The sequence below is a fragment of the Adiantum capillus-veneris genome, chromosome 1 (genome assembly GCF_014529385.1).
Source record: "Adiantum capillus-veneris isolate H3 chromosome 1, ASM1452938v2, whole genome shotgun sequence".
In the NCBI taxonomy this organism is placed as follows: domain Eukaryota; kingdom Viridiplantae; phylum Streptophyta; class Polypodiopsida; order Polypodiales; family Pteridaceae; genus Adiantum; species Adiantum capillus-veneris.
In genome coordinates this window covers 135,198,675-135,260,871 of record NC_140931.1, presented here as the reverse complement: position 1 = coordinate 135,260,871, position 62,197 = coordinate 135,198,675, and the positions used below count along the sequence as shown (strand labels likewise).

Here is a 62,197-nt window from a genome sequence, read left to right as displayed (position 1 = left end):
ATCTCATTTCCCTTGTGGCGCAATGGAGTTTGTTTTGGTGTAGAGGCCGCCATTCCAAATTTCCTTCGTCATAAATTGGTGCCCCCACTGAGGAGTTCTCAAGCAGCGCTCTATCAATCCTATGAAGGAAGATCCATCAAATTCTCCGAGACTTCCACTATGGTCTCCCCAAGAAGCTCGAGAAAAGAAGCGTCTTTATCGACAAACGGCACGTATGCGGGTAAAGAGAGTTAACTACACACACCCTTCTTTGCTTCAAGGAAAATCTTGTAGTCATCAAGTCCCTAGGTCAAAAAATTGTGTTGAGTGCTTTGTGGCTAGTGTGAAGACACTTCCTTTGAAGCCTCGACTTCAGGTGGTGAAAGCACTCTCAAACTCGGGAATTAACAAGTTTTTGGAGGGGGAGCTACACATCAATGGGGTGCGGTATTGGCAAGAGGCTACATATGGTGATGCACTCCAACTACTACTAGCAAGAAGGCTCAAGGTGGTTGAGAGGGTAGCCATCGAACCCTATGAACTCTACAAAGCTGAAGATGGTCACACCAAAGCTAGGCTAATCACTTGTGAGCAAATTCTTCGCATCTCTCAAATGGTGGGATCCAAGAGAGCTCAACTTCAATGAAGTGCTTCATGGAAGTTTGTATTTAATGCACCAATGAATAATCCCATTTTCTACAACTTTCAATCAGTTCAGAATATTAGGGTGAATGTGCGCATTGATAGAAAGATTGTTTTCCAACAAAGATTGGTCTTCTATTTTGGAGCTGAGAGGTTGAGAGAGATATTGTTGTCCCCTGACCCTATAATATTTCCTATTTTGGAGTATAATGTATCTTTTGATGTTCACATCTTCATCTTGCTTTAAGCATACTCCATGAATCATAGGGATTTATATGGACCTTTCCAACCTCTTGCTAGACAAACTGTGCATATAATAGCTAGCACAAAGCTTAGGTTCCAAAACATCATAAGGGACTTACTAGGCCCTCGTCGTCTAGCTGAGATTAATGCATCTATCAATCCATTTATTCTACCCTTAATAAGATATGATTTGGGCCTAGACGTTTTCATCTTTGTGCTGTATTGAGAGGAAGGCAACCCACTTTTATGATGGCTTTCCCAAATTTTTTTGGGCGTAGTGGGGAAAATGCTGGGGATTTTTTGGATAACTTGGAGATGGCTTTCCTTGTCTCTGGGAGGGATGACGAAGCATTGAAATTGAGAGCTTTTCCTTTGGTGCTCAAAGAAGAAGCTAGGGTATGGTTCCAGGCTCTAGATCTAACCCAAAGAATTGATTGGGAGGGATTGAAGGTGGCTTTCCTACGAAGATTTCAACGAGCCAATTCGGCAAAAGAACTATGGCAACGGCTTCTGTCCCTTCATCAAGTTGACCCTCATGGTTATGCAACCTATGAGGAAGGTTTTCTGAAACTTTGGGGGCAATGGTCAGACTCACTAAACCCTGGTGAGCGAGCTCCCAATTGCCTCCAAAAGGATCGATTTATCTCAGGTTTGTACCCCTTGCTAAGGGAGAAGGTAAAGAGCAAATTTCCAAATGCTTTTGAAGATGCCTTAAGAATTGCGAGGGAAAAGAATAGAAAGATTCTCTATCAAGCCCAAGCTGGCCAGCTAGCTTTGGGAGGCAATATCACAACTATGGAAGCTTCTCACATACCTCCAAATGTGCCTAATGCACCAGACCTCAATAGAGGTCAACAAGAAGATATGCTCCAACAAATAAACAATCTCACAAACCAGCTAGCGGAGTTGAGAGTAAATCTTGTGCAGGGTGCAAGAAGGCCTATTGAGGGAAATGGTGGGAATCGGCCACCAATGCGACGTCAAGCAAGGGAAATGTTGTGTTACAATTGTGGGGAAAATGGCCACGGCATGTATAATTGCCCTCATCCCAGAAGATATGACTACCCTGTCAGAGGTCCTCGACAACAAGTAAGTCCACCCCGTGCTAGAGCTCAAGCACAAGAGCAACCGCAACCTCAAATTTTGCAGCCACCTCGTGCTCAAGCTCAAGCCCCTGCTACTCAACCAAATGTGAGCATCATAAGGATGGAGGAGGTCCTCAAGGGCAGAAGCAACCAGGAAGAAATAGCTAAAGGGAAGATGAAGATAGATGAAGTGGCTACAATGCCTATCAAACGTGTGCGTGTCCAAGAAGAAGTAGGTAAAGAAACAAGCAAGGATGCAAGCAATGAAGCAAGTACATCTCGGGCAACTAAAGATGAAGCCAAGAAGAGAAAGACCCGTACTAGGTCTCAAATTGACATTTCTGATTTCCCTATGGGATCTCGGACACAACCTTATGACTTGACAGCTGATGTGAGTTCTCAAGGACCAAAGATTACTTGGCCACAACTACTTCATATCTCCCCAAAGCTTCGACGACAATGGTCAAAAATGGTGAGCACGAGGGCAAAGCGAAGTAAGCTAGTAAGTGTAATCAAAGCATATGGTCTCAAGGATATAGTGCCTTTGGTGGAGGCTCAAATCAAGGGACAACGGATTCCAAAAACTTACATTGATAGTAGAGCAGAGGTTTGTGTCATGACAGAAAAGCTAATGCATCAATTGGGTTTAGAGGTGATGGAATAATCAAACTTTAGGGCAAAAATGGCTAATAATGTCTCTGTCACTTGTGTGGGTGTAGTGAAAGCTTTGAGAGTTTCTGTTTTTGGAATCACTACAGAGGTTGATGCTTATGTGATGCCAGTAAAGGGAGAAGGATACCCCCTTATTTTAGGACGACCTTGGCTCATGGGTATAGGAGCTAGGCAAGATTGGGCAACAGGAGACTTGGAGTTGAGGCCTCGCATGGGTGGCCATAGTCGGAAGGTGGTTTATAACCTAAAGAATGGGCGACAAGAGAACCTTGAACTAGAGACGTCAGCTGATGAGTGGAGCTCAAGTGGATGCTCCTCATCCATGGACGAGGAAGAGAGTTCAAGTGAAGAGAGTGATAGCACTCTCAAAGTCATGGGCGTCACCATAAAGGAAACTACCTCATCAGAAGACAACCCAAGGATCCAAATGGAGAATGTGTGGGATGCCAGCCTAGAGGAGATGTTATCCAAGGATATAAAGGAAGAAGAAAAGGAGGGTTATGTAAATGTTCTCAAGAAGCATGCATCATTGTTTATTTCTGATTACACTCACATTACAGGTGTCACTGCAGTGAAGCATCATATCCATCTAAAGGAAGGGAGCAAGCCAGTAGTACAAAAACTAAGAAGATTAGGAGTTGTGCAACAAAATGCACTGTTGTCTGAGGTGAAGAGACTCTTAGAAGCAGGATTCATATACCCAGTAGAAGATTCAGAATGGGTCTCCCCAGTAGTGGTGAGGCCAAAGAAGAATGGTAAATGGCGAGTGTGCGTGGATTACAAGCCACTAAATTGGCAAAAAAATGTAAAAAGAAAAATTTCATAAGCCCTCTTCAATCTAAATCAAATTTACTATGTTATAAATAGCCTTTTAGTTTAGAACTAAAGCCTCAAGCCCAACATCTTAGCCATAGCACCCAAACCCTTGCCCCTCCCTTTCAATCAAGCATATTAGAACTTATATCTTAGACCCTCCCCTACATTGTCCTTGTATATTTCTCTTTCTACCATCCTCTCCTCCATTGTCCTTGTAAAGTTCTCCATTTTGTTATATTTTCCTTAATTTTTTGTACCAGTTTAGTTTTCCCCCCCTCTAAGTACATCTTCCAAACCATGGTCAAACCTTACCTTTCCCCACCTCCTTCTATTTTAGACCCTCTCCTACATCGCCCTTGTATATTTCTCTTTCTAATATCCTCTCCTCCATTGTCCTTGTAAAGTTCTCCCTTTTGTTATATTTTCCTTAATTTTTTGTACCACCTTAGTTCCCCCCCCTCTAAGTACATCTTCCAAAGTAAAAACCTTACCTTCCCCACCCCCTTCTATGCATACATAACCCGAAAGAGATTGTATCATTTGCCCTTATAAGGATCAAAATGCGTTGTCACCTTGCCCAATAAATTTCTCCCTCAACTTATCACTATGAAACTTTTGCACATCTTGAGTTTTACATTTCATTATCCTATTGACCTATTTCTTAGGGCATCAAGTGGTAAGCTCTATATCCTTGATAGCATCTATATCCTTGTTGCTATCGACTACTTGATAAGATGGGTAGTGTATGAGCAAGAACATATGCAACCAATTGAGTTCACTTTCCTACCATAAAGCTTACAGGTAAACAATAGCAAAGGGCCAACGGATCATGGATCTATAGGCTCCTCGTCATGGGAACTAGAATGGAAAAGGGATTCGGCTTACAAGGGCTAAGAGTGGAGGCCTTTGTAACTCAAGGAGAAGCTTGAAAAGATCCTCAAGGACAAAGAGATTAAAGAAAATATCTTGGTCCTCCAATTAAACAATAAGCTCGATGACATGTTTGATGCCAATTTGGAAATAGGTAGAAGGGACCCTTCATTGTTTGTGAGGAAAGGTTATGCATTGTTTGCGAGGAAATGTTATGTAGGAGGAGATTACTAGTTGATGGACTTGGATGGAAGGGAGAACCCTAGGAAGGTGAATGACTATCTACTCAAGCCTTGTTTAAGTCACATCCTTCTAAGAGACTTAGAGATGGAACAAGAAGCTAGTGAGAAAAGCAAGGAGGTATGCCACTATCGCCATACTTCTCTCAAAGTGAAATCATGTGCTCTTATGCACATAGTCTAAGGAAGCAAAGAGGCATCAAGAAGAGAAAGAGGCTCGGAGGAAGCATTACAAGACTAATCATTGTTTTCATTTCAATGTGAGCCAATGATGGTACATTAATGAAAGAAAAGCAAGAAAAAAAATCATATACCTAGCCCTAATTAAACCAAACATGTGTATATATACATAGTCGTAGTAAGCTCATTTGACATAGGTAAATTGGTAAGGACCAAAATGCGACAACAAAGATTTCCCACGGGAACCTCCAATGTGTGTTATCACCAAGTGTGAGTCTACATCATTATTTTTGTGTAAAGGGTTATTTCAAAAAATAAAGAAAAAAGTTTTTCTTTTCAATGCCTATCTATTCTCACATACCTATAGCTATGTTAGTCATTGTGATATTCTTAGGGTAAAAAGGATGGTACGATTTTTACTTGAGAAAATATTTTATGTGGAGATCTACTCAAAAGACATATCCACTCTCAAAAAATAAGGAGACTTTAGTGCACAAAATGAGGTGTTTAGGATGTGAAATGCTTTTTGATAATGTTAAAACCAATACAAAGCGGTATGAAAAATTTGTGCCTATAAATTTCATGACAAGTCATGATAAATTTATGTTAAAGTTTTGGACAAAGGTACAGGGAAATTGTAGCATGTAAGACTTGTCTGAAAATAGTCAAAACACCCACCTTCTTATTGAAGAGTTTCTCATTGGCGAGTAGTATGAATAGGTTTTGCAAGTGGTCAAAGTGTCACAAGAATCTCTGAAATTCAATCGTTGTGGTCAAAGATTTTCTTTGGAAACTTGTAGAGATGCACACTTGTATTTCATTTTATATGGTGAGGAGATGCACTTTGGGATTACACTTCTATGGGTAGTGCCTAATGGTTTTGTGTGATGTAGTTTGTGTACCTTGGATTGAGCTCTAAGCACTGTACTTTGCATCAATAGAAGAAATTAGCACTAAGATGCTTCAAAAATCAACCACCAAGCTATGCCAATGTAAAACTCATACTTTGCAGGTAGTTAGAAAGTAAGGAGATGTGAATATCCTCCCTTATGCCAATAGTTGAATACTTCTAGAGTTTCACATTTTCCTACCATAATTTACTTCTCTTCTACTTCGTTCTCTCATGCACTAGCCATCAATGGTCCAACTACTCAATTTTCCCATGAATTGTACCCATGGAAAAGCTGGAAAAAGAGGGTACAACTAGCAAAAAAGAAATCATATTTAATGAAGGCACAAATATGGGAAAAGGAGGCAATATGGGAAAGAGAGTAGTTTTACACAGGTTTTCCTAATTAAACATCTTCACAATGCTATCAGTGTGAATTTTCGTAGTAATGTGTGTGAACATACTTAGGACCAATGGGCCATTTTTTCCCCTCACTAAGAAGTCTTTTTCTCTCGTGCTTTGTATAGATGCCCATCACTATATCTTCTCTTATATTTGCACACCAAGTAACACATGCATGTCTTGAGCTTCTTCTCCATCTCCAAGTTGTGTGTGCATCTTGTAGCCTTAACTTCAGCATGATTGGTATCACAGTAGGTTGCATCCTCTCAAGCATAGTCGCTAGTGTCACGAGCCCCCCCTTGCTCACTTTGCTCAATTTGGGTGAGCTTTGGTGAGCGTTAGTAGGTCAATAAATATATTGGGAGAGCTCCTAGAGGTTGCGTCCTCAAAATTTTGATACGGGCTCATTTTGATCTCCATTTCCACTACTACAGGTAATATGCAAGTAATTTCTTCCTTGTGTGCAAAATGTCTTCCCGCTACACATTTTTGCATAGCAAGCCTTCGATAGTCTTTTATGGTTTGTGCTATATAGCATGCACAATTTCCCTTCAGTTTTTTCTCAATTTGGGCATTTTCTATATCAGGTTTGGTTTTCCACTATGGCCGAGGGCAATCATATTCTCAAGATGTTGTCCGTGCATGGAGACAAATATCCATTGTTGGCTTACATGATGCAACATGTACTTGTTTCAAAGGGTGTATGGAACATTGTTAATGGTTTTGATATATGCCCAAGTTTTATGGATCCAAGTTTTGTGGAGGATGTTGTAGGTTCTAGTAGTTCTACTCCTACTGCTAGTTCTGAGGGCTATATTACCTACAATTGAATAGGCTTGTTTACCACATGTGCCCTCTGTATGGTCCAATATTGGCTGCACTTATTACCAGCTAATTGTTACGATGCATGGTTGCTAACCGATCCTAACAATTGTTGCTTTTGTAGCTCCAATGCGCTACTGGTGTACTAGTTACCCAACTTTCCATTAATGTGGATTGAGACCTCAGGGGGGTTCACTTTGTCTAAATCTACTATATCATGTGAGTTCTGGATCCCTTTTTTTGAATTTTACAAAAAATATATTGAGCCCTTTTCACTTGCTTGCACAAGTCTGAATGATAAATTTGCACAAACCCTTTTTTGCACTCTTGGCCTTACACTTGTTGGGCATATCCTAGGAACGATGCACTCTAGAAATTAAATTTCTAATGGCAAATACATCGATCAAAGCAACAAAGAACACGTCATTTTTTCTAAGAGCTACTTACTAACAATCTCATTATTTGCCAAGTGAATTTCTTGTATAATGCCACATGGCTTCAAGATGCAAGCATGGGCAGTCGCCTTTGTTGAGAGACCCTCACTTTGCACTTGAAAAATGCTAACTAGAGCTTCTTTCCACGTACAACCTATGAAGAATTTCTTCTTTAAGATGCTTCACATTTTTAAACACAACCTCCAAAAGCTTGATAAGGACTCGAGCACTTGACACAAACTTAAACTTGAATTAGGTGCTTATTGTCTATAAATTTAACCTTGGATGCAATGCCATGGTAGCTATACTCTTGTTCCCTTATGAAGGTGCTAAGGATAGTATCCATTCCTAAATATGTCAACAAAAATAAAACCATTTTTAGGGCAATAAATGCTTCAACTCTTTTAAGTAAAGATTTTGTTGCAAGCATCGCATCTATTTGCTTTTATTTTATGGTGAAAGCTAAAGAAATTTTGAGTTTTGATGTAGATTCGTTCATAGATTTAGTTACCATCAAAATGAGGAAACAATATTGCATGGTACTCATGGTTTCTTGCTTCTCATTTGCACCAACAAATTTCTTTTTCTTCTGAACTAGCTCATTAGCAAGCTTAGACACGTTCGAGAATATCACCCTTACTAGAACTATGGAGCAACCATCATCTCACTGACATGCTCAAGACATAGATTGCACAAGTCTCCTCTTAACATGTTTGGTGCTTCCTTAGGAGAGGCTAGTGGTGACAAAGACACCTTATCTACATTCTATTGCAAGTGAAACACTTCTCTCTTAGTTTGAAATGTTTTTAGACACAATTTTTTGTTGCACTTATACGAGGAGGGGTCAAGGTGTGCAAACCATATGATTTCTGAGCGGTTATATTTGACTGATACCTACTATTTTAGATGTTTACAAAAGGATTGATGATTGCGTTGATCCTTAGTTTCTTCGTATCTTTCATTTTTAGAAATATGTTGCCCTTTGGTTGAGATTTCTAGAATCTGGCCTTGCTTCAAAGTCGATGTCAACAACCATATGTTGCTCATCCATTTCCTTCAAGATTTGGATGACAATGACTTTGAAGCAAGGGATGAATGTAAATCTAAACTAGAGGGTAATGGGTTTTTAAAAATGTAGTATATGGAGAAACTAATGTTCAACTCAATCATAGGTCCCTTTGGAACCACTCCAAGTTTTGGCAAACAATGACTTTAAAGTACATGAAGTTAGTAGGAACTAGAGGGTAATGGGTTTTTGGAAATGCAGGATAGAAACTAGTGAGCTCAACCATGAGTCTTTTTGGAAACACCTCAAATATGTAGAGTAGAAAGAAACCCCCTCTTTTGTATGCGCTTCAAAAAATCCCAACAAAAGATCACTATTGATAGACAAGGATTCTATCGTGCAAATGTAAGTGCTAAAAAATCATGTGATATGGAACACCCTCACTCCTCTTTGTCTAAGTGCAACAAAAACATGCGCATTAAAAGATTCCAAATGTAGAGAGCATCATTTGAAGACATGCAATGGAATGCAAATAGGGTGTCTTTGTCTCCACTAGCCTCTTCTAAGCCATCAAAAGCACCAAACATTTCAAGAAGAGACTTGACCAATCCACATCTTGAGCATGTCACTGAGATGAGTAGTCGCCCCATCATTAGTAGTATTGTGAGATTTTTCAAAACATCTAGGCCATTTGATGATCCAGTTCAAAAGAAGAGAAGCTTACTATTGTTATTGATGAGGAGCAAGACCATATAAGTGCCAAATAATAGCCTTTTCCCATGTTGATGGTAAGCATATCCATGAATGATTGACTCTATGTGCATGTTCGTTTCAAGATTCGATTGGATTAGGAAATAACAAAGAAAGCTCCCTCTACAAAGATCTCTCCACACATGGCGTGGAAAGCTTTATCCTTGCAAATACTACTGGAATGAAAAGCTAAAAAAGCTCCCTCCAAAAGCTCTCTCCATTCTCATCCCCATTCCAAATGCTTTTATAATTTTTGTTGCATACTTTTACTAAGAGATGAAGATGCCCTTAGTGAATTGCAAAATCTCAATCCCCAAGCAATAATGTAAAAGTCCCAAATTTGTCATTTCAAACTCAAAAACTCACATGCCATGATCATTGCAGTAATTGCTAAAATCATTTGAAATGAATTCTCCTCCTTTCTGTGTGAAGTTTCTTTACCTTCTTTCGTGTCTCATTTTCTACAAGCTTGTGCCACACTGTAAAATTTCCAAAAGCTTCAGACTTCTCACTAGTGAAATACACCCACATCTTTCTACTAAAGTCATTGAGTAACAAAAAGAAAATAAAATCCACCCAAAGTAGAAGTAGACATTTTGCCACATAGATCCGCATGTACCAACTCTAGAGAAGATTGTGCTTGATTATTAGTCTCTTGTGGAAATGCCCTCTCTTGTTGCTTTCCCATCATGCAAGCCACACATAATTCATTCACTTTTAAGATTTGAGCCATGTGTGCAACCATCCCAAATCTATGCATCTTTTTTAACACAACAATACTTAGGTGACCAAATCTCTCGTGCCATAACTGAGTTGTACCTTTTTATGTGGTTACTATAACTGTAGAAATTTCGTAAAGATTGTTGCACTAATGCATTGTGAATCTAAAATTTCTACTCAAGTTCTCTTGAAACAAAATTCAAGACCATGATCAATGATCTGCAGCAATTGAGAGCAGATTCTTCCTGATTTGTTGCACATACAACATATCAAAGAGTTGCTTAGTTTCACCTATAAGCTGTTAAAAAAGAAATCGTTCCAAACCCTTTTGATGAACGTTTTGCATTATTCCCAACAATTAAACTGATGGGTCTGTGTAGAGGCTGTTACCATATACATGTGGTAGTGACGTGTGTGAACACACTAGGACCGTTGGGGCATTTTTTCCCTCTTTAGGATGTTTTTCCCCCCGTGCATTGTATATACGCCCATTCATTCTAGGGCTATCAATCTTTCCATTTCACACTAAGTAACACACTGTCAGTTGTGTGCCTTGAGCTTCCTTCGTCTTCTCCAAGCTGTGTGCGTTTCTCTGCAACCCTAATTCCAACAATTGGTATCAGAGCAGGTTGCATCCTCTCGGGCTTAGTCGCCAGTAGCTCCAGCACACGCTTGCTCATTTTCTCCAATTTTTGTGAGCTTTGGCGAGCGTTCGCAGGTCGACAAAAATTTCGGGAGACCTTGTAGAGCTCAGTATGCTCAGATTTTTGATTCGGGCTCATTTCAGCCTCCGTTTCCACTACAGGCAAGTCTGCACAGGCAATTTCATCATTTTGTGCGGAATTTTTGTCAGTGCCAAATACTGCATAACAGGTCCCATATAGTCTACTACGGGTTGTGCTATATAGCACGTGCTGGTCTCACTCAGTTTCTCCTCATTTTGGGTAGTTTTCATATTAGGTGCAGGCATTTTCCATGGCTGACTACAACATAGATGTGTTCAAGATGTTTGCTGACTGAGGACAGATTGGATGGGGACAATTACCCTATGTGGGCTTACTTGTGTCAAAGGGCATCTAGAATACTGTGCAGGGCATTGATGTACGTCCTCGTTCTGAGGATGTAGGTGATGTTGAGGATGTTGCAGGTCTTGCTGCAAGGATTGCTACTATTAGAGTTGTTTTGCCTATGGCAGAACAAGCTCGTTGGGATGGATGTGCAGGCTCATGTGTTGATTGTGTTGTCTATGAAGCGCACCATTACTCCTCACATTCGTTCAACGAATCTGCAAAAATAGGCTTGGGATATTCTAGTAGGTCTTTATGCAAGCCGCAATGAGGCTAAAATTGCTTTGTTACGTAAAGAGCTGGAATTGAAGATTATGCATGAGGAAGATGATATGGACACTTTCCTTGCTGGTGTCAAGGATATCAATGAGCAACTTATTTCTGCAAGTGAAGTCATTTCAAACAGTTCCCTTGTGCAACTGTTCTTGATGCCTTACCAGATTCTTACCAGACTTTTGCTAGTACTTGAAGACTTATGACCAAAGGAAATCTTGAAGTTGTCAAGTTTGATGCATTATGCACATTGCTGTTGCAAGACTCACTTTCCAAAAAAAATAGGACTAGGCAGCGTGTAGTTGAACATGCTTTTATTGCTTCTCAAAGAAAGGGTGGTAACAACAATGCAGCCACTTCTTATGGTTCTGTTGCGAGTGGGAAAACTTCTATTCCTAATGCTTCTCCTGGCAGCAATTCGTTTGGAAATTCTGGTGATAAGGGCAAAAAGAAGATGCGTTCCCATTATTGTAAAGCTAATGATCACTTGATCAAGTAGTGTCCTAGTTGAAGGCCAAAAAGGCTAAGAAGATAGAGGGTGGTTTCACTGCAAATGCTGGTTCCACTACAAATGCAGCCATTGTTGAGTCTTCTGTGAAAGGAGACTATGATGATGATGTTGATGCAGAATGGGCTTTTAGTGCAGAATGCACTTACAATCCTGTTGTCTATGATGCATGCATGTCAGTTGCTGCAGATTCACATGTGTGGTATTTCGACAGTGGTGCTACAAAGCACATTACCTCACATCGTGAATTGTTCACCTCTCGCGAGTCTATCCCTCATGGGAATTCAGTCACTTGTGCCAACAATGCCTCATCTGGTTTCAGGGAGTTGGAAAGATTGTGCTTACTGCTGCAAATGGAAGTTCCTTCATACTTGTTGATGCACTTTATGTACCTGGGATCAAGAAGAATCTTTGTCTGTATTCGCACTGGCTAGAGTTGAACTTGTAGTCAAATTTGTGGATGACAGATGTACAGTTCATGATCTCAATTTTGGTGATGAAATTATTGCATCTGGCCTTTTGTGCCATGGGCTGTATAATCTTACTCTGTATGACAAGTGTGGACAAAATTTTGCAAATGCAGTTACAGATTCAAGGGCTGTTTCAGATGCAAAACTGTGGCATGCACGTTTTGGGCATCTGAATTTTGCTAGTTTGCTGTGTTTGCAAAAATCTGATATGGTTGCTTCTTTGCCGCCTCTTGAAGCACTTGTCAAACATGTTTGTGAAGGCTGTATTTTGGGTAAAATGAGGCATTCTAAGTTTCCATAGGATGGTTCAGTTAGGGCCACATGTGCAGGTTGCAGCTTCTGCATAGTGATGTTTGTGGGCCCATGCAAACTCCGTCCTTGGGAAATTACCTGTACTTCGTGACTTTACTTGATGATTACTCCAGGCATGCATGGGTATTTCCACTTAAAGCGAAGTCCGAAGTTTTTATGTGCTTCAAATAGTTTCTAGCTATGGCTAAAAATATATCGAAATGTACTATGGGCACCCTCCATTCCGATCAAGGGGGGAGTAGATGTCTCATGAATTTAATGCATTTCTGGCTAGTTGTAGGATAAAACACCAATGTACAGTGCCTTATACACCTCAACAAAATGGTGTTGCTGAGATGAAAAACGGGTCACTTATAGAAATGGCACGATGTATGGTCAAAAGTCAAGATTTGCCACATTCTTTTTGGCTTGAGACCATCATGTGTGCCACTTATGTAGTTAGCAGGTGTCCTATGAAAGCTTTTCAGTCTATTACTCCATATGAAGCATGGCATGATAGAAAGCCTTCTATTGAGCACTGCGTGTTTTTGGCTGTTTGGCATATGCTTTGATGCCACAAACACAGCACAGAAAATTGGATGATAAGGCTGTCAAATGTATTTTTGTTGGTTATAGTGCCGAAAGCAAAGGTTACAGGTTGTATCATCTGCAAACAAAGCATTTTTTGGTTTCATGGGATGTAGTGTTTGTGGAAAATTCTATTCAACCCTTGCTGTCATGTACTAGAGACAGTAATGGAAGCTCAGAGGACATTTATGACACTTTGTTGCCTCTTTTCAGTGGTGGAAGTTCGAATGTAAATTCCAATGAGGCAAATGTACAACCTATGGGGGTTTCTGAAAATGTTACAGGTCAGCCTATTACTGATGCAAATGTACATGATGTACTTGATGAGGCAAGGGCTGAAAATGATCAGGCTAGAGGTATGCCAAAATGGCTGGTGCATACATTGCGTGATAGTAAATTGGATGCACCTTTGTCTAGTCGTACTTGTTCAGGCTCTAGCCATGCATGTTATGCATCGGATTCTTATGCTTTGGCTGTATCTAGCTTACATGATGTTGAGGAACCTCTATCTTTTGATGAAGCACAAAATTCAAAAAATTGGATGGCTGCCATGGAATCAAAATATGATGCACTTATAGAAAATGACACATGGACTTTATGTGATTTGCCTCCTAGCAAAAAGGCCATTGGTACGAAGTGGGTTTACAAGTTGAAACGCTAGGCGGATGGTGAGATCGTTCGCCATAAGGCTCGACTTGTTGCAAAGGGTTATACACAGCAAAAAGGCATAAATTATGAAGAAAATTTTGCTCCCACTTGTCGTATGACTACTATGCATTTTCTATGTGCATTGGCAGCTCATTTTGGTTGGGATGTACATCAATTAGGCATTATTACTGCTTTCTTGAATGGTGACATATTTGAGGAATTTATGTAACGCAACCTCGTGGTTTTGTCAAGAGAGGACAAAGTGTGCAGATGTAAAAAGGTTTTGTATGGGTTGAAGCAATCTCCTCGTGCTTGGTATGAGAAAGCTGACACTCATTTGGTCCATTGAGGCTTTTGTAACAGTCCAATAGAAAGCACATTGTATGTAAAGCGTGAGGGTGATGTACTTCTCATTGTGGTTCTTTATGCAGATGATTTGCTGATCATTAGGCCAAATGAGAGACAAATTGCTGAATTTAAGGCTGATTTGAATGCTACTTTCAAGATGAAAGATTTGGGGCTGTTGCATCATTACTTGGGTATACAGTTTAAGCAGTATGATGTTGGTATTGCTTTGTGTCAAAAAAGTTACATAAAGACATTGCTATGTAAGTTTCGACTTGAGGATTGCAAACCTATTGCCACTCCCATGGAAATAGGGTTGAAATTGAGTCTTCATGACACTGGTGATCTTGCTGATGTCACTCTTTGTCAAACTGTTGTTGGATGCCTCATTTATGTATGCAACACAAGGCCAGATATTTAGTTTACAGTCTCACAGGTCAGCGATTTATGCATAGCCCAGGGTCTGAGCATTGGCAGGCTGTCAAGAGGATTTTTTGCTACTTCAGTGGCACTTTATATCTTGGCTTGTTTTATCTCAAAGAGGGATCATTGCTGCCAGATTTTCATGCTTTTTCGGACTCAGATTGGGTTGGTTGTTTTAACACACGAGTGTCCACAATTGATTTTTGTTTCATGCTTGGCAGCTCATGCATATCATGGTTGAGCAAGAAGCAACATACTGTGACCACTTCCAGTTATGAGGCTAAGTACAAGGCAGTCTTCACAGCTACGATTGAGTGTGTATGGCTCAAACACCTTATGGATAATTCGGGTGTTGGATAGGACACTGCCAACACTATCTACACTGACAGTCAGAGCGCATTGGCGATTGTGAGGAACCCAGTGTTTTATGTTCGCACAAAGCAAATTGAGGTGCATTACCACTATGTCATGGAGAGACTCTCAGCAGGAGAGATCAGTTTGGCTTATGTGCCAGCATAGGACAACCTTGCAGATCTTTTCACAAAGGCATTGTCTCGTGAGAAGTTCGAAGCTTTCCACAAAGCTTTGGGCTTACTCCCCTTTTGTGGACTGATCATGTCCTTAGGACATGGCACTTCCCTTTACTCTATGTGCCAGCTCTCGTTCACCACATCACTTCAGGGGGGATTTGTTACCATATACATGTGGTAGTGATATGTGTGAACACACTAGGACCGCCGGGGTATTTTTTTTTCCCTCTTTAGGAGGTTTTTTCCCCCGTGCATTGTATATACGCCCATTCATTCTAGGGCTATCAATCTTTCCATTTCACACTAAGTAACACTCTCTCAGTTGTGTGGCTTGAGCTTCCTTCGTCTTCTCCAAGCTGTGTGCGTTTCTCTGCAACCCTAATTCCAACAGAGGCTTCCAAGAACTATACCTATCTTTCTCACTAGTCTTGTGTCGTGATGCTCCACTATCTAGAATCCAAGAACCATCATGACAAACAGAGTTTGTGCTGATAAGCATACCTCTTTTATGGCGGTCCATAGTTCAAGCTCTACCTCAATATTGTTGGAGAATTCTCTTTCCTTCCAAGAAGATTTCATGGTGTTGTTGTTCTCTTCTAATTTCTTCTTTTTGCAGTCTTTAACAACAAGACCTTTTAGTCACAATAAAAACCACTACCTGTAACTTTTTCCTCTTGGGCTTCATCTTAGAGGCATTTGATGTAGTCCCATTTCCTTTTGTGTTATTGGTGAAAGTAACATCACCGTTGCCATCCCTAGTCCTAGCTCATAACTCCTCTTAAAGCAACATTGCACTTAGTTATTCAAATGTAAGAGGGGTTGCACGAACCTTAGTGTCGAGTGTCGTAAACAAGACCATCATATATGGATAGAATTATGTGAATGCAGCGTCAAGATAAATCTTTCAAAGAAATGGTCACACGAACAACAACTGATTGATCTTGGAGATCCTTAATTTGCTTGATAAGGCCTCCACCTCTCCATCAAAATTTTTCTCAGTAGCAAGCTAATTTTCCAAATTTTGAATTATAGTGTGATTGTGCACTTCATATTGGCGAGCCAATATGCTCCAAGATTCATGTGCTTGCTGAATCAAAGTGATAAAAAAATCACTCACTCACATGCCAATGGCACAATGCATCTGAATTCCTTCAGTTCTAGGCACGTAGAGTAGTATCTAGAGGATTTACAAAGGCTTGGATTTTTTCGATGAATTGTTGCAGTAGGCTCAAGTCAACATCATTTCCCCCCATTACTGTATCCAATAATTCATACGAATATAAAATTGTAGAAATTTTGAATTTCCACAGTGTAGTTGGTTCCATCAAGCTTGCCTTCCATGAGGGCAAGCTTGCCTTTTGTGAAGGCTCATGGACAAATCTGTGGCGGAGTAGCAGAATCTGTGGTAGAGTAGTACCAACAACAACATTTGAAGATGTCGACATAATAAGGGATTGATTTTTCAAGGTAATATAAGTACTTCTCGTACAATCTTAGCTACAAGCACCTAACACTCTGATACCATGTAAGAAATGTAGAACAAAATAGAATCTTATAGCACGAGAATAGAGAGAGATACGACGCAAAGTAGCTTAGTGGAAAATCAAAATTTAGATTAGAACTAGTACAAAAGTGATGACATTATCCACCAATGCGCTCTCATCATAGAGTTCAAATGGTGATATAGAAAACTAGAGCCAATAGGCATGAATACAAGGGGTTGGTTGTCCTTCAATATAGGATGCCATGGTTCATGGAGATGGCCTCCTTATATAGTGCTATGGTGGGTGGTAGATAAGTGTGCGCGTGTGAGTGTGTGGCATGTGTGATATTGACTATGCCAACCCACTATCCGCAGCCATTGACCACCGACCATTAGCCATAGTACTAATGGCATATACAAATGGCCTAGTATTGTAAGGGAATATTCTAGGAATACTCATGGAGGGTGATCATCGTGCCTCAGACCCCAAGTTTGGGCCCCTGAATTAGCTCTGTACCATCCATGATCATAAATAAAGAAATCATCTGCGTGAAAGCTGGAATCCACCATAAATATGTGCACTACTGGCTTCTCCTCATATGGGGCCCTTACAAACTGTGCAACATATATGACGGTGGGAAAATCTTACAGGTGGGCATTGCAACTATAATAAAAACATGACAATATTCCCATTAGGGACAATCTCAATAGAAGTCAACAAATCACGATCAGACATAATGTGCTTAGTTGCACCACATCAAAGTACAATACATGATCCATAGATTATACAATACATACATCATGAGCAGATGGGTGATAATGACATTGCACACTAAAAGCCCATTTCTCATCTTGCACAATGTTTGCCAAAGTTGCATTGGTAGAAGCATCTACAATGGCTGCATTTGCCTTTTTCTTTTGAGCCTCTTTAACATTGAGCTTATGGCATTGCTTAATGAGATGATCATTTGCCTTACAATAATTACATTTCAACTTCTTTTTGCCTTTATCACCAGGTTTCTTAGACCTATTGTTTTTCAAAGAAGCAGTAGATATGGAGGCAAACTTGCAACCAATAGAAGCATTGGAAGTGGCAACATAAGCATTCTTCTTTTGCTGTGCAACCACAAATGCATGTCCAATAGCACACCATTTAGCCCTATTTTTTGTGTATTTGGCCTCTTGCAGCAATATAGAGACAAATCCATCAAACTTTACATCATCTTTACCCTCTATCACAACCATAAAGGTGGAGGCAAAAGTCTAGTGAAAATCTGGCAAAGCGTCAAGAACTGTCCGCACAAGAGTACTGTAAGGAATAATCTCGCGAATTGGAATTTATTGCTCATTGAGATCTTTTTCCCCCATTAAAAATTCATCCGTATATATCCTAACCTTGGAGTCTAACTCCTTACGCAAGTAAGCAACTTTGCCAAATTCATATCCGTTAACAAAGAATCTGGCCTATCCCCCCATGCATGTTTTGCTGTTTGTGCTAAGTGAATGTGTGGGGTAATGGAATGATTAACAAAATGTGCAATCAATTGCAAGCGCATCCTTAGTATCCCAATATGCCTGATCAAAAGTAGGCAAAACAACTCTAGCAACAAAACTACAAGAACCTGCACCATCATCCACAGGAACTTGGCCTTACATCATAATCCTACACAATGTTCCAAACGCCCTTTGCAACAAGGACATGTTGCATCATGTATTCCCAATGTTGGTAGTTGTCCCCATCCAACTTGTCCTCAGCTGTTGAGAGCATGCACAAAACATCAGTGTTATCAACTATGGCTGCTTACCACACCTGATGTAGGAACTGCATGTATTGAAGAAAAGTTGCACAAAACCAACTTATGCTATATAGCACAACCCATAGTAGACTACAAAGTTCCTGTTTTGCAAAAAATTGCACTGTAAAAAAACCTATGCAAAAGGACAATATTACTTGCCTTGTACTAGTAGTAGAGGAAACCAAGGTCAAAATGAGCTCGAATAAAAATTTTGAATGTTATATCACCTTGTAGATTCTCACAAGCAACAAACACAGTCTGAGTACAAGGGTCAGAGGGTTACTGGTGACATTGCCCTAGATGTCATTACCCATTAATACCAATTGTTGGAAATACAATTGTGCAAATGCATGTATAGATGGAAAGGATGAAGAAGAATCTCAACATAACAAATACCGGTGGAAGTAGCATTATTGACTGTGCCAATACATAGATAAGGATTTACCTTAAGTGATGGGTGTATATAGAAGCCGGGGGGAAAAGACGTCCTAACCAAGGAAAAAAGTGCAACAATTTTCCTAAGCTGTAGCAAGGAAGCTAAGTATGGACTGGAGTCATTTAGGCATACCTCTAGCTTCCTCATTTTCAACATTTTCCTCATCAAGTGCATCATTTACACTTGCATAAACAATAGGTTGATCTCTGATGTCATTTGAAACCTGCATAGGCTGAATATTTGCCTCATTTGGACTTACTTTTGTATTCCCACCATTGAAAAGAGACAACAAGGTAACAAAACCAAATGCAAAGAGAAGGCCTTTCTCCAAATGCAAGCACCTATGATTGCACCTTGAAAGCTTGTGGCCTTACAAAGAACTTCACATGGGCGAGATAAGTCATGAAGAGATTTCCAATTGAGAGCAATTGGAGAAACATGTTGTGCTTGGCAATGCTTTGGTCGATATGTATGCCAAATGTGGTGCAGTTATGAAAGCACAAAATATTATTGATAAGCTTTTTGTGTGAATTGTTCTCTTGGAGCGTGTTGATTGTAGGATATGCACAATGTGGTTGTGGCAAGGAAGCTCTAGGTTGCTTCAATAAAATGTAGAGTGAGGGTTTCTCACCATACAAAGTCTCTTGAAGTGATCTTATAGGAGGATATGCCTAGCAAGGACTGGCTAACGATCTCTAAAATGTTGTGGTTCGATAGAACACGTTAGGACACCTCCCCAACCACAATTACTTTTGTTAGTGTGCTCAATGCATGTAGTCATTCAAGTCTGTTGGATGAAGGCCAATTGCTTTTTGATAACTAAGGGAAAAATATGCACTGCACTTGCATGATTGAAATTTTCAGTTAGGCAAGGCATTTTGACAAAGCTACACAATAATCAAGGTGATGTCATTATCTGATTATTCTCATTTTGGTTGACTCTTCTATGAGCTCGTAGAAAAGATGCAAATTTCCTACACATAATATTAGTTAAGCAATGTTTTCATCATATGATGCAATTCAAGATGCATCACCTATGCTCGTGTTGTCTATATGCAAGACGGTGAGTCACCAACCCAAGTCATCATGAGATTGTTAGTCGAAGGGTCCTTCAAAAAGAGATTTCAGGTTGGCCAAATATTTTGATTGACAGATATATATTGAAATCTCTTTGAATGAATTGATTGTAGGATATGCCATTGAGACCACTCTAGGAAGCATGTTAGCAAGCTCAATAATAAAGGTTTAGCCAACAACATTACATTGGTGATAAAATTTGGCAAATGAATGTCAAAATATAAGGGTATGTAAGGGCCTCTACTTTGTTTACCAAGTCTTGAAAACACATTGAAATGAATGCATTGGATATTTCATGCTGCCATGGGAATGGTACGTTCCATGTATTATCAAAATTGGGGAGGACCGTGCAAACTTCCACAAGCAAGGAAACTTGCATGTTTTCTTTTCTTCTTTACAAACATAAAAAGGGAACAACATTCAATAAAAACTTGTTTGAAAAATGAAGATCACCAATCTAGGTTTATAACCCTTTTTATGGTTCTTTTTCAAGGTACTTGTATCAAAATTGGAACATCACAAGCACGACATAATAGACATGGAACCAAGTCAAAAATAAGGAAACATGTTTTGGGAAAAAAAGCACAACCTCTCTTTCTAGGAGCTTTTTGGTACGAGCTTCTTTTTTAGTAATGTAAAATCTTGTTGAATATTGACTTGTCACAATCATAGTTTATTAAGCACATTCTTCTACAAATAACAAGAATGCAAATGGTAGAGAGAAAAGAGAAGAGAAGAGAAGTATTTAAGATTGTAGAGTGAGATTGATTTAAAGAAACAATATTATTTCAAAGAAAATTTAGACGTGCTCTTTATTAATTTATTTTGATTTACTTCAATTCAGTTCACTTTAACACATACATTTTAAAGGTATCTAGCACTATGCATCATGGGTGAATAAATTCATGATGGAGGTTGTTGAAGAAAATGATGGTTGTAATACCTTCAAATCATTGTTTGTTATGTAATGTTAAATCTTGAGATTGACAAAAACTAAGACAATTCTCTTTGCTTTTGTATTCATTTCTTCTTCCCCCCCCCCCCCCAAAAAAAAAAAAAAAAAAAAAAACCCCACCAACAAGGAAAAAAACATCTTTTGTCTTATCTCTTTCACACCCTCACATTCACACACATACTTAACAATACTATTCTTTATTTTTCCGCAGGTTATCTTTAATTATTTAACAAATTTTACATTTTTTATTTGATTGTTAGTATGGTAGGTCTCCCTAATTTCAAAAAAAAAGAAAGATATATGGAGTAGATGAGTGAAGTTGACAAGGCCAACATGAAGGTGAAAAGGTCAAATTTGGAAGGGGAAGAGACTTGTGATATTGATAGGCACCTATTTTTTAGAGTGCATAGCCCATCACTTATTCGTGTCACTTGCGATAGCCACATCCAAGCTTGTTGCACGGCATTCATACATGCATCCAGTTTGCAACTTCGAAGGTGCTAACCACACTCTAGTTGATAACAAATAATGATGCCTTGAGAGGTTAGGGTAGAGGGTCTATTTGGAGATAGTTTAATCGTGTGAGTTGTGATAGCCACAACCAGCTTTGTCATCATGTCTACTACCCATCAGGCATTTTCTTTTTGTTTGTGCAGGCACCAAACAGCCTTTAGCTAGTGACAATGATATTGTTTTGATAGGCAATGAGAGAGGCTAGGGAAGAAAGAACCTTGATGGTTTTGTAATGTCAAAATGCACTTAGGCTCTGGGCATGGCCCATGTGCAAGGACTAGGACTCAAAATATGCAGTTTGAAAGGGTTTTTTACTAACAATATGGAGATTATCCATGCTTAGCAAAGGAGGGGCCTAGGCCTTACTTTTTGCCTTAAGTAAAGATAGAATTTGTTTTGATTGCTTTTGTATTTTAGAACAAAGAAATTTGAAGATTGGTGGATTCGAGGAGTGGACATTCATTTAATAGAGTGGTCATTGAGAGGAGGAGCATCATTTCAGAGAATGCTTTTAGAGGAATCTGATGGACGACAGTCTAGATTTGCTAATTGATTTTCAAGCACTTCTCTGAGAAGAAGGTGCCATTTTGTCTGTGCAAGGCTTCCGCGATATTGTCCCCGACCGTTGGGAATTCGCCAATGAGTTCTTCCGCAAGGGCGAAAAGCATCTTCTCTGTGAGATTCACAGGCGAAAAACCGCACAGAATAGCCGTTCTTCTCCCACAAATTCTACAGAGGATTTGATAATGCAACAATAATCCATAGTACCGCTGTGGTCACCTCTTTCCTCACCCATGGCTTCTCCGCGGAGTGTGGTGCTCGCAGCTGCGCACCATGCGGGTAGGCAGCAAGCTGCAGCAACAGCAGTTTCCCATAGCAACATGACACACACAAGTAGCATGGGTGGGGGCGGAGCGATGCTATCGCTCTCCGATGAGAATGAGCACTTACACCATGATAATACTCTTCTTTCAGAGCTGACATGCATGAAAAAAACTCTACGATGACATTATCCTATATGTCCAACACCAGAATCTGCAGGCACAAGGTCAAGCTTCTCGAGTGTTATGTGGTCCTAGTCATGGGCAAGCAAGCCAACTATCCTCGCAGGCATCTATCTTTCACATACCTACCTCTTAGAGAAGCCTTGCTTATCCCTCACCTTGTATGAGTGAATTCTAACATGGAATCCTCTACATCTAGATAGACTTGTGCACGAGAGAATGGAAGAGCATTGCTTAGTACGAGTAGTGCAATACCCTTTGCAGTTCTAGTATCGACGCATGCTCCACAATTTTCAGCTATGGCGGGTGGGCCGACCTAACCTTGCCATGCTGCAAAACACCTACAACACTCTGGAGTTAAGAAACCTCCGATCTGCAGGGTTTAATGTGACAAACTATAGTGCTGCTCCAGCAACAAGCACACTCTCTATATCAACTACATCCAGTGACAAGGCAGTTGAGACCAATAATGGTGCTAAAGATGTTGTCGACGGCTGCAAAAAAAGCCCGCCAAAGCTCTTTGGAGTGCCCTTGCAATTGACCAGGAAACGAGTGCATGAAGATGATGAAAAATCTCATGATGATCATCTTGTTCTGGATGGAGATGCATTGATGTCAAAGAGCTCAGTCACAATCAACTTGACTTTATTGAAGAGTGCCATAACTAATTCTGAGCTTGCCTTAGAGCTCAAGCAGCCCAGTATGAGCTCCACTAGCTCCATGCATGCTCCTTGGCTTAAGTATAATGCTTCTAGGGATGAGCAAGTTTACAATTAATTTCATCTTTGCTGTCTAGATTGCAATTAAGTGAAGAATTGTTTGAATGCTTTCTTCATTATTGGCGTGGCAGGCCTTGTGATTTAATCACTTGTTTTTTTGGCAGAACTCACAAATTGTGAGTGAGAATGTATTAAAACCAAAAAAATTACATTACAAGCCATGTTCACAAAACGAGCCATAGCATCTAAATACATCTCAAGTTTCCAAGATCACCTCAACCCCATCCTAGACCACATGCATCAAATGATATAGGGAGCCATCCTAAAATGGAGAGTATAACTGACATGGGAGCCACCCAATCCCAAGAAAATCTAACAAATCTCTAGAGCCGATGGGAGGTGATCTGCCACATCAACCACCTTGTCCACCAAGCTGTACAAAATGGAGAGATATAGAAGAAGCCATAGAATCCTTGCAAACCCCACCGAACATCGAAACAATGTTAGAAGGGGACTCATTTCTTCTTCTTTTTTCTTCTTTTTGAGATGATTGGTGTTGTGGGTTGGTCTAGAGACGTCAAGGAGATGGCTAAGAAGATGCAAAGAATATCAATCTTGTGCCCAAGTGGATTTGGGTTCTATCATCCATCAAGACCTCATGCAGAAATTCTTCGAGCATCATTGTTTCTTCCTCTTTCTTGATTGCCAAGCGACGAGTATCCTCACTCATTGTCTCCTCAGTTACGACTCGAGTATGAACCTTCTCCTCCGGTATGCTTTTCTCTGTAGCCACAAATGCTTGGACGTCTCTAGAGACTCACCTCCAAGTGGATTTTACCACCGGTCTACTGACCACCACTGCCTCGGGGAAATTCCTAGCAAAGTGACCAATTTTGTGGCATTTGTAACAAGCATTGGGGAAGGAGGCAATCACCAGCTCTTGCCAAAAGGCACCAAATTCTCCCATGTTGAGATCCACATATTTGGGAATGGGTTTGCACATGTTCCAACAATATACACAACTTGCCATCCAATCCGAATCTAATCTGTTGTAGCCTCAGGATAAAGAGAACTTGGCCCATCGTGGAAGCAATTGTGTGAGCATGATCATGCAGACAAATAGGGAGGCCTTTTAGTGTAACCCACACATGACATAATGCCATAATCTCCTCATTAGGGAAAAACTTTTTGTCCACACCATTGTCTACACAAAGTAGGAAGCCCCCCAGACACCTCCTCTTATGACTAGACCTTGGACTGTTTACTTAGATGTGTACGCAGCCACGTTGAACCCTTTGCCCATGGCTGTAAATTCATTGATGCCATTTCGGTTGTTGAGCGCCATAGACGCCCACTCCCACAAGCCTTGGTATAGAACCACAAATTTGGCACATCAAGCCTCTGGGCTCTGTAGAGCCAGCTCTGGCTCAAGTCAACATTCATAACATAGCCGTCATGATCCTTGTTGTGGCTAAACATAACATTTCCATGGAGCATCTTCGAGGAAGTAAGCATTATCTTAAGTAGCTTGAAAAAGGGTGTTGACAGTTGTTTACTTCTCTCTTTAAAGAGGGGCATTGAGTATTGGGCCGCACACAATCTTTCTCATTCTCTTTCACTTTGTTTTTCTTCAATTTCTTACAATGCTTCCAAGTGTTTTTTCAATCTTTACTTTTATGGTTTTGGAATATGTTGTAATCTAAATAGTTCCTTTTTACACTTGTTTTAAAAAAACATAATATTTTATTGTAACAAAAAAATGTTTCAAAATGCTAGTATCACTTTCTCCGTTTATCTCTTACAAAGAAGCCTCTTATTGCTAAATTTCTCTCGGTAGTCTTATGTAAGCCATAGTGAACTTTCACCTTGCTTATTTGATAAAACTTTACAATTGAATTTCAAAGACATCAAATTTAAAGATAGGGTATATCATGAAAATATTCGAAAGAAATGATGGATTTTTATTTTGGTAAGCCTAAGGTGCTTTTCTCAAATGAGGCCACCCAATTAAGCCCCTTGGTTTCTTTATTTTGAAGTTAGTAATAAAAGCCAATTTCATTACTACAAGGAAGAAAAAGGGAGTTTGTTTAAGGCCTTCAAACTGAAAAGTAGAGTCACTCTTCAAATTTTAAGGGTTGCTGGTGCAACCCATGGTAGGATGAAAAGGGGAGTTTCTTTAAGGTCTTCGAAATGAAAAGTAGAACTTGATGAGTGGATGCTTCGATAGTCTAGCTTCTTTTCAAAGTTTTGTTTTGGACTTTAACTTTCAGGTGATAGATTGCGACACGTGTGAAGGGCTCCCCGTTCCGCCATATTATGTTAGTAGATAGATAGATCCTAGGAATTTAGAATTTTAGATTATTAGCCAAAAGTGATTATGGCCAAATGCGCCGGATGCTTTTCTTTAGAGCAAAGCGTTCTCTTTTGTCACCTCGCGTCGCTCGTTGCTTGTGAGGTGCAGGGAACTTGTGGTTTTCGAATTATTTCACCACGATAGCTTCCATGGCAGCTTGATCATTGCTAGCCACCCTCTCAGAGTCGCGATGGTGTCCATCAGGTTATCTTCTTCGCAGATGTGTGTGTGTGTGTGTGTGTGTGAGAGAGAGAGAGAGAGAGAGAGAGAGAGAGATAAGCAGAACGGAGATTCAAAGTATCAAATGATACATGAAACAATGCCCTACATTCAGAAACTGGAATACGTGTGATGGCCAAGTGACCTGTTATAATACAATGCCATTGCATCTTGACTCTCAATAGACATGCAATAGGAGTCGATTATCTTAATGTAAATAATGGAGTCGGTAGAGTGGAGATGGATCTTGTAGTGTGTATGAACCATGCTTTGGTAGAGGCAGTAAGATACATTTTTCATTAGGACATCTAGCTTTATCTAGTATCAAGATCGAGGTTTAGGGGCTATATAGCTGATCGGGATTAAGAAGGTTTGTTGCATTCAAAGTGAGATTTATGCTGTAATTTGCGTCTTGAAGAATTGAAAGTTGTAGTTATATGATCTTGCTTTGTTGGCGAGTTTGAACTGCAAACAACAGATGAAGCTGTTTTACATATGCATCTGGATATGCAACCATTTTTAACTCTATTGATTTCAACCGGTTGGGCCATGATTTATGCACGGTTGAATCCCCACATTGATGAACTCTCCTATCAAGCACAGCGGAGAGAAAATGGATCTAGCTGAATGTTGCTTTACATGATTTGCTTGAATCAAGTTAAGCATAGTCAATTCCCAATTGACCAGCAAACCGCTCTCAAACAAAGTTTTTTGAAGCTCCAGCGTCAAAGAAAATCAAAGCCTTTTACTTGCCCCTAAGATCAGCAAAGTTCTTGAGATTTGACATGGGAAGCAATTCCAATCATACCACCTTTGATTGGGCACTTCATGTCAAGGTTGAGGACTATTATGGCATAGAGGACTTCTGTGAAGTCACCTCATCCTGATGTTCTCTCAAGAATGCCATGGTTTAACGAGAATTTTTCTGTTCTGGATTCTTGAAAGAGAATCATCCCTTTGGCACAAAGAGGGTGGACCGATGTGAAATTGAAGGACCTTCCTCTTAAATCAAGAACAATCTGTTGTTAATTTAAATTATTTTTTATAATAAAGAAATAAGTTGTGGCTGATACACACCAAAGACATAGCTTGGCAAGGTATATGTGTTGGATGTGTCAAAAGTCGATGATGCGGAAGCATAGAGCTTAGAGAGATTTGATTTGATTTGGTATTAACGTCCGCAGGGGGCCAGAAATGACCCATGGGACCTCAAAGTGATACATAGTCTCCCCTCACGGGGGTGCATGGTGTGGTGTGTGTGTGTGTTATTCTCCTTTTGTGTTCCTATGAGTGTCTTTTTATGCTCAAGTATGCGGGTGAGGTATGTGCCGAGAGCTGTAGGGGAGGGGTCTGTCTTGGATAATAGGTCCGCAAAGGTAGAGCAACCGCTTAGAAGTGGTTGAAAGTTAGCCCGGATGTGAGCGTATTCTGGGCATTCCAATGTCACATGTGCTTCATCTTCGGGAGCTTGCATTGTACATGAGGTGCATATCCGTTTAGAAGCATCAATTTTCAGCCAGCCCTTTGTTTCTATTTTGAGCATATGTGACCTTGTGCGCATCAAAGAGATGTCTCTTCGTGCCATGTGGGGCATGGGTGTTCGTATGTGGGCCTGAGCTTCCATTGGGTTTGTGCTATAGCCTTCCCAATACTTTGTGTTGACATGCTTGCAATAGTATTCAAATTTCGAGCGGTGTTGCGTTGTCTTCCACTTGGTGTGGAGGCTATTTAGTAATGCAATTTCAAAATTCAGCATGTGTTCTCCCTCCTTGCCCTCCTCAATAAGCATGTCCACATATGCCTCTACATTTCATTTAGCGAACCATTTCTTAATGTCCTGTATGAGGCTCGATGACAGAAATTTGCTTTTTTTTTTTGTCTTTTGCGGCGCACATCCCATTTCCCATGCAATGCGGGGGGTTCGAGTAGTAGGCATCGCTTTGACCTTCATGATATACGTGTACATTTTTTGCAATGCTTTCATTTCTAGTGGTCTCTTGCCTGTCTCCAAGAGTAGCACGGATTATGGTGTCGTCTTTTTGACCCCCATGTGTCGACATAGAAAATTTTTCTGAATTTTTTCAATTTCATTCCATGTGTGGGCTGAAATGCTTGCTCCCCATATTTCCACTCCGTAGAGGATGGCTTGCACTACGCATGTCTAAAAAATGGTCGCTTTTATCTCCCATCTTTTTATGCTCCTTTGTGTGCACATGTTTTCAAATTGATAGTACTTGGCATAGCCGATGTCAATTCTATTATGTGCGCATTGTCCCCAAGCATAGTTGCACGGGATGTCAATCCCAAAGTACTTGAAACTGTCGACTTTCTCAATTTCTTTCCCTTGATACATGAGGGGGGCGTGGATATCCATCTTACGAGTCTTTACAATCATGAACTTTGTTTTATCTACATTGATTGATAGACCCACATTTTCACAAAAAGCATGTAACGCATTGACCAATTTTTGTAGAGTTGTAATGTCATGTGCGAAAAGAGCCACATCGTCTGCATAGATGAGCATGAGAAGTGTAAACATCCCGATGGCTGGTTCATCCCCTTCTAGTTGAGGGAGGAAGCTTTCTATTTGATCAATGCACAATCCAAAAAGAGTAGGGGAGAGAGGGCATCCTTGTTTGACCCCCATGTTGCTCGAGAAAGCTTTGGACAGCCCTTCGTGCGCTTTTAGTTGACATAGGACTCTGTCATAGAGATGTGCTACCGCACTCCTGAGATGCATCGATACTTTTATGCATTCCATCCTTTTCCATATACCCATTCTCGGGGCCGTGTCAAAGGCTTTGGTGAAATCTACAAAGCAACAGTATAATGTTTTTCCCTTTAGCCGACTCTCTTCCATTAATACCCTGAGTGAAACAAGGTGATCAATGGTGCTATGTTTTGGTCGAAAACCTGCTTGTTCTTTTGCTCGTTTTCCATTTGTCTCTGCCCATGTGCTTATGCTTTGTTCTAAGATGCTTCCCAAAAGCTTTGCCATGCAAGATCCAACCATAATGGTATGGTAGTTGGTAGGCTGATTTACATCCCCTTTTTTGTAAAGTGCTTTGATCCAGTTCTTTTGCCAATCCTCGGGTAGCCCTTGAACAATGGCTTGGTTTAGCATTCTATGTATCCACTCTCTGGCTCTCATACCTGACCATTTAAGCATTTCTGAGTTCAAGTGTAGTATGTCCGGAGCTTTCCCATTTGCAAGTTTCTGTATTCCTTTTTTAACCGTTTCGGGATCAAAGTGGTCTTGGGCATGGAGATCGGTTTGCATGTGTGGCATTTCTTCCACATTATTATGCACATATAGTTGTTCCACATACATGTACATGTCATCTGAGCTTATGTCCCCCATGATGTCATGTCTCCGTCCTTTTATTTTCAGCAATTCTTTTTTGGGATTTTTCTTGAAGTTGGCTATGGCTTGTGTCTCCGTGCGTAGCTCATAGTTTCTTCTTTTCCGCCTCTTGAGATTTGTGTAGTCTTTTGATAGAGTTTCCCATTCCGTGTTCGTCGTTGACAGTGCCCGCAATTGTTTTTTGACATACTTGCACTCTTCATCAAACCATGGGTTATGCTGTAGCCCTTTAATATGATTTCCTCGCCGATGCGTTTTTCCCATTGTTTGTTCCACGGCGTCACAGAGAGCTTGTTTGAAAATTGGCCATGTTTGTGCGATGTGTGATGGTATGGGTACATGAGCAAGTGCATTGTCTAGATTTGCATACATTCTTTTCTTGTCCACTTGCATTTTGTATGTCCATTATCGGGCATGGGGCTGTTTTTGTGCTTTTTGAGTGGGAACTTGTAGCCTTACATGGATTGGGGTGTGGTCCGAATTGGGTGACCTCTTCCCAATTGTAAAATTACTTACAATATGGGATGCCTCATATGCAATCAATACATAATCAATAACACTCATGCCTTTATTGGCTGTGTAGCATGTGCATTCTCCCGATTTTTCAAACTTACTTGTTCCATTGACGGCGATTAGTTGTAGGGATGTCATCATAACGAGCAATGCAATACCTTGCGGGTTTGTAATGAGATCTTTCGAACATCTCTCCCATGTGGGATCTAGTATCTCATTATGTTCAAGCATTGGAGGTGTCATGAGATCCACCATTTGCATTTGCGCATGTGCTATGCGAGCATTCATGTCCCCAATAAGCATAATCATCCCTTCTTGTGCATAGGCATGGATATCGGCATACAGATCCTCGAAAGGGTAATTCTTCTCTACATTGAAGGCACCATAGAATGGTGACTCTCTATGGGGGATGTAGCACCTGGCAATGAACATAGGTTTAGGTTTTGTGTCAAACTTGATCCATATGTACCGGTTATGGGCATCTGTCTTGCAAATTGTGATCATTTTTCTGAGTTCCTCTCGGTATATCACTGCGACTCCTCCTTGTCCCCTCATTTTTGTACATGGCATCCGTAGGGAGTGTGTGACATATCCTTCAATGTGTGGTATTCTACATGCATCGTGTTCCCATGTTTCCAATAAAAAGAGAATGTCGGCTTGTGGTAGGACTTCCGTTAATCCTTCTCCTTTATGCCACGGGAAGCCTCTGCAATTCCAACTTGTTACGTGTAATTCCGTGAACCCATGGGTCTCGCATTGTCATTTTGTTTCCTCTTTTGCTTCCCCTTTCGTGTCCGCTTGGGCTGTTTTTTTGTTCATGCGAGCTTCGTATGCTTCACGTCTGGTCTTTTGTTGGTTCGGTGTTCTATCTTCACTGATGTATAGTGCGCTATCCTTTAAGTAGATGCGGGCGTTTTCGAGGATAATAGCCCTCTTGCGGGCATCCAGAAGTGTGCATACGATTGCCCGATTTGCTTTTGGTTTCTTCTTGCCTACTCGATGTGCACCATATACCACCACATCGTGCATTCCGAAGTTAGTGGAGATCATTTCCGTGATGTCTGTGTTCAAGGTGATGAACTTCTCGTTGTCGGATTCGGGGATACCCCGTATCACGATGTTCATTTTTCTTTTCTCTTGTTCGGTGTATTCTTTGTCATCCTCATTAGCATACATGTCTCTGTTCATTGAAGAAGTCTGAGGCATTGGTGTGTTTGTCAGTGCATCTTTCCAAGAGCCCACATTTTCAGATACATTCATTTGCGCAATCTTTTCATCGTGAGTGGCTAGCGTGTCTTGCATTGTAGTTGTGTGCTTATCAAGAGCACCCTGGAGCTCCTGCATCTTCTCCTCTTGGTGACGGACTCGTAGGTCTTGCATTTGGAGCTTGTGTTCCAATTCTTGGTTTTTTAGAGCTAGGTCTTTGATTTCATCACTCTGCTTCATGATGGTGGTGTGCATCGAGGAGATGAGTCCCCATATGTCTCGTAATGAGCATGGTGGCGTATTCCCTTCCATGATGTCCGGTTTTGGGGGGGTTGTTTGCTGTATTGGTTTGGGTCCCATGGTGCGTGTAGGTGAGGACCTGACAGAGAGGCCGCTTCTGGAAATTTGCAGGTTCACAGTGTCATTCATGTGGCCATGGTGTGCTGGTAGCCAATGAACAGAGAGAGAGAGAGAGAGAGAGAGAGAGAGAGAGAGAGAGAGAGAGAGAGAGAGAGAGAGAGAAGCAGCACTAAAGAGGGAGGGAGGGGGGGGGGGGCGATAGGCGATAGAGTTATAATGCCGAAAATGCAAGAGAGAGAGAGAGAGAGAGAGAGAGAGAGAGAGAGAGAGAGAGAGAGAGAGAGAGAGAGAGAGAGAGAGAGAGAGAGAGATGAAATGAAATGAAATGTTATATTAACGTCTTCAAAAAGGCCAGAATGACCTATGAGACCAAACTGATACAAAAGTGGTGAATCTGTTACAAAGTCTGGGTACCGTAGTACTAAAGTACTAAGTGTGAAAAGTGTGAAAGTGTGAAAATAAATGTGAAAAACTAAATACAAAGTATTAAATAAACTTCTTAGGAGCATTCTGGGTGTCTGGCTAGAATGCTTCTAATCCTTTGTTGTAGTCTCCTCCGGTGAAGTGTGTTTCTGCATCTCGATCGTGGTCGTCTCGATTTCCTAAGCTCAATCGCCCTGTCAATGAGGGTGCCTTTGGTATGGATGTGGGTACTCCTTTGTGCTGGCTGCTGGTCTCTTGCTTCTCCTTCTACTCCTGCTTCTCTCGATCCGAAGAAATCTGTGATCTGCCTCTGAGGCTGTAGTGCTCTTTGTCTTCTCATTAGATTATCCCTGTGCCGATGTATTTCCAGTAGGTACAAGCCTAAGCATCTTTGATCTTGGTATTGCATGACTCTATCTAGAGGTCCAAAGCCTTCTTTAAATAGGCAATGGAAACGCCCACGTATCTCATAGTATACGGTGCAATGGCATATGTAGTGTAATTCTGTCTCCGGCTCCATTCCGCATAACTTGCAAATTCTGCTCTCAGGTGGGATTCCCCTAAATTTGCCAAATTCAATTTCCAGCTGGTGTGAGGATGTACGAATCTGACCAATAACACATCTCAAACCATGAGACAGGTGGGTATCCATGTAGCTCGGGCGAATCACAAATCCATCTTCAGATAGCCGTAGGAAGTTTTCTTTGTAGTCGGCCATCTTCGTGCCCAATTCTTGTGTAGGGTCTACCCATGTCCTCTTAGTATCCAACTGTATAAGATCCCGACGGATGATTTTATTGATCTCCATTCGTGTAATTGCCAGTGATGGAGCCTCAAGAGAGTATTGGTAGAACCCGTGTCTCTGAAACCACAAAGACAGTTGCGCATACCAGCATGATGTATCCCCTTTCATTGCTAACTGTCGAGAGGATTCGAGGGCCAATCTAGTATATCGGCAATTATTTGTATCCCACAAACCATGTATAAAGGACACTGATCTGGTAAGCGCTTCAATTTCTATCGGAGGGGCAGCTAGTTCCGCTCGGATAATCGCGTGTGGTACGGAGGCCTTGGCTCTAATCATTCAGGAAATCATAGATACCAAAGGTCTCTCCATTGGCTTCCAATTATCCTGATCCACAGATGGTCCCCAAATCTGGACCCCATAAAGCATAGCCGAAGCCACCACAGTATCAAAGAGCCAAAGTTTTGTTCGTGGTTCCTGAAATTGCACTTGTGAACACATCCTCTCCAACCCTCCCAAGGCCGCAGAGGCTCTGGACAATCTAGCCTCTTCTGCTTTCTTAAGAGTAAACTTCGGTCCTGCAAATACCACACCAAGGTATGTGTATGCATCTGTGTACTCTACTGTATCCTGGCCATATGCAAATGTAGGTGCCGATCTCCTAACCCACTGCGGTGTGGTGTTAAACACCATAACTTTGGTTTTACCCAAATTCACCGACAGTCCGCTGTCCTCCGCGAATTTATGTAATGCATCTAACTGCCTCTGCATTCCATCTGGTGATTCTGCTATCAATACAATGTCATCTGCATACAACAACAAAGGGATCCATGACCCTGCAAGTTGAGCACCTCTGTCACCCTCTCTATCAATGTAATCTGATACCTCATCTATATACATACCAAATAAAGTAGGGGACAGTGGGCATCCCTGCTTTATTCCAACGGTGGAATGAACAATGTCGGAATCCCCTTCTGGAGTACGTACATAACCAGTTACTGACCCATATAAGGCCATGATCCCCCAGATAATCTCTTTGGGGACCCCTAACTCTTGCATTCTGCGCATCAATCTGGCCCTTGGTACTGTATCAAAAGCTTTCCGAAAATACACAAAGCAACAATACATCCTTCTCCCGCTTGCTCTTCCTTCTTCAATAATGGCTCTGAGCGTAAGAATATGATCTAGAGTGGAATAACCCCTCCTGAATCCAGCTTGTCCTGTTGCCCTTATGCCCTCATTCTCTACCCATCTACTCAATTTTTGTTCCAGAATGGATGCGTACAGTCGGGTCAATGTGTGACCCACCATAATGGTACGGTAGTTTGATGTGGAGTTTGATCGCCAGCAGCGCATCCCCAGATCTCCAATGACCCTCTCTTTCCCCTCTTTACCAGTTACTGCGGCATGATCGTTTTTGCCAGGCCAATTTATGAAGCCTTTGCCACCGGATGTTGATGCATTACCATTGGTAGTCTGGACTCCTCGTCAAGGGGCCAAACGCGCGCGTTGTTAGAGCTATGTACGCTTTTGTGGTTCACCTCTTAGCATATTCATTGTTATGGTTTTGCATATCGTGTCTTGGAATGTAAATGGGCTGCATCACTCTAGCATGAGTGGCCCCAGGCCGAATTTGTTGAGAAGAGATCTATGTACTCATGTATCCGGTAATGTGGATATTTTGCTGGTGCAAGAGCACAAATTATCTGAGCAGAGATTTCATGCATGCAGGAAGCTATTGCCTGCAAATGCACATACAAACATCAAGTTTTGAAGATTGTGTCCACATTTGTTATCTCACGTATCATTCCAAGTCTCTTGTGTTAGATTCTTATTTTAGGAACTAAAAAATCTCACTTTTGTCTTATGCATATGTTGGTTTGTAAGCATATGAAGTTTAAGAACAAAGTCTTTGCAGCATTGTCTTACGTCCTTGGTATGAATGAGCTTGAAGGTTAAGTTTTCCTTCTTTAACAGAATAATTTACTTAAGTATGCTTCTTAGATATGTTACCGTTTATCTATTTCATGTTTAGCTGTTGCTGTTGTTTTGAAAAGATGTAATCGCACCCTTAGTTCGAATTTGAATCCTTTTTCTTCTATACCTGGGTCACTTGACTGTACGCTCTGTGAGGATATTTCAGTGATACCTTGTATGGACTATGGATGTAATTTTTAGATAGGTAGCTCATTTCAGCCTATAACTTTAGGCTTACTTTTCTACATCTCTCAGATGAGGGATTTCCTTCATTGTATGTACTGGTTTGGTCTCATAGGCGACATTGGCCTTTTTGAGATGTTAATATACTCTTTCTTTCTTTGCCTTCTATATATCAAATTTTGATAGTCCCATTGTGGGCCTTCTGTATATCATACCTTTAATGTGGATAGTGAATTGTGACATCTCTGTTGGCTCTTTGTTGGCTCAGGGACTGGATCAAGCAACATAGAAGGCCTTTACTTGTAACAATGGGCATTTTTGGAGCAGGATACGTATGCTATCAAACAATCAAAGCTTATCAGATGAGGGTTGTAATTGAGAATCAGAAAGAAGAGTACAAAGCTCGTGCATCTGTGATGCGCCAAGCAGAGCAACGCATCGAGGCACAGTATGTTCACATTTTGCTATAAGATGTTACCCAGCTGGGCTTTTGCTCATCATCATTCTTGAGGGTGCTACAAAAATGTTTAACCATTTCTGTACTAGTGCAGGTTGCAGGTCCACTTCCAGAACATACAAAGAATATCGGATACTACTACTCTGCCATCTATTTTACTTCGATTAAAGAGCCAGATTTTTTTTTTGCTTGACCTCTCAAGGTTGACAGAGGAGTTGGAGCAAGATAAAGAAAACTCAAGATTGGGTGCACAAGAAAGGATCGAGTGTTGGGAGAAGCTTAAAATAACAAGTATCTATGGCCAAAAATTTAATTCTCTGAGCCATTTCTGCTCTTAATTCAGTTTTATGATTGCTTGGTACTCTCTGCAGGTTTTAGTCGTGCAACTTGCTGTATGTTTGCACTTACGATTGCAGTTCTCTTTGTGCGGGTGCAATTCAACATATTAGCACGTCATGTCTACTTAGCCACAGCTCGAGACATGTCAAATGCTGAGAAATTGGTAAGATTCTTCCTGAGTTTTTGGCATATGTCACCGGTAAATTGTATTCAGATTGGTTGTCTGGACGCTGGTTTTAATATATTGCAAAAGGTACCACTATTGGATTGCTGTCTGTAGCTGCTGTGCTGGCAAAGAAGGCTAATAACGTGAAGTTTGTAGTTGTTGTGTATGCTAAGAAGGCTAAGAAGTAAAAAATGACAAGAAGTAAGAATGGGAATTTGTTTATAGTATGACTAAGTATAATAGATCACGTATCAGTTTCCAAGCCTCAATCCGGGCCAAGAGCTCGCTGCTGCGTCATTTCTCCCCACCATCGCTCCCTCTGCATCCCCCACTTCGCGCCCTCTCCTGTTTCCTCCTTGCTGCCTGCTGTGGCCGCCCTTGCCCACCCCCACAAACCAAATCCCCCCCCCCCCCCCCCCCCCCCCCCTTCCTTTATGCCCTGCTATCCTGCATCGTCCTTTCTTCCTCCCGCTTGCTGAAGGTCATGCTTGGGGAGTTTGTCCCTCGGTATCCGCTCTCAGCCTTGTCTTTGATTCTCTCTTACCGTGTGGACGTAGCAGAGACAAATGGAGGTTCTTGCTCCGCCTCAGAGGGACTCAGATGAAGCCCCCTCGCCCAACCCCTCTGAGTCACCATCCGACTTGCTCTCTCGTCTACATGGCAAGAGAGCCTTGCAGCGAAGGTAGAGCGCCTCCAAGCGATCTCTGTCACTTGCAAGATTATCAGCACCCGACCTAGCAGAGGCGAGGTGCGTGATCTCCTCCAAGCCCGCCTTCTCTCGGAGGTGGGAAAGATCATTGACGTATAGTTCGTTGGATGTGGCATGGAGATGGCGACCAAGGTCATTTCGATGAGCGCCTTGGCCATCTGAGCAATCAGGGCTCATTTTCGACAGTGGCTCCACCTTGCCTCTAATGTTCTTGTCGAGGAAGCAGCCGATTGTGGCACTTGGGACAACGAGCTAGGACACACCAGGTGACCCTGCTGCTTGGGCGGCCAGTTGCTTCTTCCTGCAAGGGTCAACTGTGGACTTGGCTGGGGCTCGAGAGGGGCTCTGGTAGGGTATTCCTTTTTTACAGCGGATGCAGGAGCGTCACCCAGGTAGTCCTTGGATGGAGGATCAGATGTTGCAGGCTCGGCAGGAGCTGATTACCATTGAGGAGTGGCCCCACGAGTTTGCCTTCCACGGTCAAGCATCTCAGTGGACCCAGGTGGGAGAGAGCTACCGGTGAGTTTTTTGAGATGATGGGTCCTTGTCATGCGCACTCCAGTGTTCGCCAGTTGAAGAGACCGGATGGGATTGTTGCTACAGAGCTTGATGATATGTGTGCAGTTGCTACAAACTTTTACCATGGGTTGCTCTTAGCAGAGCCGCAGCCAGAGCGTCTGGATGCATGCAGAGAGCAGGTGTGGGCACAGATGACTTGCTTAGTCACTGAGGAGGCTTGAGAGTCCACTCCAGCTAGAGATGCTCTCAGGGCACTCCCATGTGATAGCTGCCGCGAGGGAAGGATGGCTTGACTCTAGGTTTCTTCTTGGAGTATTGGGAGGTTCTTGGTAGAGACTTATGTAGTCAATACCAACACGTTCGACACAGTGGGGAGATGCCAGATAGCATGAGTGAGGGCTTGATTTATCTTATCCCCAAGGAGGGAGGCTCTCGGGATGAGATTTGGCAGTGGCAACCCATCACTCAACCTACAAAATTCTAGCACAGGATTTGAGTTGGAGAATTCAGCCGTGGGTTGTCAGGTTGGTTTGGATTTTGTCACCAGAGAAGCAGATTGCTCCTCTCCTCCTATCCATTTGGAGGAAACGGCTCCATTGGAGCTCGGTACGGCCCTCATTGCCAGGCAAGGCCGTAATGGTCAACCAGGTGCTTTTGGATACTATGTGGTACATCACGTCTTGCTGGATCTTCTCGAGTTCTTGCATCAATCAGTTGGAGAGGTTGATCAAGAACTTTTTGTGGTCAGGGCGGGACACACAGTTCGCTTGGGCCAAAGTCTCCTGGCAGGTCATTACTTTACCTGGCTCTCAGGGAGCGATGGGGATCATCAACCCGGCACGACAGAGTAGAGCTTCCCTGGGGAAGCTTATTGTCAGAGGTCTCCGTCTCCTTCCAAGGGAGGAGCCCTGGAAGGAGCTATTGCTTCATCAGATTCGTGCCTAGGTCCCACAAACGGGAGACCCATGAAGCCCTTCCACTCGCTGGATTTTCATAGAGATGCAATGTGCACATAGTGGGCTTGAGCAAGAGATGGGAGGATTGTTTTGCTTTGAGCTTACTCCGGTCTTGAGAGCAGCTGCGGATTGGCCTTGAGCAGCACCACCACGTGCATTGAGCAGCACTTGAGACGGCCAATTACATGGAACTCTTTCGTCAGCAAACAGCAGAGGCACCAGAGGTGGCTGAGTGGTGCTTTTAGCATATTAGAGTTGTGGGCATCAGTGTGAGGACTTGTGTGATAGATCCAGACCCCTCTACCCTAGAGTTGGGACACTGGCGATTATGGATGGGGGAGAGCGGCCCACTATTGCGAGTTCAGTGGGACCCGGGGGAGTGGTTTTGGTGGGATTCTTTTACTCCAGCCGATCACCTGGGGATTCCTTTCTTCCAGTACACAGCATGGCTGGGACGTCAGATTCTGACTGTGCAGAGAGACACTTGTCCTGCTGCAGCAAGCCATTTGCAGGAGGGTCTTACAACTGAATTCTTGGCAGATTTTTGGGGGCACCTGTGGGACAGCAGACAGCCGAGGAGATTCACTATGTTCCAGTGGCTACTGCAGTTGGCAGTTGGTTGGTGCACAGTGGTCACTCTGTTGCATGTTCCGCTTGCAACCACACTTGTGTCTATGGGACTGCCCCATGGCACAACAGGTTTGGCTTTGGATTCTTCTACTGATACCTGCGCTTTCGACAACTAGCCAATATACTTTGGGGTGCTGCAGCTTGGTCCACCTTCACGGGCCCAACTCTTTGTTTCGAGATGGCGTCAATCAGTAGGATGATTGTGATCCTGGAGGGCCAGCTCTGACTCCAGCTTGCCACTGAGCTTGTCCCTTAGGAGTGGAACAGCGATAGAGAGAGTTGTTGGGAGCTCATCTGCAGCCTGACACTTTTGTTCATATGGAGAACCCGATGCTATAGCATCTTCAAGGCTTGACCCGTCCCACCGGCGAAGACTGTACGAGACGTCTGGCTGGAGCTGATTCATACACTCATGGAACAATTTGAGAGGCTTCAGGGCAGCACCGATCGCATGCGAGAGCGCCGCAAGGCCTTCTTGCGACTTTGGCGACCAGGTCCTTTTTTCACCATTGCACATGGGGCACCTAGATGGCGCTACCTCCCACCAGTCTGGTTGTTTCCTCCTTCCATTTCTTGATTTAGCCATCATTTTACATCTCTAGTTTTTTCATTGGGAGAGTCTCCCCACCTTTTGATGCAGCCCTCTCTAGTAGGGGCAGTTTGTAGCCCATTGGGCAGGTTTTTTAGCTAATGGAAGGATCTATAGGTCACAATGTGATATCTCTCTCTCTCTCTCTCTCTCTCTCTCTCCAATGTGGTGCACACATATATTCACCCTCCACAAATTTATTTTGTTCTTGAGTATGCTTTCATTCATCACACCCATTTTGGGGTAGCACTACCCGTAAGGTGCCTCTGGATGCAGTCCGGCTCATGGCCTAAACTCCATGCTTGGTCGGGCACCGAGAACTCCTCCCCTATGAAAACGCTTTCGCAACCCTGATGAATATTGAAAATTGGTTGACGGTGTAAATTGTATTGGATGGTGGCACCCCTTGCAGATGGTTCTTCACAATTTTTACATCTTTATCAACTTCTTCTATGCTCAGGTGGCTCCTTGCTAGGTGTTGGTGGATACGCCGCGACGGACGGTATGTGTGACAGGGTTTTTCTAGTGCATAGCATAATCCGTATAGATGCACCACTAGATTTTTTGATTAGCATGACAAGATGAATGGAAGGGTAGGATTGTGATTGGATACCTAATCATGTGCAATGAGCTTCAAATGAGAGAGGATTGGTGAGCATGATGGAGACGCATTGTCCAGCAACCGAGGCTTGTATCAAAACACGCCATTTGTCGAGCATGAGCCACATGTCCTTCATGCATGATCCTAGGGCCACACATGCGCACTCATCCTGATGCACCATGTCCTGGTATCATTGTAAGTCCTAAAAACGCCTGCTCCCTCCTCACACTTATTGATGTTGACTGCATCATTTTCCTATACCAAAATTTCCTGAACGTTCTACTAGCTCAAATCCTTTCTTTCTTGTCAAATTTTGTAATGTGTGATTTGTTGGCGACAAGTTCGAATTGCACATGGATGACGGAGTCCTGTAAATGTCTGGCACTTTGTATGACAGGATTACAGAAAGGAGTTATCTAAGGCTTGCCAGCAGAAATATTTATTATGCCCTGAGTTTCTAGCTGACAAGGGTGTAGAGATTTTAAAAGGGGATGTGGAGGCAGCGGTGATCAATATGCTCGGAAGGTATGAAAACTGTGACTGTTGTAGGTGTGCTTGCAGTCATAGGCCTGACCTAAAACTTGATCTCTGTGCAGCAAGTCAATGATGGACCTTTGTGGTTTAGCAGATTTGAGGGAAATTTTTACAAGTATCTGTCTCAACTTGGAGCACAGCCAGGTAGAATGGCTTGCTTCCATGGTCTTGAGAAATGCTGCACCACAGGACCATCCTGAGACATCGTTGGAGGATGAAGCAGGGACACTCGAGCAATTGTTCAGTGAAACAAGAGACATATTGAAAAGGTAGAGACGCTCTCTCTCTCTCTCTCTCTCTCTCTCTCTCCTAGAACCGCGGTTATGGTTCACGGTTGTGGCATCACTCTCTCAAAGTGAGAGGAGCAAGGTGTGCATGTGGATATGGGGATCCAGGGCATGCCTGCCATTTTGGCCTAGTTTTCTTCTATACCTTAGTTTTGCCCTGATTTGAGGTCCTAAATGTTGGAATCCCTAAGTTGGGAAATTCATTGAAATAAGACCATTTCTGATGAAAATCAAAAGGTCACAAAAGTCGCATCAGAGGATGAGGCTAGTAGCCCTTTGAATTCCTCGAAGAAGGGAGGAGGAAAGGGGGGGGGGGGGGGGGGGGGGGGGGACACCTCAAAAAATGTTAGTGTACCATGTGCATTCAAAAGGAGGCTAGAAATGTTATGCTGACAGGTGTATTTTGTTTGTTTAGCCAAGAGTTCAAAGAAGTGCTGGCCGCATCGTTTGAAACTGTATTGGATGGGGTGATGGAGGAGTTTGAGGCAATCTTTGAAGGTGGACAAGGAGGTAGAGTGCCCCTTGCGAAGCTGCTACCTCCAGTGTCAGGTATTGGGGTCCTGCTACTAGAGCAGCCTGATGAAAACAGGTTTGTAAAGTCAATTACAAACCTCGAAGAGGTGCAATCCTTCTGTGTGTCAGTCTACTCGGCGTCCAGAGCACAGCAAGAGGCTGATTTGTGACAGAGATCCCTGCATTTTTACTTGGTGGAAGCTACCAAAGACAAGCATGGTTAAGCCATATACAGTTTACAACACCAAACCCCCCCCTCTCAAATTACTATTGTGATTGGAAAAGTCAATCACAAAGGGGAGGTTGTGAGTTTGGCTGTAATGGGCACGGTAACCTACTCTTGGCACATATGGGTGTGTACATATTTCGTGTGCACTTTATGCGCGCATGAACGTGTGGATCATGTGTGTGTGCACACGCACCTGTTTCCAAAACAAAATGTAAGTGAAGCAGAACAAGGTGAAGTCTCAGGTGGGCATTCTTTATTAAAAAAAAAGGAAAAGGAGGTCTATCTCTTTTTGTTTTTGGGCAATATGATGCAAACATCATCTAGTTTTACCCACATCCGCATGTCATAGGGATTGAATCGTATCGGGCATTCATAACTCCCCTCGCCTTTACCGCTAGGCCAACCCCCCTTGACGGTCGCATGAAACTCTAAAATAGAGGGACCCTACCACAAACTAGACCCAGAAATTTGCACGCCTTTTTCTCCCTTCTCCTCTAATGCATGTTTTAGCAAACCAAAAATGGACTCTGAAGTGTAACATAGCTTGAAATGCCAGCAGACAATTAAGCAGGTACTTAAATCTTTCTACTTCGTGGCTCAATATTGTGTCAAATTTGAACAACTCAAAGTCTATAGGTGGGCTTCCATTAATCAAATTGTTTTAGAAGCTAAACTAATTAAGCAAGCCTTGGGAGTACACAACCAAAAACAATGCACACACAATCCACGCTCCACTCACCCATAAAGAGGACAACTTCTTTCTCATGAAGCTTGAACAGCAACTTGTTATTTTTCCAAGGAACTTGTGCCAATTCTCAATCATTATAAAATTCAGTTTCTGTAATGGAGTGCTGATTTCTGGAGTCGTGAAATATGGACATCAAATTGAAATTTTGAAGTAGAATTCAATAGAGGTCAATACATATTTCACGACTCTTCCAAAATGTTGAAACTTCCAAGTGTTCTGGTTGTGGATCACACACACACATGCACAAAAATAAACACATGCATTTATCAAGGACCACAATGGTGTATGGGCATCACACATTTTATGAGGGGTAACAATGTTATGGTCCAAGTTAAGGCTTGTAGTGGGATGAGAAACTAAATTATCGTTGATGGTTGTCTAGTTGTGTATTCAACTACAATGTGGCTTTCATAGAGAAGATGGGCCTTGTAAACACTACCCCTAGATATGTATAAGAGTTTACAAACTCTATCTTCTCCTAGTGGTTGGAAAAGATTGGTGTTGAGATCTACTAATCTTTGTAGCTCTATCTAATAAGGGGTCCCTATATTGGAAAGTATTGTTGGAATTAGGGTTGCAGGAAAACACACACAGCTTGGAGAAGACGAAGGAAGCTCAAGGCACACAACAGAGAGTGTACTACTTAGTGTGCAATGGAAAAGATGGATAGTCCTAGAGTGATGGGCGTATATACAATGCACGGGGGAAAAACCTCCTAATGAGGGGAAAATTGCCCCGGTGGTCCTAAGTGTTCACACACATCACTACCACATGTATATGGTAACAAATCCCCCCTGGAGTGATGCGGTGAACGAGAGCTAGCACATAGAGTAAAGGGAAGTGTCATGCCCTAAGGACATGATCAGTCCACAAAAGGGGAGTAAGCCCAAAGCTTTGTGGAAAGCTTCGAACTTCTCACGAGACAATGCCCTTGTGAAAAGATCTGCAAGGTTGTCATGTGTTGGTACATAAGCCAAACTGATCTCTCCTGCTGGGAGTCTCTCCGTGACATAGTGGTAATGCACCTCAATTTGCTTTGTGCGAGCATGAAAAACTCGATTCCTCGCAATCGCCAATGCGCTCTGACTGTCAGCGTAGATAGTGTTGGCAATGTCCTATCCAACACCCAAATCAACCATAAGGTGTTTGAGCCATACACACTCAACCGTAGCTATGAAGACTGCCTTGTGCTTAGCCTCATAACTGGAAGTGGCCACAGTAGGTTGCTTCTTGCTCAACCATGATATGCATGAGCTGCCAAGCATGAAACAAAAATCAATTGTGGACACTTGTGTGTTAAAACAACCAGCCCAATCTGAGTCCGAAAAAGCATGCAAATCTGGGGCAATGATCCCCGCTTGGGATAAAACAAGCCAAGATGTAAAGTTTTTGCCACTGAAGTAGCAAAAAATCCTCTTGACAGCCTGCCAATGCTTAGACCTTGGCTATGCATAAATCTGCTGACTTGTGAGACTGCAAACTGAATATCTGGCCTCTTGTTGCATACGTAAATGAGGCATCCAGCACCAGTTTGGTAAAGAGTGACATCTCCAGGATCACCAACTTCATGAAGATTCAATTTCAAACCTGTTTCCATGGAAGTGGCAATAGGTTTGCAATCCTCAAGTCCAAACTTACATAGCAATGTCTCTATGTAACTTTTCTGACACAAGGCAATACCACCATCACACTGCTTAAACTGTATACCCAAAGTAATGATGCAACAACCCCAAATCTTTCATCTTGAAAGTAGCATTCAAATCAGCCTTAAATTCAACAATATGTCTCTCATTGGGTCCAGTGATTAGCAAATCATCCACATAGAGAACCACAATGAGAAGTACATCGCCCTCACACTTTACATACAATGTGCTTTCTGTTGCACTGTTACGAAGTTTGACCAAATGAGTGTCAGCCTTCTTATACCAAGAATGAGGAGGTTCGCTTCAACCCATATAAAGCTTTGTTACATTTGCACACCTTATCCTCTTGTCCTTTCTTGACAAACCGCGAGACTACATTACATAAACTTCCTCAAATATGTCACCATTTAAGAAAGCAGAAACAATATCTGATTGATGTACATCCCAACCAAAATGAGCTGCCAAGGCAAAAGTCTCTTCATAATCTATGCCTTTTTGCTGTGCATAACCCTTTGCAACAAGTCGAGCCTTATAGCGATCAATCTCACCATCCGGCTTGCGTTTCAACTTGTAAACCCACTTCGTATCAATAGCCTTTTTGCCAGGAGGCAAATCACATGAAGTCCATGTGTCATTTTCTATAAGTGCATCGTATTTTGATTTCATGGCAGCCGTCCAATTTTCTAAATTCTACGCTTCATCAAAAGACAGAGGTTCCTCAACATCATGTAAACTAAGCACAACCAAAGCATAACAATCTGATGCATAAGATGCATGGTGAGAGCCTGAACAAGTGCGGCTAGACAAAGATGCAACCAATTTACTATCATGCAATGTATGCACTGGCCATTTTGGCATACCTCTAGCGTGCTCATTTTCAGCCCTTTCCTCATCAAGTACAACATGTACATCTGCATCAGTAATAGGATGATTTGTAACATTTTTAGAAACCCCCATAGGTTGTACATTTGCCTCATTAGAATTTACATTTGAACTTCCACCACTGAAAAGAGGCAACAAAGTGTCATAAATGTCCCGTGAGCTTACATTACCGTCTCTAATCTTTCACAAACACAACATCCCGTGAAACCAGAATACGCTTTGTTTGTGTATGATACAACATGTAACCTTTGCTTTCAGCACTATAACCAACAAAATTACATTTGATAGTCTTATCATCCAATTTTCTGTGCTTTGTTTGTGGCACCAAAGCTTATGCCAAATAGCCAAAAACACGCATGTGCTCAATAAAAGGCTTTCTATCATGCCATGCTTCATATGGAGTCAAAGACTGCAAAGTTTTTGTAGGAAATTTGTTAAGTACATAAGTGACACACATGATGGCCTCAAGCCAAAACGAATGCAGCAAAGCTTGACTTTTGACCGTACATCGTGCCATTTCCGTAGTGACCTGTTTTTCCTCTCAACAACACCATTTTGCTGAGGCATATAAGGCACTGTACATTGGTGTTTTATCCCACGACTAGCCAGAAATGCATTAAAGTCATGAGACATATACTCCCCTCCTCGATTGGAACAGAGCGTGCCCATAGTACATTTCGAGACATTTTCAATCATAGCCAAAAATTATTTGAAGCACATAAATACTTTGGACTTCGCTTTAAGTGGATACACCCATGCATGCTTGGAGTAATCATCAATAAAAGTCACGAAGTAAAGGTAATTGCCCAAGGACGGAGTTTGCATGGACCCACAAACATCACTATGCACAAGCTGCAACCTGCATGTGGCCCTAACTGAACCATCGTTTGGAAACTTAGAATGTTGCATCTTACCCAAAATACAGTCTTAACACACATGTTTGATAGGTGCTTCAAGAGGCGGCAAAGAAGCAACCATAACGGATTTTTGCAAACACATCAAACTAGCAAAATTCAGATGATCAAAACGTGCATGTCAAAGTTTTGCATCTGAAATAGCCTTTGAATCCACAATTGCATTTGCAAAATTCTATCCACACTTTTATACAAAGTGAGTTTATATAGCCCACGTCATAAAATGCTAGATGCAACAATTTCATCATTAAAACTGAGATCATGTATTGTACATGTCATCCACAAATTTGACTACAAGACCAAGTCTAGCAAGTGCGGATACAGACAAAAGATTCTTCTTAATCCCAGGTACATAAAGTGCATCAACAAGTGTGAAAGAACTACCATTTGCAGCAGTAAGCACAATATTTCCAACTCCCTGAACCGGATAAGAGGCATTGTTGGCACAAGTAATTGAATTCCCATCAGGGACAGACAAGTGCACTCTACACTAAAAGCCCATTCTGCATCAACATCAGCATCACAGTCTCCTTTCACAGAAGACTCAACAATAGCTGCATTTATAGTAGAACCAGCCTCTTTCTTCTTAGCCTCTTTGGCCTTCAACTAAGGACACTGCTTGATCAATTGATCATTAGCTTTACAATAATGGCAACGCATCTTCTTTTTGCCCTTATCACCATAATTTCTAGACGAAATGCTGCTTGTGTAAGCATTAGGAATATGTGATTTTTCATTCGTAGAAGAACCATGAGAAGTGACCGCATTACTGTTACTACCTTTTCTTTGAGCAGAAATAAAGGCCTGTTCAACTGCACACTGTCTAGTGCTGTTTTTTTTGGAAAGTGACTCTTGCAACAGCAATGTGCATAATGCATCAAACTTGACAACTTCAGGATTTCCTTAGGTCATAAGTCTCCAAGTACTAGCAAAAGTTTGGTAAGAATTTGGCAAGGCATCAAGAACAGTCTGCACAAGGGAACTTTCTGAAATGACTTCACCTGCAGAAATAAGTTTCTCATTGATATCCTTGACACCAGCAACGAAAGTGTCCTTATCATCTTCCTCATGCATAATCTTTGACTCCAGCTCTTTACACAGCAATGCAATTTTTGCCTCATTGCAACTTGCATAGAGACCAGCCAGAATATCCATAGCCTGTTTTGTAGATTTCGCTGAACGAAATTGAGGAGTAATAGTGCGCTTCACAGACAACGGAATCAATGCATGAGCCTGCGCATCTTTTACATCCCAAAATGAACTTGTTCTGCCGTAGGCAAAACAACTCTAACAACAGCAATCCTTGCAACAAGACCTGCAACATCCTCAACATCGCCTACATCCTCAGAACCAGGATGTACATCAATGCCCTGCACAATATTCCAGACACCCTTTGACACAAGAACATGTAAGCCCACATAGGGTAATTGTCCCCATCTAATTTGTCCTCAGCAACAAACATCTTGAACACATTTGTGTTGATGTCGGCCATGATGATTGCCTGCACCTGATGTGAAAACTACCCAAAAAGAGGAGAAACGAAGTGAGAACAACACGTGCTATATAGCACAAACCATAGAAGACTCTAAGGGACTTGTTATGCAAAAAACGACACTAACAAAAATTTTGCACAAAATGACAAAATAGCATGTGCAGTACTGCTTGTAGTGGAAACAGAGGCCGAAATGAGCCGGAATAAAAAATATGAGCAATTTGAGCTCTTCCAGCAATCCAAAATTTCTGTCGACCCGCGAACACTTGCCAAAGCTCACTGAAATCGGAGAAAGTGAGCAGGCGTGTGTTGGATCTGCTGGCAACTAAGCTCGCGAGGATGCAACCTACTCTGATACCAATTGTTGGAATTAGGATTGCAAGAAGACACACACAACTTGGAGAAGACGAAGGAAGCTCAAGGCACACAACAAAGAGTGTATTATTTCTTGTGCAATGGAAAAGATGTATAGCCCTAAAGTGATGGTCGTATATACAATCCACCGGGGGGAAAACCTCCTAGTGAGGAAAAAAAAACCCGACGGTCCTAAGTGCTGCTCACGCACATCACTACCACATGTATATGGTAACAAGTATCATGCCCTATGGTTTTGAGGAGTGTTGCTTTTGCCTCTACATGGTCCTATGCTAGAGGAGTTGAAATTTGTTGTAAAGTATGTCTATGTCGACATAACTCCAACAAGAAAAGCCAAGGCATCTCTTATCAATGTACTCCATCACCCTAGATAGAGGCTCAAAGCCCTCTATGGGTCTTGGAGAATGACTACCATCACCTCAATAGAGGTCTCAAAGTCTATCTCCTCTTGTTTACTTGTTTGCATGTCATCAAGAATATCCTTACTCTTTGTGCCTTGCATTTTAAGTATGACATCGCCCCAATCTTGCTTTTCCTTCACGGCCATGAGCCATGGTATGTCCTTCCTATGATGATTGGATAATCCTCCCCCTTGGTTGGCATCACAAACACATCCCTATCTACTTAAAGATTTTCACTCTGATAGTATTTACTACACCCACACAATGTACCTCCTAGTTGTTTTTAGCCATCTTTGCTCGGCCTTTCTAACCTCCAAGCCTAGGCAATGCATCATATGTTTGTGCATGACACAAATACTGTGCTCCTCCATTAGTGTAGCACTTGAGACGCGTCGCCCCTTGATGTGGACATCAATGGCGGGCAAGATAAACTTTAAGTTTGTTCTAGAAATGGCACATGTGATCTTGATTTGGGTCACTTGATGCTAACCGTCTTAGTCTTCCTTGGGGACCAAGAAAGAGAATCAAATAATCTGCATCTCATAATACAATGGGGTATTGAATTATGTAATGTTTCTCAGTCTCTGGATCTAAGCCACACTCTATTTGCATCGGCACCAGAGTATCTCCCATGAGGGGGTGCAAAGCCTTCTCTATGACACATAGAAGCCCATGAGAGAGAGAGAGAGAGAGAGAGAGAGAGAGAGAGAGAGAGAGAGAGAGAGAGAGAGAGAGAGAGAGAGAGAGAAGGGGGGAGGAAAAGAAAAGGAGACACAAAATTCAGAGGCCATTTAGAGGCGCCTCCAATTAGTTTGGTCTAAAGGCTCAAGGATTCCAGTCATGAGAATCCATCTCCTACTCATGTTCGCCGATTTCACTTGCCATGCTTGCACTTCGCCCGTGTGGTAGATTCTTGGGCGGACAGTCTGAACCCCCCATAGAGTCAGGCCACAGAGCTCAAGTATGGATAAATTCCAAGCTTTGAATTCCACGTGGCATTAAAAAAAATGCCCCCTCCCCCTGCTCTGACTCGCGCTCTGACTCTCACGTCAGAAGATAACTAGTATGCCTTGATTGATTTGCTGAAAAAATGGTGTGAATGAAACAAGAGGAGCAATGTTGTACCTTTCACCTCATATTGTCTCTTATTCAAAAACTCCACAATATCTCTCCTCGAAGCTTTCGCCAAAAACTCTATGAACTCTGTGTGGATATGAAAATTTGCACATTATAATTAGAACAGAGAGAGATGCATTTCGTGCATTTACGATGCTTGTACCCATAAAGAAAAGAAAAAACCATACGTATGTATGGTGTGGAGTTGGCACCATTCTCCACATTTATAATAATACTGTAAGGAACGTGCCCTTCCCCCGCCACTTTTATCCCCTTCAATGTTGAAGAGGGACTTATGCTTCTCCTCCAGTGTTGGAGAGACTTTCTTATTGTGAAAGTACTACAAATTTACAAGAAAGCACTCATTACCGATGTTTTATGAAGACATGTATCATTCCACGTTGCCACGATGTCGTGTATTGTCCATGTGTCCCTTTGTTAGGCATCACAAAATTCTTCAACCCTTGTCACCTTCATCTACAATCTTTTGAATGGAAATGAGGTAAATTCATTGCTTTAATGTGTACATGATGCAATCTAAGTACTTTCGGGATCACATAAAGGAAATCAAAATATGGAATATAAGTGTACCTTTGGTATTGGTCGTGTGGATCAACACGCAATCTTGGATGGATCCGCTTGTAGACCTTCCTTACATTGTTCCGCCACCTTCTCAATCGTATATGTTCTGCCATCGGCATCCATATGGCGATTTCTGCAAACTTGTTGACTGTTGCATTCACTTTTGGTATCATGCCTACCATTACCTGTGCTACTTTTGATGTACTTGGTTTCAGGGTATGTTGAATCTGTCTTATTGTCCGTCCGTAGGCTCACACGCACACACATACACAAAGTCGCAGTCTTTGGGACACCCCATCTAGCATGCATATCGATCAAAACACGACCAAGCATGACATTTTTCTCCAGGAACCCTCGCGTTACATCTGCTGAAAACAGCCTAGAGCTTTCTGGTGCTACCCTTTTGGAGAAAATCCTGCAATTAAGAGAGAGGCCGTCGCTTTGCATCTGTTGCACACAAACTAGAGCTTTCTAGCCCTGTCCTTGTGGGGTAAATCCTACAATCTGTGCGTTTCAAGAGTCCGCACTCCAAACAGGAAGCTTTTTGAGAAGTTATGGTGCTCTTTGAAGTGCACCACATTTACCAAACATGTCAACCAAGGCATTGTCAAGCATGAAATCTTTTTCAAAGACACCTGACTAACAATATCAGCGTGAATTTTTTTGCCCATGTCAGCATCTTGCGTAGAGCACTCCAAGAGTTGACGTCTCAAACAAGAAGCTCATCAAGCACTAGCTTTTTACCCTGCTCCTGTTGTGCATATCCCACAATCAGTGCACGCCATTCCAAACAGTAAGCTCCTCAAGCACTTTTTATGCTTCCTGAAGTGCAACACATTTGGCACACATATCGACCAACGCAATGCCAAGTACGACATTTCTTTTCAAGAGAATCTTGCATAGAGCCACGTGCCTTCAAGATGCACGCTTGTGTGATTGCAGTAGGAGAGGTCCTTGCTTTGCATCCACTAAAAACAGCCTAGAGCATTCTCGCCCTGCTGCTGTTGTGTGTGCGATTGCATCAGGAGAGGGATGGCTTTGCATCCAATGAAAACAGCCTAGAGATTTCTGGCCCTGCTCCTATTGTGCGTATCCCGCAATCAATGCACGTCCAAGAGACGATGTACCGGACATGAAGCTTCTCAAGCAATAGCTTTTTAGCACTGCTCCTGTTGGCCACAGCTGCCTCGGGGTCATTCCCAAATGCCCTCAGGAGCCTGCTAAGGCCAAGCATGATATCTCTTTTCAAGAGCATCTTGCGTAGATCCACATATCTTCAAGATGCATGCATAGGTGATAGCGTCTCTCACTTCGCATCTATTGAAAAAAGTCCCAAGCTTCCTGACCCTGCCCCTTTTGGGCATATCCTGCAATCAGTGTGTTCCAAGAGACAACATCCCTCACAAGAGCACCACATTTGGCATAATTATCGTCGAAGGCATTGCTAAGCACACTGATATTTTGCAACAGCCCTTGACTAACACTATCAGCATGAATTTTTATGCCCATATCAATATCTTGCATAGACCCACATGCCTTCAAGATGCACGCGTTTGTGATTCCATGTGGAGACAATCCCTCGCTTCACATCTGCTGAAACCTGCCTAGAGATTTCTGGCTCGGCTCTTGTTGCATGTATCCCACAATCAATGCACTCCAAGAGACGACATCTGGACAAGAAGCGCCTCAAGCACTTTTTGTGCTTTTGAAGTGCACCACATTTGGCATACATATCGATCGAGGCATTGCTTAGCACGACAACAGCCCCTGACTAACAATACCAAAATGAATTTTTAAGCCCATATAAGCATCTTGCATAGAGTCACATGCCTTCAAGATGCATGTGTAGGTCATTGCATTGGGACAAAGGCCCTCACCTTGCATCTTGCTGAAATTAGCCTAGAGCTTTCTGGCCCTGCTCCTCTAACACTGGCTCCAATCAAATCTGGTCCTCATCAAGTTTTCATTCTTAATTGTTTATTATCTTTGAATTATGTGCATGGTCAAAGTATTTTTAATGTGTATTTGTGCACAAATTACATCCCAACACAATCTATGTTCTCCTTGCTATTTCTCTCTTAAGGAAAACTCTCTCCTTTCATTGTCAATTTTTGTTGAATCTAAAAGTAAGTATTATATTCTCTCACAAAATAGAACGCTTCCATGGAATTTATTAGGGATTGATTGACCGTCTCTTCCTCAAACTTTGTGAAGCTTCTTGGAAACCCAATTATCCCTACAAAGTAACTCAAGCAATCTTCTTATATTGGTGTTGTCACATTTATTGTCTTTTGATGCTTGGATTTTCTTTCGCTTGAAAATAGTTTCTCAAGGATGGGCTTGCTCCATATCTAGCCCATAATATACCCCATGCACCTGCTAGGTGAGTGTCCATGTAACTTGGATTTACAACAAACCCATCCTCATTTATGTGAAAAAAATTACTTTATATAAATCTAGTAAAAATTCTTATGTAGGTTTTAGCCATTTCTTGCTCATGGGAAGTTGAATAAGTGAAAGAGGGGGGGGGGGGGGGAGAGAGAGAGAGAGAGAGAGAGAGAGAGAGAGAGAGCTTGAGTGAACTCTAGCAAGAACACACACACTCACAAACCCTAATATTGAAGACTTAAGGTGAGAAAGTACAAAGGTTCTTCTTCTTCTAACTAAGAAAACAAGAAAGTACACTTAACTCATAACCTAGAGGTGGGTATGGAGGCGCGCAGTCTATAAATTAAATTTTCTAACATAGCAGTAGTAGGAGAAGAAACTAACAGGCATAAGCTAGCTAGTATATATATCGGTGTTGTGTATTGCCACCTATATTAGATGTAAAAACCATCATAAGTGCCTGCTCAAGTTGAGTTTGACATCTCAAAACTCCCCCTCAAGCTCAACTCCATCTATTCAACCCCTAACATAGTCTAAAACCTATGAGTCTTGTCTGCTCTGAATACCTTTGTAAAGATGTCATTGACATCCCTTGAATAAAAATATCATCGTGAACTCTTTTTCCCATCTTGCATGATGTTAGATGCCTTCAAACTGCATGTGTAGGTGATTGCAATTGCTCTCTCTACATCTGTTGAAAACAACCCTGAGCTACCTGGCTCTGCATGCCTTCAGGATGCACGCGTAGGTGATTTCATCTGGACAAAGGCCATCACTTTGCATCTGTTGAAAACAGCCTAAAGCTTTTTGTCCCTGCTCCTGTTGTGGGTATCGCGCAATCAGTGCATTCCAAGAGACACCGTTTCAAACAGTAAGCTCCTCAAGGTGCTTTTGAATTGTACCACATTTGGTATACATATCGGGTTGTGCCAAGCACAACAGCTTGTCAAGGACTTGTTGCGCTCGGACAAGTAGACCTCGCTTGACATACATACTGACTAATGTGTTGGCTAAGTATGTGTTATTTTCAAGTAACCCACTATCGCAAATGTATCCTACTGCCTTGGTAAGATTTATGGCGCTGCTCCTGTTGTGCATATCCCGCAATCAATGCATTCCAAATGACAACGTTCCGGACAGGAAGCTCCTCAAGCACTTTCTGTGCTTTTGAAGCGCACCACATTCGGCATACATATCGACTAGACACAGGCAGGTCAATGGGAAGCACAAAGTTTTCCATCAACAGCCCCTAAATAACAATTGCATCTGCTAAAAATAGCCCAGAGCTACCTGGCTCTGTATGGCTTCAAGATGCACGTGTAGGTGATTTCATCTAGACAAAGGCCATCACTTTGCATCTACTGAAAATAGCCTAGAGTTTTTTTTCCTCGCTCCTGTTGTGGGTATCCCGCAATCAGTGCATTCCAAGAGACGCCGTTTCAAACAGTAAGCTCCTCAAGGTGCTTTTGAAGTGCACCACCTTTGGCATACATATCAAGCAGTGCCAAGCACAACAGCTCGTCAAGGACTTGTTACACTCTGACAAGTAGACCACGCTTGATAAACATATTGATTAATGTGTCGACTAAGTATGTGTTATTTACTATCGCAAATGTATCCTATTGCTGCTACCTTGGTAAGATTTCTGGCCCTGCTCCTGTTGTGCATATCCTGCAATCAATGCACTCTAAGAGAAGACGTTGCGGATAGGAAGCTCTTCAGGCACTTTCTGTGCTTTTTGAAGTGCACCACATTTGGCATACATATCGACCACACACAGGCAAGGTAGTACCAAGCACGAAGTTTTTTGGCAACAGTCCCTGAATAAAAATATCATCGTGAACTACATATCAAGCAATGCCAAGCACAACAGCTCGTCAAGGACTTGTAACACTCGGACAAGTAGACCAAGCTTGATATACATACTGATTAATGTGTTGGCTAAGTATGTGTTATTCACTATCGCAAATGTATCCTATTGGTGCTGAATTGGTAAGATTTCTAGCCCTGCTCCTGTTGTGCATATCCCGCAATCAAGGTACTCCAAGAGAAGACATTCCGGATAGGAAGCTCCTCAAGCACTTTCTGTGCTTTTTGAAGTGCACCACATTTGGCATACATATCGACTACACACAGACAAGGCAGTGCCAAGCACAAAGTTATTTGTCAACAACCCCTAAATAAAAATATCATCGTGAACTCTTTTGCCGATACCAACATCTTGCATGATGCGAGATGCCTTCAAGCTGCACGTGTAGGTGATTGCAATTTCTCTCTTTGCATCTGCTTTTAACAGCCCAGAGCTACCTGGCCCTCCATGCCTTCAAGATGCACGCATAGGTGATTTCATCTGGACAAAGGCCATCACTTAATTGCATCTGCTGAAAACAGCCTAAAGCTTTTTGTCCCTGCTCGTGTTGTGGGTATCCCGCTATCAGCACATTCCAAGAGAAGCCGTTTCCAATGGCGATGGCGGAAGGGACTGCAACTCTCTCTCTCTCTCTCTCTCTCTCTCTCACTCACACACACACACACACACACACACACATCACTTAATTGCATCTGCTGAAAACAGCCTAAAGCTTTTTGTCCCTGCTCCTGTTGTGGGTATCCCGCAATCAGCGCATTCCAAGAGAAGTCGTTTCCAATGGCGATGGCGGAAGGGACTGGCAAATCTCTCTCTCTCTCTCTCTCTCTCTCTCTCTCTCTCTCTCTCTCTCTCTCTCACACACACACACACACACACACACACACACACACACACACACACACACACACACACACACGCACGCACGCGCACGCGCACGTGCGGAGTACCTCGATTGCCTCTCTCTCTCTCTCTCTCTCTCTCTCTCTCTCTCTCTCTCTCTCTCTCTCTCTCTCTCTCTCTCTCTCTCTCTCTCTCTCTCTCTCTCTCTCTCTCTCAGAGCTGTCGATATGCACGCATAGGTGATTTCATCTGGACAAAGGCCATCACTGTTGAAAACAACCTAAAGCTTTTTGTCCCTGCTCCTGTTGTGGGTATCCCGCAATCTTTGCATTCCAAGAGACGCCGTTTCCAAAACACACACACACACACACACACACACACACACACACACACACACACACACACACACACACACACACACACACACACACACACACACACACACACACACACACACACACACACACACACACACAATACCTCGATTGCCTTTCTCTCTCTATCTCGGAGCTGTTGATTGCTGCAGCGCTCCTCTCTCTCTCTCTCTCTCTCTCTCTCTCTCTCTCTCTCTCTCTCTCTCTCTCTCCCCCCCCCCGCTACATGCACATATTTTAAATCAATTTTTTTAAACGCCAATGCTCCCTCTGATCCTCTCGCCTTTATTTAAAGAAGCCAATGATTTGTGGCCACATGGCATAGCTAACCTTGCTCCTTTCTCTAAAGCGATGTTACATAATCAAGGTAAAGAGGGGTTGATGGACCCTCCACACTTTTTGTGCTGACATGTCAAAAAGCATTGATCCTTCCACACTTTTAAATGACTGGTCTTCCTCACAATCTTCCCGCTTCCACCGGCTCTTCTGAACCCAGCCTTGGATGTCGTGATGAAGCCAGTGTTCGGGAAAAATCAATTTCACAAACATACAAAAAATCCTCCAAGACAAATCTGAATCGGAAATTTTACAATACTAAGCAGTATTTCTGCAAAATTACACTAGTTTCCATGTATTTTAAGCGGAGTTTTCTCCTTCTTGCCCTCCCCTCAACCGGCTACTTTGATTTTGCAACCGGCTCAAGGCTAAGCTGAGGCACACTTTTCCCGAACACTGGATGAAGCAGATGCAAAAAGGAGTCTCTACGGAGGCATGGATTTATAGCATGGATGCTAGATAATGCCTAGGACAATTATTTAACGTTCATGTGTTTATTGACTTACGCTACAGACAAACCGGTGTCTAAAGCTAGAGATAAAGACTCTAATATGAATTAGCCCTCAATAGGGTGCAAAGGGATTTCTAGGATTATCATCATAGAGTAGGATAATGTTACAAACTTGAACACTTAAAGTAAGAAATCAATAGCAACGCATGAGCAAAAAGCAAAATCACTGAACTTAATTAGCGAGAGAGAAGGAGAGCCGACATGGCACGACGGAGTTCCAAGCCAAGATGAATTGGCGCCAAAGAACAACGCTTATAAATGTACTACACCCAAAAATCACTTTTTCCTAAAGCATTGCACTCAAAAGTGTCCACTCCAAAAGCTCCATGCAAAACCACTAAAGTATGCTTGTGCCTTTTTCAAAAATCCATATAGACTACCACGAATGGAATTTTATAGAGCCATGACACATTAGCTGTCAATAAGATTTATGACAACCTCAATTAGAGTTCAAGCTTTTGGCATTTGGGTTTTGGGCCCCTCGACTAGTGCTTCATAAGTTCTTCAAGTCCGTAGGGCACGCCACATCATCACTTTGTGGCATTCTCCCCTCCTGAAAGAATTGTAATTGACCTTGATTATGCGTGCAAAATAGTCAAAGGACAAAAAATTTCTCTCGCAAACATTGACTCTATGTACTCATGCACAAGACTCCACCAATCCAAAACTTCTACAAAGGCATGAGCCATTGATCAATCACATTTTGTCAAGGGTCTCAGATACAAATCATGATTATTGTAACCATTTAGCAATCACATCTAGACCGGGTTGATCTTTTCACGATTGTCTTGATCTACTAAATGTTGTTACTATCAGATTCATACCCCTTCTTTTCACATTTCAATCAATCAAACCATGCCCATTAGGAGAATATGCGATGTTCTCCCATTAGGGGAAGTTTGAGGTCTCAAATTCTCCCTGTAAGAAATGGGAGAGAGAAAATATTTTTCATTTTTGAAAAATATGAACAAGGAATTTTTAAAACCCAAAATTGGGGGCAAAACTTTATATTTTTATGGGGTTCATGTGATGTCACTTTTTTGGGGCTCCACATGTAGTGTCATTTTCAAATCTCTCCCAAAAGTTTTCCCTCCCAATGCAACGTTTTTCTCTTTGGTCCAAATTTCAAATTTCTCTCTGCTCACTTTTCCCTTTCTCTATGCCATATCCAACTCATAATCTTCCCACATCATCTCCATGAATCCTACTAAAAGAGGTATTTATCATCTCCATGTCAAGTTGGAAGTTGATTATTCCCCTTTCCAAAAAAGAAATAGGCTTTGTGAAACTCCTCCTTCTGCCATAGAAGCATTGAGATTAACACAAAAAAAGCAATAACCAAATTCACCCCACCATTTTTCAATTGTTTTTCATTGATGAGATTTGTAGGAGATGGTATGAAAGGGCTGTTAGGCTATACATAAAACCTTGCAGCACATAGGGACATTCTTAAGTTGGAAAACCATTTGCTACTATAGTTGAAGGATTCTCTTAAACATCAACGTCAAGAAAGCAAGGAGAAGGTAAAAAGAACCTCCAATCATTGTTGAATACAATGGGAAGAAAGAGGACAAAGCTTGGGCTTAGACAAAGACAAAGGAAGTTGAAGAATATAGAGAGTCTCAAGCGAGGAGGTGGAGGCTGTAGCAGAAGAATCAAAGCACTGAGGTAAAATAACTTTTTTAAATCAAATTGATATTTGTTTTGCAAGTTGGTATCTTTGGGTACTAAAGTCTTTCTTTGTGTTTACCTTAGGTCCTTAGTTCAGTTAGATTGTTCACAAGGAAACATGAAAGGTACATCACAATCATTTTGTGAAGTGATTCCACCTATTTACTTCTGGCAACCTATTGAATGAAAGAAGATTTAGGGTTGCTAGGCAAAAACATACCAATGGATTTTTGCAAAGTTCTATTTTGAAAAAAGATGAAGTTCAAGGTACTTTGGACAAAGTTGGAATCAGTAGGACAGGTTATCAAAAGTTACTCAAGCCTATTAGTAGGGCAAGAAACTTGAAACAGTCAAGAGTGAAGGGGTTTTTGCTTCCAAATCCATCAGTTGCTCAACACACCAAGCTTAGAATCAATTCCAAGGTCATGGAGATGCTTGGAGAGCCTTTCTACATCAATGACATATATTCTGGTAAGAAGAAAGACCTCAAGTTTAAATCTTTCAACAATCTGTTCTTTGACTTGAGAACTTTTCAGTGGGCACTGATAAAATTCTATGATCTTCAACATATTGAGGTGAATGGGCAAGCCATTTTTGTCATCAAATTATATGATAGTGAAATTGTGAAGGGTAGAAATCTTGAGAGAGTATCAATAACCCTCATGAATAGAGCTCTTCATACCACAAAGAGAAAACAAAAATCCTAAAATTTTTAGTGTGCAATCACATAAGAAAATTTGGTGGTTGGGTGCTTTTGAGGTTGACAGTGAAGATTTAAATGTATTGAATTGGGTATTCCACCCCATTAGTATCCCTGCAATAATCAAAGCTCAATAGACTAGAGAGGAGTTAGATGTTGAGGGCTTTGGTAGGTACAAGGTGGAATGGCACATGGGGGGCACCTAAAGACACTAAAGTATATGTACAATGTGTTAAGGGGTGCCAATGCCAAAATCCCTTGATCTACTACATGGGTGCAACAAAAGAGCTAAATCTTGCTAATTGAAACAAAGCCTCAGATAGACACTCTAAAAATCCAAACTTTCAAGATGTTTTAGATATTCCCCTTTCAAATGTCCACCTCTGCACATTGCATGCACTTTTCTTACTGTGATAAAAGTCATTAAGTAAAGAATGACCTCTCCAACTTTAGGAAAGAGTTGAACATGTTCAAGAAATCCATGACAAGTGCTTGGAGCTCAAAGCACTTCACACACTACATAGTAATGCTTATGAGTTTTGATTATACTAATTTGCTTCAATACTTGCAGAAGTTGCTAAAGAAATTATATTTTTTTGTTGTGCATCACATTATCTACAATCACACTCCTTGTAAAGAAATATGGAAGCTTGTTAATATGATCTACTCAAGGTATGGAGAAGTCCCACAATTAGGCAAGAACCAAGTTTTTCAAACACACTAGACATGGTGGAGGAGCTCAAAAGGCTAATAGCTTGCTTGAAGTATTCCAGTGGTTTTACAGACAAGTGTGACACATAACAAGATCACAAGAACTAAAAAATTATTAGACAATTCTGATATTGCTACAACTATATAGAACTATGTGTATGATACCCTCGAGATAGCTCAACGTATCAATCCACATGGAGAGTTGGGTTACACTTTTGAACGAAAATGAAATCTATTGCATGGGATATAAGAGATGCATGGGATTCCAAAGATATCATTTTATAGGTACGAGAAACAATTTGAAGCAGGAGTGCGGGTATTCTTGCATATGAGCACTAGCCATGTGGGAGGTCAAGGGACCATGTTGGAATGGGAAAAGCTATTATTCAAGATTTTGTCAAAAACAATTTAAATTAGATGCCTCACAAGAGTAGAATGGTAGCAAATGGTACCAGGAGATCTTACTTGTAATACCAAAGATATACACTTTCATTTAGATTAGAGGGCCACAAACCTATCAATGCAAAGTGATCACATTTGGCAAATGTGGTCACTTTGCATTGATAGGTTTGTGGCCCTCTAATCTAAATGACAAACCTGTGGATTTCTCTCTTAACTTGTAGCTTGTGTTGTCTTCAAGCCTGTGCAATTGGGTTTCTTAATGGTGGGAAACATACATCAAGACATAGATGCCATGTTTAACAAGTTCTCAAAAATCTTGAAATAACAATGCATTCACGTTCCTCTTAACTGTGATCACTTTGTGGATTTCTCTCTTAACTTGTAGCTTGTGTTGTCTTCAAGCCTGTGCAATTGGGTTTCTTAATGGTGGGAAATATACATCAAGACATAGATGCCATGTTTAACAAGTTCTCAAAAAGCTTGAAATAACAATGCATTCACGTTCCCTCATTTGATGAATATTTTTCATCAATGTGAGAATTCATCACCGGCCCCATTTTTGCTCAAGCAAGTGTCCCAATTCAAGAGCTTTAAGGAAGAATATCTATGTGATGGTCTAGATGCTCCAGTGGGACATTAAAAAACATTGCAATTTAGATTTTTTATGCAAGATGGTGTACCTATCATGCAATACAAGGTGCACTCAAAGATGCCTGATTGGAAGCCGACAAAGGGAGGGATAGGGATATGGAAGAGGAATGATACAAAAAAGGTCATGCTTCTTCAAGGGTCACCAATGGCCTTGCAATTAGCAAATTTTGTCAAGGACAATATCAAAGTAGTTTGAGGGATAAATGAACACATAAGATATTGGGAGAAATGGGTCGGCATCAAAGTTTTGTATCAAGTTATGAAAAACGTATCAGTTCTATGATTGATTATTGGAAGAAAATGGCCAATGATTTACAAAAACCTTTTTTGCCAAATGTACACATTAATGAAAGTTTTTGGCCGTTATCAAAAGGAACACATTACGTGGTGCCTTTGGAGATGGAAGAGGATTTTGAGTTTGAGGGCTATGAGGAGTACAATGACCATTTTGTGGTCCACGAAACCAAAGTTCCAAGAACTCATTTGCACCATTGATTGATGTCAAAAACGGGGACTTCATATTTGGTACAACCTTTTGATGTAGTACACCCAATATGGCTAGGTGTTTCTCAATCAAACATTAATGTTGATCCTAATTCAATTAAATTTTTAAGAAGTTCCTCTTTCAATATTTGGCACCAGTGTACAAGAAGAAGGGTACGAGTGATGCTGAGGTTTATGAAAATTGTTGGGATAAGCAATGGAGACCTAATGTAAGAGATCCACAAGTATGGGAGGATGTCGATGCAATTGTCTTCTCATAGATGAGAAGGGGGCAACCAAAGAATCCACAAAGTCAAGATCCCAAAGCATGTTTTTGAAAAGACTCAATAGAACATGAACATCCTCAAAAAAGGACAAGATGATTATCATGGATTTGTCTTAGCCATTGAAGAGTGCATACCCATTAAACATTCCTTTAAATTTATGCCAGGCTATGTAATGGTTTAATTCCTTTTCATTTTATTTTTAAGAAGGTGTGTACCATATGAGATTAAGACTCTTGTTATGATGTTTGTGGTAATTAAAATGTTTATCAACACCACATACCCTATGATATATGGGACCTTTTCTAAATTAAAAAGCATTCTACAAGTGATTGAAACACATATTGAATGCTCATTTTCCCAAAATAAGTGGAATTTTTTCCATTTTAAGTGGGATAGGTTGAAAGTTTAGGATTCCCAATTTATTGATATTTTCCCATTTCATCTAATATGGCGTTACCTTCTCCAATGAACTCCAAGGCCGTTTTTAGGATCCATGGAAAAATGATTATAGGTGTTCCTGATACAAGAGAATCTTCACAACAAAGAAATTGATTTCATACGATGTTGCAAACAATTTGTAAGCATGCAGTCCATAATCATAATCAAATATGCTACAATACAATGAAAGGTCAATAATACCAAAACTTTGAGTTCTAAATTGATCCCAAGTGTTTGTATAGAGTTTATTGTCTGTCAAAACTTTGAAAGATTGAGGGAATAGGAATCACAAATGTGGATAGTACTGAAACTTACCAAACATGGTTTTCAAAAAATTATTACAGATATTGTTATGTGTCTCCAAAAAAGGAAAAGACCTAACATATTTATAGCAATGAGATTGCACAACCCTCACCCTAATTCATAAACCGTAAGAAATGTGCCCATCCCCCATATACTTGTTTTCTCCTTGAATGTTTTAGGGCCAATGATATACTCCTTTTTCAATGTTGGAGAATCACAATGTGCTAGCTCTCCTCTAGCCTTATGGGGTCACTTTTCATTTATTGATCCCTCTCAACATAAACGATGCTTTTAGCACGACACCACAACCTTTCGACTTCATATAAACTCTTGAACTCTCTCAACAACAACTTTAGCTCCACATACTTCTTTGAACTTCAACTACTTTTAAATTACACTACTTTTGGATGGTACTCACAGAAGTACTTATTATATCCTTGGCACACCCAACACTCTTGAACTGCAACATTGATGTAGCTTTCAACATGATTTATCCTCGATACTTTTTTCTTTGCTCTCACCAACAACTTTAGCTCCACAAACTTCTTTGTTTTGACTGATTTTAGATTGCATTGTTTTCGGATGGTACTCACCACAGAAGTACTTATTATCTCATTGGCACACCCAACACTCTCAACTTGCAACATCAATGTAGGTTTCAAGGTGATTTATCTTCGATATTTTTTTCTTTTCTCATCAACATGCTTGTGAAATACTCCACTCTCATCAATGTAACAACTACACTTTGGTTGCTTCCAAGTCTAACAACTTTTCTTCCAATGTGTTCAATGTTTGATTAGGGAATGTGTTGCCATACTACATAGGTCTTGTTGTACATCAGTCTTGAAGGTCAACCTTGCAAAGATTCTTAATTTCCCCGTCTTTGATGTAGACACCTAGAAGAGTAGAGGAAACTAGAAAAGATTATGGAATTACCTATATTTTTTGTAGCTTTGTCAAAAAGCCTTGCATGCTCAAAAAGGTGAAAAATTGCAAGGGCCTACATAAGAGGATACCAAAGAGTATGTGACACTATGACCAAACTCAATGTCTCTCTTTATAGAAATAGGAAAACAAATGCAACTATTTCTCACATGGCCTTTATAAACATCACAAACATAAACAAACATAAGAAAATGATTAGTTAATGCCCCTCTTATAGAAAAACAAAGAGAAAAGGTTTGTTATCATTAGCTTTCCATGAGGTACTAATTGACAACTTTAGTCAACGGTCCACAATTGCTCCTAGGAATTTGATGGTTTGTTAAAGCCTATTTCATATACAAGTGACCAAGTGGGGATGAAAATTGTCACTCGGGTATTGTTGCAATC

At 41.5% G+C, this 62,197-nt stretch overlaps 1 protein-coding gene and 1 pseudogene across 1 annotated transcript; both read left to right on the top strand.

Annotated features, from left to right (window-relative positions):
- Positions 1–20,948: 20,948 nt before the first annotated feature.
- Positions 20,949–22,933, top strand: LOC147465616 (uncharacterized; annotated as a pseudogene).
- Positions 22,934–25,268: 2,335 nt separating this feature from the next.
- LOC147465615 (peroxisome biogenesis protein 3-1-like) lies at positions 25,269–41,334 on the top strand. The gene is made up of 7 exons (XM_086520934.1): positions 25,269–25,432; positions 34,487–34,666; positions 34,770–34,966; positions 35,047–35,177; positions 39,582–39,709; positions 39,781–39,987; positions 40,421–41,334. Exons 1-7 carry the CDS (start codon positions 25,419–25,421, stop codon positions 40,686–40,688), a joined length of 1,125 nt encoding a protein of 374 aa, XP_086377060.1. The 5' UTR covers positions 25,269–25,418; the 3' UTR covers positions 40,689–41,334.
- Positions 41,335–62,197: the final 20,863 nt, after the last annotated feature.

Bases quoted from the DNA above. Each gene is read 5' to 3' on its own strand.
- LOC147465615 (XM_086520934.1), top strand. The intron at 34,667-34,769 runs GTATGTTCACAT...GTACTAGTGCAG, and splicing joins GAGCAACGCATCGAGGCACA to GTTGCAGGTCCACTTCCAGA. The intron at 34,967-35,046 runs GTATCTATGGCC...TACTCTCTGCAG, and splicing joins GGAGAAGCTTAAAATAACAA to GTTTTAGTCGTGCAACTTGC.